General features: G+C 42.0%; 1 protein-coding gene across 3 annotated transcripts; it reads left to right on the plus strand.

Moving 5' to 3' along the window:
* Positions 1-7,061: 7,061 nt before the first annotated feature.
* On the plus strand, positions 7,062-37,402 carry sema3d (sema domain, immunoglobulin domain (Ig), short basic domain, secreted, (semaphorin) 3D). Of its 3 annotated transcripts, XM_056388137.1 has the most exons (19): positions 7,062-7,320; positions 14,364-14,460; positions 14,583-14,840; positions 18,713-18,873; positions 20,812-20,874; positions 20,984-21,103; positions 21,214-21,307; positions 21,864-21,992; positions 23,874-24,010; positions 25,857-25,971; positions 26,222-26,291; positions 26,392-26,536; positions 27,045-27,267; positions 27,720-27,808; positions 28,089-28,130; positions 28,860-29,017; positions 30,694-30,758; positions 30,911-31,050; positions 36,159-37,402. In XM_056388137.1, exons 3-19 carry the CDS (start codon positions 14,633-14,635, stop codon positions 36,612-36,614), a joined length of 2,415 nt encoding a protein of 804 aa, XP_056244112.1. In that variant the 5' UTR covers positions 7,062-7,320; positions 14,364-14,460; positions 14,583-14,632; the 3' UTR covers positions 36,615-37,402. The 3 variants fall into 3 exon arrangements, with proteins under 3 accessions (XP_056244112.1, XP_056244111.1, XP_056244113.1); XM_056388136.1 differs by lacking the exon at positions 14,364-14,460; XM_056388138.1 differs by lacking the exons at positions 7,062-7,320; positions 14,364-14,460 and adding an exon at positions 8,558-8,578.
* The last annotated feature ends 24,855 nt before the right edge of the window (positions 37,403-62,257 follow it).

Raw genomic sequence — 62,257 nt, forward strand, 5'->3', positions numbered from 1 at the left:
AGACCTACACTAATACTCATACTAATACTTATACTAATAATATCAGGAAAACGTATTGAGGGATTCCATACATATGCTTCCCAATGAACTAGCTTTAAAATGCTGCCCTTTTAGCTCTGATTAACAATGTGTGTGTGTGTGTTTTCTGTTTTTTTTTACCACACACAAGCATGCAGTATTCCCTCACCAGAATCCAACCTACAGTATCACTGTTTACTCTGGCATGTCATATCCAAACTGTCTGTGTTTGTGAAGGCAGGACCACCCCCCACCCCCCTCTTCTCACTACCCCTGAGTGAGTGAACTGTGATGTTTGATAAGCTGTGAGAATTCAGCCAGGCTGGGCCACAGGCATCGCTATGTCTCTATCTGCAGCCCTCTCTCTCCCCCTGGGCTTTCTCTATCTATACTAACCCCCACCCCCATCTGATAGCCTCAAAGTGTAGATATGAATCACATGTAAACAATGTAGCAGTAAAAAAAAAAAGTTAGTGATAGGTGAATAAGAGAGAAAAGTCCACCAACCCCACTGGCTCAAAACAATTAAGCCCTCTGACAGGAAGTTGAGTGCACATGCCTCCTGTCTCCACTTCCTCTGTCAGTCAGTGGCTGCTGCCAACATCTGACCCTGTATAACAACAGCACAAGTGGAAATCCCTACGTGACTGGCGAATACAATAATGGCATGAGGAGCATTGTGTGGGTTTTGATTTGTGCTGTCTCTTTGTATCTGGTTCTGTTCTGGTTTATTCTGAGATAACACAAAACACATACTTGTTTATTATTCTTTTCGATTCCTACATTCATAGAAGGAGTCAAAAGTTAGGAGACACAGATAAAGTTTAAATTTATTGGCTATCTTAAACACTTAGCAGGGAAAGATAACGGGATCAGCGAGTTAAAACCTTCTACATTTGAAGCACGACTGTAGAATTTGGATTTATTTTATACAGTGAGAACAGCTGATCGAGGGAGGAGAGGTCTCCCTGATAAAATGACACAGTACACAGCTGTGCTGTATCAGACAGACACACACATATACACTTACAAACGACACAGGGGAGGATGTTGTTAAATGTGTTTTGTTCAAAGAATTGCAGACCATCTGAGGCAGCATGTCAGCCTCCTCCCTGAGGGTTTAATTTACACTCTAGCCTTCTATCAGTCTCTCTCTTTCTCTGTCCTAAGAAGTACTACTGGCTAATCAGATGAGATCCACAGATGTTTATTTCACTAGAGAGGAATGTAAAGGTCTATCAAGTTCTCAGACAGACGTCAGTTCAACTATGTAGTCTGGATGCCATGCCAAACAATTCTTACAGAGTTTGTCAGGATTTTACTTTAAGGAAAGAACTTTTTTTTTTGACAGGATGGAGTGATATAATGGTAGAGGTAGGGTTACAAAAATCCCCAAAATATGAAACCCAAGTTAACACCCGTGATCTGTGAGTTAGAATTTTTGCACCAGAATCTGCTGATGATTTTCCTTAGAATAACACTCAGTAACATTCACAAATCACAGCGAGATAACAACCATCCATTTCCTAGGACAGCCACTCCCTCCTTCATGATCAGTACTTTCCTCCTCTCTCCTGCAGAGAGGAGATAAATGCGTGACAGAAAGTGATGCTGATATTGGCAGTTCTTCACTTGGAAACATCTGGCACTACCTAAGTGAGACATTTGTGGTTTCCTTTGGTTATTTCCTGCATATTATAATTTCAGATCCAGAATAATTTCAACAAGCTTCTTTGACTGGTCACAGTGGAATACCCTGTTCACAGACCTGAGACAGCAAATAATCAGAAAGAAGAGAAACAACAAGAGAATATTTCAGGACTGCATTCAATAGGAAGTTATCTTCTTACAACACTTTTCATCTTTATCTTCTGGCATGTCTAACAAGGAATGATTTTCCTGTTTTAGTCGTGGATATTTTAATCTTTCTCTTGTCCTTCTTTTAATGCATACTTTTTCTTTACTGACTGCAACATACCTCTTTGTGTCTCGCACTTCCTCTATCATCCTCCTCTCCCAGCTGTTATAGCTGTACAGTGCATCCCACCTGTTTGTGCTTTCAGGTCAATTCACTCAGACTGCAGAGGTTTGTCACTCAGTGAGCCACAAAGCTGCATGTTCCTGCGGAAAATAAATAAATAATCCCACGCTCAGACACTTGCCAATCACTAACACACTCAACAACATAAATAAACAACATTCAGCCAGCGGGGGGGGGGGGGGGGAAGGAAAGTGAGTGTCTACCTCACTGGTTGTATGTTTTTGCTGCAGTTGCAGTCTAATGAGCCTACGTGTTTACTGTTTACCTTTGACAGTATAGCTTTGTGAATTTCGAAATGTGTGTATTTGGAAAATTCATTTAATTAGGCTGTGGGTTTATTGTTTAGACTGAGTGACTGTGATGTTGTTTACCTCCAATTTAGTGAAGGAAATACAGTCTGGTTTGGGTCACTGTGTCTGTGTGCGTGTGTGTGTGTGTGTGTGTGTGTGTGTGTGTGTGTGTGTGTGTGTGTGTGTGTGTGTGTGTGTGTGTGTTAAAGGAAGAGCGAACACTCAACGGGTTGGCTACACAGAAAATGATTTTTCACGCCTGAGATGAACCAATGTTTGTTTAAAAGTTACAAAACTACTGAGATGTAACAAAGGTTTTACGGGAAGTTAGAGGAGGAAAATAAGCAAAGATGAAGTGATGTGTAACTGGGCACCGCAGCACATTCACAGCAGTGGTTGAGAAGGTTCTTAAATCTTTTTACCGTGACTGATGAAAACTAGCGATGGCCTTTATAAAAAATTGTATCTCTCCAGTGAACTTTCACACAAGGCAAAGGACATGAGTGGTGGTCAGCAGAGCACCTGTAAATTCATGTTGTACAGTCCTCTATCTTACCAGCTGCATGCTGCAGAGAGGCAGTTAAGAGTCGGATCTATAAGTTACAAAGTGACGCCCACGATGTGAAAAACAGCCATGTGATATATGCAGTACTGCTGATGTCATCCCAACACAGCCATAATCTGGAAGTATGTTGACAACTGTTTGAATGTTGGCCATATAGTTTTATTGTGTTTGCTGTCATCCATCATTTCACGGTACATTAGCGTTTTACTGTTACCTCTCTGGGAATCATGGAAAAAGAACCTAAGTTAGACTCTATGTGAGTGTGTGTGTGTATGTGTTAAGTGTCTTTAGACAATGAAGCAGACAGCATGGATATTTTTAGGTGTATGATTACAACTAATGATCCATGTTACCACTGGAAAGCAATCAGCTACTAAGGAAATAAACAACCAAGTAGAGAAGATGCACCTCAACATACTGTATATTAGAATTTTTTGGGGATACTCAGAAGTCCCTCCATGCTTGTTGACATGTCTCGTTGAGATCTAATTAATAGTCCTTATCCCTAATCATCGATAAGTAACAATAATTGATAATTAGCTGGGCCCCAGCTGTTTTAGAGCACTACTAGCCTGGTGGCAGCTCAAGTAATCAAGATTAGTTAATCAGTTCAAGTCTGTTGGCAGTAAAGCTTGGAGGCCTGTGTGTGTGTGTGTGTGTGTGTGCGCGCATGTGTGTGTGTGTGTGTGTGTGTGTGCATGTGCGTGCGTGTGTGTGTGTGCGTACACGCGTGTGTGTGTGTGTGTGTGTGTGTGTGTGTGTGTGTGCGCACGTGCGCATGTGTGTGTGTGTGTGTGTGTGTGTGTGTGTGTGTGTGTGTGTGTGTGTGTGTGTGTGTGTGCGCGTACTTGTCTCAAGCAGAGTAGGAGCTCCTTGGGTGACCAGGCCTGGCTGACTGCCCTCTCGCTGGAGATCTACACGATTACTGTTAGAAATTACTCACAGATTGCACTGCATTCACTACGCATGTGTGACTGCGCACAAGCCCCTCTCCCACACGAACACCATAAGCATGTAAGAAAAGCTGTTTCCTTCTCTAAACAACCGGGGACCGCAAACCTACTAATGGAACATTAATGCCCGAGTTTATAAGAATCTCTGCATTTCATCTGACTGGAGACCATAACTTAACCTTCGGTGTTTTACCAACTGCCAACTGCTGTCTCAAAACATTAAGAAGAGACAGTGAATGTGGAGCATACACTATGAAGTGATATATTAACCACTTACACATCCCAAGCACATAATGTACCAGTGAAAGTGTTTTCAATTTGTTAAAAGTTAATCCCTTTGAATGAGTGAATATTTTGAATCCTTGAAGAGAAATTTCTGCTCCTCTCTGACTTCAGGTAACATATTCTTGCCCCTCCAATGTCTATGATCTTCTCCTGTTTACATTGTGGCAATAACACTACAACTTTGGAGAGGGATTGTCAGCACTATCCAAGATGGAAAAAAAAACACTACCTGCTGATCTCCCATTTCTACAGCTTCCCACCTCATCCAGAGTGAACGGTTGATCCTCCTAAATGGAGGATCAACTGGATAACAACATTGTAGAAATGACTGGGGATTAGGGGCCTATTCTTTGGTTTGCTTTATCATGTCTTCCATTGGCAAATCCTCTCAGTTCACTAACACCCCATATATCAGGGGATAGGGATAGGAAAAGAAAACATAAAACAAGCTACCATTGTGTAAGGCGTTTACATGGGGAAAAACACAATTAGCATATGTGTGTGTGCGTGTGCATGTGTTTGTGTGTGTTTCTATATGTTGTTCACACCAACACGTATGCATTCATACAATTTTCTATCTATGCACAGGCTGAAAATTCACTTGAAAATGAAATCACATTTTGCAACACTGAACACTAAAGTGAAACCAAACCATGATCAGAGTTGTTACTATTGCTCAACCACAGTTTTCACTTTGTTATATGACTCGTTCCCTTAATGCTTAGCAGGCATTTGCTTGGGACAAATGTCATTACAAGGAAGCTGAACAACCGAGGATTGACAATTTCACCCCTCACTCAGGCGTCGGTGAACTGCTTTTGCCCCTAATTGGACGAATGGACCACTTGCTGGGCTGTCGTTGGTCTTTCCTCCTGATTTTTAAATAACTTGGCAGCTGTTCTGGGAACATTGCCAAAATTCTCTTGAACTATCCACAAAAAACTGTTTCTCAATTAAGCAGCAACAAAAAGTAGACAATGTTCTGGTGGTAGCGACGTACATAGCTGTCAGTATCACTCTTTTTTTTTCGATACTATGACGACGAGTTGGCAAGGTCAGAAATGTTCGAATCCTACAAAGAGGGGCCACACATAGTTGCTTAACAACATTTGAGGATTGTCGGGTGCCGCCGTGGCTGAGGGCTTAAGATGCAGCCTGTGAACTGCAATGTCCCAAGATTAAATAGAACAGCAGACCTTTTTGGCCTATCTCTCTCCCTTATTTCCTGTCATCTCTAAACTAAAATGGCAAAAAAAAAACAAACAAACAAACAACATTTTGGCTTTTAGAGAAACAGCAAATACTCATAATGTATTTTAGTAATTGTTTAACAGTTTCTGGAACATATTCACATGCCCCTCGGGCCATACCAGATGAAAATGATCAACGTTGTGCTTTTGTTTGTTTGGAGATTTGGTTTTTCTACAAATAATAAAAGTACAAGAGCACGCACAATGTTTAACACAACTCTCAAGAGAATGGGCAGGGATGGAATGGACATTGGACAGTGTTCAGTCTTTTACAGAATTTATGTCATCAGTACTGCTCATCACTCTTGCTCTGTTGTGTGTGTGTGTGTGTGTGTGTGTGTGTGTGTGTGTGTGTGTGAGGGAGTGGTTCTGAGGAAGTGCACACCCTGACAATCTCCCAGCAGGGAGGGAGGACACGGTTTTAACCTGTTAACCTATAACCTAATCCTCTTAGGTAACTGGGACCCAGTCAAGTCTGCTAGGATACACACCCACAGCTGGAGAAGGAATAGGTTAATTGCCACCACCGTGCAATAACAAGGCCATCCAATCTTGTATTATGAGTAAGACACACTGCAACTGTCTTTTCTGGGTCCAACATCGCATCTCTCATCTTGAATGAATGTGACCTCTGTGTGTACTTGGCTCCGACCCTTCCACAACTTTTTCTAAAAGAAAAAAAAAAAGAATTTGAACTGACTCGTGTCTGTGTGTAAATGTAGGAGAGAGCCAAGGAGATCCATGTTTACTTCAGAATCATCCAGGGGGATTGAACCCGCACACTCCTGTCTAGTAGACACGCGGCAAAGGCATCCCATCCTGCAGGGTCTGCTGCATGAACCCAAATACAGCTGTTGGTTCTTTCATCTCACCAGCACTTAAGGGAAACCCAGAGGAGCAAACACCCGGTTCAGAAAGATGATGAGTATGGACCTCCACCGGACATCCATGCCCACATATCCAAAAAAATAAACAATTACAGGATTATCCCAAAGGCATGACACACATTTTCATGATCACATCCATATGAGTAACTCCCATTTAATAGAACTGGTTGGTTCTCCACCCAGTATTAAAATTTTCTTATTCTTTGTCTGTGGTCAATCTGAGCTCGTTGTATCTCATGATCCGCCATATTTTGGTGCCACATTCTGATTAGGCATGCTTAAAGCTTTATAAGCTGTAATTAATGGCTTTAATGATGTTCAATCAGTCATTTACTGATGCTTTTTAAGTTATCAGACATTAATTAGAACAACTTTTCGGTTGCCACTTCTTTTATTATAGCTCCCAGAATCCACTTTTAAAGAACTTTGACATTTTTCTTTTTTTTTTTTTACAGCGCCAGACTCGAAGGATTATTTCAAAAATACTTTATTTATGCTTTCTGTACTCCATGATACTATAATATTATACAATAGATCCATCTGCGTCTGCTCTTTTAAGAGCATCAAAGACATGAGGACGTGAAGTTACCATGAAAGGCTCAACTCAGTCCTGGCTGGCAGCGATACAGATGCTGAGGGCCACACCCCTCCAGGAGCGGCAAAGTAACTGGGAGTTTACCGTCTGTCTTTCCCGGGGCGAACGGCCACAGTTACCAGCCATTCAACACACACACACACACACACACACACACACACACAACACACACACACACACACACACACACACACACACACACACACAAGCAGTGCAGTGCACCGAGAGTTCAAGAGCGCTGGTGTGCGTTTAACAACATTTAAGGGGAGTGGAAATATCTGGGGGAAGTATTGAGTTTATCCATCCACTTTTCTTTTGGTCGGGACGTCGCTGTGCACGTGTCATACTTTTAACTGCGTTTCTTTGTGCGTCGGGCAACTTTCAGTGAGACGTGGGCATGTGTTGCATGTGAGAGCAGACGAAGTTGAGTGCGCAGGTAAGATGGAAACAATCGATAATGATGATATGAACGCGTAATTTATTCAAACCTGAGAACTCTGTCGCTTAAATGCTCGTTTAAATGAAACTGTTCCATGATTTTCATGTCGTCCTCGTGATATGAGTTACTATTAAAGTATAAGCAATTTGATTGTTTAAAGGACCAGTACAGGTTTTCGTTTCATGTTGTTTAACTTTATGATACAATGTTTCTGACACAACAGAGTTTGTAGATCTTATATTTTAGATTTCTTTCAAAATTTACACACTTTCCTTTTCTGTTAACGTGTTTGTATATTTTAACATATATTTTCGACAACTTCTCCATCTTCATCCTTCATCCCTTCAAAATCAGGGTTATCCAAAATGTCAACTTATAAGAAATTCAGAAAACAGCTTTGTTTTAAGCAAAAACCTTTTCAGGATAATACAATGGCTTTCGAAAAGACTGTTAGATGTAGGACAGTTTTAACAACCTGTAAGGTGCATGTAATCCTTTAATCACCATTCTTGGTAATAACTGCTGTTCACTGGAGAGCAGTGATGTGTTTCTTAATGGTGCGAGCAGTCCTGTGTAGAAAGGATTGCAGTAGTGTAGAGGCTCATTAATGTGAAAATTTATGTATTTTAATTTATTTAGCCTGTTCATTTGAAGCAGTTGGCTTCTCTGCCTCAAATGAATGAATCAGTATTTTATTTTTCACCACTGAGAGATCTGTGGAGGTCCAGATATATGTTAGGAGTTGGTGGAGTGACAGGAGTTTGGTGCAGTGTTTGATGAGTGTTGGGACAGTGTCTGAGGAGGGAGTGAGTGTGGAGGCTCCAAATACCCTCAAATTGAATGTGACTAGTTGCACTTAAGCAGAATATTCGCGTTGCGGATCTACAGTACATTAAACATGTTGTAGTGAATATACTTGCTTTACTTATGAAGCTCATTGACTGTGTGTATGCCCTACGGTGTTTCTGTGGTTTACTGTGCAGCAGGAGAGGAATTAAAAACAAGAGGGACAGTCATGTAGTTATTTAGTCGTCTTTCTCCTACCTGTGTATCTTACAGTCTCCAGGAGCCGCTCTCCACTCACTGCGCTTCTTAAGGTTTATCTAACTCCCTACAAGGAGCTTTGGGTCGAGCGGGTTGTTGTGAGAGAGGCAAAGAAAGTGTGGAGGGAAGGAAGAGAGCGGGAGACATCGCAGTTGTGTGGGTATTGATTTCTCTGGCAGTGTTTCAGGTTTTTTCGATCAGCGTGACTCAGGTAAATAAATGATTTCTGCTTCGGGCCACAGAGAGACAACTCAGAAAATCCGCTCTGATTTTCTCCTTTAGACACTGTCCGTTTGTTACGTCAGTGGGATGGTGTCTGCCAGGCATACTAAATACAGACCGCTGTATACAGGCAGCTACAGGTTTACTCAGCTGGGGATGAGCCAGGCTGCTGAAATCACTGCCTGGAGATGTGCGCCTGTGAGCTCTGGGGACTTTGAGGGGACTTTTGTTAGGTGACACACACTTTGTGGCTGAAACTGCATCCTAATCTTGTCTTTGTGAGAGCTGGTGTGATTGGGGAAGTAGATTTGATAATAAGTTATTACCTGAGACTGATTGAAGAGTTTTTGTCAGGGTGTGCTATATCAATCAATTCAAACCCATGCTGTGTTAACCCTGAGCCTCCTGTGTGCTCGTGTTCTGCCTAGTGTGCAGGGAGTGATCCATCATTACCCTAAAAAATCACAGCATCAATATTCAGCTGTGTTTTGAATGGCCTACAGCACCATTCCTGCGCTCCGTGACAGCATCATGCAGTTCACGCCTAGGCTTTTTCCTGGACGGTGATGAAAACTCAAAAGTGAAAGAGTGCTTTCTCAAAACTCAACAGGTTTTGGGTGGAAAGTGTTATTAAAACATACTTGTAGCCATGCTGCACACTGGTGTAGCCTTATATGGTCATGTTTCCAGAATTCTTCAGTGGAGACAGACAAAAGCAACTAGGGCACCTTCGCTGCAGTGGTGATCTTAGTATGTTTAGAGAGTCTACAGCGGCTAGGTGTCAATGACTTGCGGACAGACAGCCTGGCTGGGTTGGCGTGCCCTGCAGCTCTGTGGCCTCTGTGTTTCCCGTGTCTGTAATGAACTGTATTGAGGCTGGTCTGGAGATAACCGCATAACAAAAGCCTCTCCAGGGTTGAGAAAAAAAAAAAACTAACAAAAAAAAAACCCAATAGATTTATGCCCCACATTTGCAGGGGACAGTAATGCTCTTGAGAGGAGTTGTTGCATAGCATACAAGGGTGTACCCTCGTATCCTCAGGCCATTGGGAGACAAGTGAGAGCACTTAGAGCTGTCAGTCACTGTTTTCATGCCCTATTGCTTCCATCTGCCTACTTCAGTATGGTATTAGCTTACACACACCGATATGTTCGTACATGCAGACACTCATACACATTTGAGTTGCATGCCTGGGTCAGGCCCTGTTCAGCACGTGTAGAGTTACTTGGTTTGTTGTCCCTTATCAACAAACCAATCAGCATTGTTTATGTATGTGGCGTCGTCTTGGTTACGTGGTTTGCTCTCTGTTGTGAATAGGCGCTCGACTTTGTTTCCACCTCATCTTTTTTCCATTTCCATCTTCTCTATACAGATGAGTTAAAGCACAGATCCAGTATCACTTCCCACCCACCCCCCTCACCCCCCCACCCCCCCCACCCCCACCCCACTCTCCCACCCTTCCATTCACCTTTGGTGTGACGGCAGACCTGAGCTGGCACCGTTTCAGTTGCATGTGGTTTAGCTGAGGAGCTGTGGGCCCTGTCTTCTATTCTACATAGATCAGAGGATTAAACTGCAACATTAAGCATAAAGCGGGTCTGTAACAAAGGCAGCGTGAGCACTATTATCTGGCTGTGGTGTATTTGGTTACCATACCAGCAGTTGCACAGAGTATTCTCTTACTAGGTTTTTCAGATAACAGCTTGGGGAGGGACAAATTGTGGACAGATAGGACCTCAGGGTTGGAATTTTATCCATCTCCTTTGGTTTTTCCCTGAAGACACACTCTTCACTTCCAAAACGGAAGGAATTCCTCTGGAATGTCCTCTTGTCCGGGCATTACCATACCATCCATTTCATGCCTAGAGGTTTCAAGCAAAGTGGGATTTTCATGTCTAATGCAGTGTTGTGAATGTGTTTATATAATTCAAAACAGGGCTCTGAAAAATCCTCACATAAACTCTTTTGCTAGGTCAGTGGAGTTAACTGTCAGGACTCCGCAGTGTGAGAGGGACATTATAAAATCCGGCAGCTTGTGGAGATCTGATTTATTGGATTTATTAGAAGGTAAACGACTGCAGGAAATACAGACTTTCCTAATGGCAAGGGATCAAATGATCCCTCTTCTAGTCCATGGAGAGGTATCAGGTATCCTTACCTAACATGTGCTGTGCTATTCATTCATTCATTATTTAGGACTAATTTACTGCAGCATTTTCAACTTCAAAGCCCATCTCTGTCTCAATCACCATGTTTGGATGATTGAATTTTGTGTGTGTAAGGGGATATTTTGGCAATTTATTTTGCATTCATTTTTTGGAGTGATATGTAATTTCCCAGGAGATGAGCATGCTGTGCTGATAGATACGGTGTTTCACTCAGATAAGGTGCGGTAATGTTTGTGGTTGAAATCTAAAATGAAACACAGCTTCCTGCCTTGGTGTTTACTTTATGACTTGAGTAAACAAATTACAGAAAAATGAGCAAGGGATACTGTAAAAGTTGCCAAAAAGCTTCAGTATAATAGTATGTAGGTTGAGGGTTTTGATCTCGGTCCAGAATAATCTTTCATTGTCGCAAGGATGATTTGTTTCATATTTACAGCATACAGTAAAACACAGTGAGATCTGCACCAAGTGTGTGTATTGACACTGTTAACGCAAAATAGTTTAGACAATCGTGAGAAGATGTTGGACCATTCAGATCAACATTATTACTTTTTATTAGCAGCATCTGCGCCTAGAGCTGACAGTGCTATTTTACTGTGTCTAAAATCATTTATCTTGTTATAGAAAGTGAAACAACGTATCCTTCTCCTAAAATATATAGTATATTACAGTGCCAAGACATAAAGAGTAAGAGTGGTGCTTGTCTGTATTTGGACAGTGTTGTGTTTCCGTCTTTACTGCCATCTATGACTGGAGTTATAGCTAGCAGAACAACATTAAAATTTAATGCTCCTTGTGTGTGCTTTATAGTTTGTGATTAGTGAAAACACAAACAGTGTGGCCTGGTGGCAGTACGGTATTTTCCCTACGAGACATGAACTCACACAGACTCACAGGGGAGTTACATGCTTGCTTAAATGCAATGCCATGCAAAAAAATAAATAAAAAAGATGATTGACCGGTGCCAAGAAAAACAAGTAATGTCTTGAGAGCTAGAAACAATTACCTATGTTGTTATGCCAGGTCAGTGACTGTGGTCAGGGAATAAAGACAAATAGCTGCGCTAATGCACTCTGTCCTGTGGAGATGGAGGGGTTTGATAATACTGTACTCTACAGAGCACCTGGGTGTTGCTAAATGCCTCATTGAGGGTGGTCTCAGTGTGAGAATACCCCTGGCTGGAGCACTTCTCCACCATCTGCTCCCTCCTCATGACCGCTGACAGCTTCTACCGGGAATATTTAATAATTTAATTTCAGCTACTTTAAATTTAAACATCTAACATCCAAATGTCTTGATCTTGGGCCATTGCTGATTGATTGTTTAATGGCACATACAGGCCTACTCTGTATTTCTTTGATGCTGAGCCCAAACCGGACAAGCCACTTTATTTGAAGAGGTGACATTTGTAAGATGCTATATGTTGGGCACCAGCAGCACTGTACTGGCTGCAGGCTTTAAATCTGTCACCATCGCCATCAGGATTGTTTCCCATCACCCCCTGCACCGTGTGCCGGCCATGATGCCAAAGACAACAGGGACTTTAGCTGCCAGGAAACAGGGGTGTTAGCTTAACCCACATGGCACAAGCTGTGTGTTTCTCCTCCTCACCTCTCTCTCTCTCGCTCTGCCTCATTCTTTTTCTCTATCTCTCTTTCCATCTCCATTATTCACTCGCTTTCTGCAGTATTGAATGACTGGCAGATCCTGTTGTCATCCTTTTTCTCAACAGATGGGGAGTTTTTAATGCTTCTCCTCCAGCACTTGAGCTCTCTCTTTTGTTTGGGGGTCATTCTTGTAGAGGGGTGCCGCACACAGGCCCGTACTGCTGATAGATGGTGGTACTCAAGCGGTGAAGAGAGATACATTACTTGAACGCTATTCACTTGGGTGAAATCGTGTCACTGCTCCCCTGAAGATACTGTTGGGAGGACGGGCCCCAAAACCAGCACTTTTACCGTCGCTCACAGAGTGTGCAAAGACAGCACAGAGTGAAACCTCCTCACTGTCTCCCTCTCTCCGCTGATTGCCCATCCATCACACACAGCTCTCTATCTGTATTTCTAACCCTGAAGGTGTGAAGGTACCTCAATTTGTCATCTTAAATAAACAGCAGTCTGTTTATCAGGGTGTAATCCTCCCCAGTTTAAAGCCACGGGGGGCTTGGATGGGTGCCACACTGCCTTGACTCTCCCTAAAAGTTCAAAACAGCGGATGACAAAACTGGACAGGAAAAATAAATGAAGTGAAATGATAAATGAAATGAAATACTTTTACAGCTTGTATCTGTCTGCCAACATGGCATTGTACGTTTTATCACACAATGCAGATCTGTGTGCGTAGGCGTGAATGAATAGGAATGTCACCTTATATAATTTCCTAGGTGCTGCATAGACAGTATTTTTGCAGTGACTGTGTCTTCTCTTGTCTATGTGTCCAAATCTTCCAGCTGGAAGCATCATGCTTGGCTTCAGCCTTTAAGACATAAGCGTGTTTGCCACAGCAGATCTATTCATTTAGGCTGACATTGTTTATGTTGTCACGAGTGGATGCTTGTTATCTGAGATGGGTGTGGAAGCAAATGAGTGAGGGAGATGTAGCAATAAGGTCTGAGGGGAGGAGGCATTCTTTTGATGCATTCTTTGATTTTGTCATCGATGGTCTGGTTAATTAGTAGCTAGATGGCTGTGGAGTGTGGACGGTGCAGGAATGCAGGCCAAGTACCGGTAACATCAAACATAGAACAAGACTAATGTCTATGTAATTGTGCTGATTTACACATGATCCCGAATAAATCAGGAACATTTCATTCAGGAAGTTATCCGAGTTCAGATTCATAGATACATATAAATGATTAGGTCCAGGTTCTTTGGCATAATATCTTGTTTTGAAAGGTTTCAAGTATCTTGAAAACATTGAATATAATCCTTGATTCAAAGTTATACAGATACTAACACTCTCTTAATAGAAAGTGACACTAAAGAAAAGAAAACCCTCCCTGCCAACTTATATTGTTAGTTTAATGCCCTACAACTCACACTGTAAGTTATAGGGTATTGAAAATCAATGAAAAGATTAACATCTACACATTAACTGTTCAATCCCAGTTGGATGTTTGTCAGGTCAAAATAACTGATTGAAACGTTGTCACGTCTCCAGTGATGAAAAGTTCCTAGTTCCTGACTGAACATAACCAAAAACAAAAAAAAAAAGATAAATTTTCTGCAATGTTCCTGCTTTGCTCTACGTTCAATTACTGCAGATCACTCTAGCTCTCCTTGCTTATTAGCGACAGAAAGGCCAGTGAATGTTCCCATGACTGCTTGCTCATACAGCGCACTTTTCACAGTGTCTGACCTAATGTCTATGCTACAGGCCTCTTTAATTCACTGTGAAGTCCCTGATAGGACATGGCCCATTTTTTTACAGGACATAAAGGAGGAGCTGACAGGGTCATCAGCCAATGCTAAAACCATTGGCAAGTATCATTTAGGTGAAGAATTAAATGAGTTATCCGTCTGAAAAGGAGATGGAGGAGAGAGGGAAACTGAAAGATAGCAGAATGTGACTGTTTTGTTCCCCTGACCTTTGTTTTGGGCAAACAGATTTAAGGGTGGCACAAAAGGAAATCCAGTGACAGGCAACAGCTGATGTAGGACGGGTAAAGAGAGGGGACATGCCTGGAGGGCTCCATGGTGAAACGTGTGTACATATCCTGTGTGAAGTTTTAGATGAGACTGCACACACACACACGCACACACACACACACACACACTTATGATTGCTCCTCCCTAGCTTGACTCTCTACACTGGTCTCCCTCCAGGGTTGCTGAAAAGGACAGAGTGAAAACGGAACAAGACCACTCCACACACCATGAAGAAAGAGCGCTCTGATGATCAGAGTATAAATGAAGTTGGGGCTCTGTTCAGCATGTCTGGCAGTAATTATGACGGCAAAGGGAAGAGGATTAAGGTACTATCCCATCCTGGGCTCCCATTAGTGGGATTGATGTTTTTGGCCACCCTCCCTTTTGGAGCAAGCATCAAACAGAGTGTCCCCAGGGTCAAACTCAGCCACAGAGGTAAGAACTGAAATATTGTTGATTTGTCTTTTAATGTTATTGTAATTACCTATTTACATTTACTTTGAAACTTGGATACTATTTTCCTTTTTATCTTTATGAGAGCAAAATAAAGTTTTGGTAATTTGAGGTAATTTTGCATATTTTTTTATCTCAGTGTGCACGCACCTAGCTGGAGTTATAGCAGTAAACAAGGCAATTGACTCTGCTGATTCACACATGGCTCCCTTGTGTTTTTGCCTTTTTCATCCATTTTTTTTTCTATTAGCATTTCACCCATTCAGTGTGCATCTTCTAAGACCTTCTTTAGCTTTGTCTATTTCTCTAGGTAGCAATTTGTCCTCACTTCTCTTGTGACACAGCCAAGAAGAAAAGTGAAAAGAGATATTAGCACTGTTAAAGTAGAATGAGGGATTTAAGATCTACTTACTGATCCATTAGCCCACTTCATAATTCCCTGTTTGTCACTTTTTATGAGCACGAGAATGTTTTCTGGCCACTTTTTGTGAAACACGAACACGATCTCTTAATCCCCTCGTCGACATAAATCCTTATTACATTAACCTGAAGTCAGGTTTATATTTTAAAAAATTCAAGACGGCGATGACAAAATGGCAAATGCCTGTTATAAATAAAATACACTCTTGTATTCGAAGTCTAAGTCACATACAGAACATACATTTCATTTCGATGCCCCTGGTCCATGGGAGACGGTCACTGGACCTGCTGTGTGTATATTAGCCAGTCTCGGCAATGCGCGCCGTGTCCATGTGTTTAGATTTGCGTCTGTTTGCTTTGTGCCACCAAGGGAAAGCTAAATTATTGCTCCCCTTAAAACCCATTCTAAACTCCAGAGCAAATGTTACTTCAAAGTCTCCATCCCTCATGCTATGTATCCGCTGCACACAACCACACAAATGAACTTCAGTCTTGCTCCATAAAATTGAATCCCCACTGTGACCTAAAAGTAAACTCAATCTGACTTCAACCTTCAAAATCTCTCTTCTGGTCAAAGGCTTCCAAAACCAGTATGGCTGGAAATAGACACACATGTATGGCCTGAGTGTCCAACATAAATATGTATAAGTATCTGCAGGAATAATGATTGCTAGGGACAGTGTTTACTCAGCAGTTAGGGTAGTATTTAGCTCCACAGTTTGTTTTATTTCATGTTTGTTCCAAACCAACCAGATATAAGATATTGATAAAATAGAACAGGTCATTATTTCAGATATGATTGCGTTTTATTGGGTCTAGATGTTTGAGGCAAGTATTTTTTTCATATTCTGTCAGAATGTGTTTCTTGGCTTTGCTTCACCGCGTGGACTGTGAGCACGGCTGACTAAACTGTTCATTCAAGAGAAAGGCCGTCTGACTACAGTATGCAGTGGTTTCCTTTGGACCTCAGAGTATCAACAGTAGAACAATGTCCATGTTTGGCTCTTTCTGTCAGGGAAGACTTAAGCGAAGAAGAATCCATCAAAAGCTAAATCACCTCCAACCCAGTGCACACATCATGCACACAACTTGTCATCATCTCATCAGTGCACACTGCTCAAAAGCAACACCAGCCAGCAGTAATCACTCTTCAAACATCGCATCACCCTCCTGTGAAAGCGCAGCTTCAATGAGCGAAGGGTGAAACGATCAAAGTGAAATCATCTCTGAGTGGGTGAACACCTCCAAACAACTGCCTTCTAGTCTAAACCTGTGACCCTAACTCTGAAATCATCCCGAGTTTAAGTTTCATCCAGAGCCACAACATAGACAGTGGGGCCTTCTGCCAAATGAAAACATTAACTCATCTGCCCATGATTTAGATATCTGTAATATGATGTGTATTCAGATTGTTGCTTTTGTTCCTAATGTGTGAGCAACAGGATGCTAACTGTAGCATGATACTATGCTACAGTTTATTAGTCATATACAGCGTTTTTTTTAGGACATTTTGTTACATTTATCTAAAAAGTTGTTAATAAAAGTTGTTTTAATTTCTGTGAATTAAATCTGGCTGTTCTTGTGCTCATGTTTAATAGCTTACTTCTTACTTCTTGACCTAACATTTGAGCCTGGCTGTGTCGTTGCTCCGTGTATCCTGAAACCATGGACATCCTGCACTGCATATTAATGGCACTATGAGGCAGTGATCATGCAGCATGAACACAGCGGCCTCATTTCAGCTTTAGCTTTAATGCAGCGATAATGATCAGTAGGTTTCTTCTAATGATTATTGTGCCTAAATGATGTGACTCTTTTTCCCAGCACATATGGCAGATTCATATGCAGAATCATTACAGCAACATATCTTTCCCAGTTCGTGCTCTCATTTCAGTGAGTCAGACAAAAGGCAACAATGAGGTTGATAAAGCAAGGCCTTACTTATCCTGAGGTGAGTTAGGTGGTCTACACTTGTACAATATCAGGCGTTATAGTATTATAGAGCTTAAGTCTAGTTTATCAGAAGAGCTTAAACCTGTTGGCAGCGAGCCAGCTTGGTGATGTCTTACTTAAACCACAGGCAGAGGAGGAATTGATCATGAGCTTTTGAGGCCTCTCTTCTTTGGGGAAAGGTGTGGAGCACTACGCTAAGCAGGGACAGCTAAGCAGGCTGTTTCAATGGGCTCATAGTGCTGTGTGTTTACAGAACAGATTAGCGTTAGCCAAGGGCTAGCAGGCCTAATCTCTCTGTGAGGTTTAGTCTGCTGCTGTGGACATGATGTATGTGTGTGTGTGTGTAGGGGTGAAAGATATGAGCATGTGGGGGATGCTGTGTGTGTGAGCTAGTGTATAGGAGGAGGTATTAAGCAGGATTGTGTGGTGTGGAGGGGTCCTAGAAGTTCAAATATTGGAGGTTGGTAACCTCTTCAGTCCTTCACACCAAGAGGGTAATCACAATGTCAATCCTTTCAGAGTGACTCCCACAGGACTCCCCCACGTTCAGCCAGTGTTTATTCAAGGCATGTTGCTATACTGGTGCAATGAAAAGAACCTGGTGATAGAAGAGATTTCCTCAGATCAAGGAGATCAAGGACACAGTACTGCACTGAGAATGTAGTCAGTTTTCAGCTCCCAGAAAACTCTTTATAATGAACTGTGGAAGATGGGAGTCCAAAGACCAGCCGATACTAATTGAAACACAGCCTATATCTAGTATCCACCTCTTTATATACAGTATTACCATTATGAATCATATCGACCTCTACAGCGAACCATACCATGATGTAATGTGTGAGCAACAGGTATTACACCTGCTCTCATCGTGATCTTATCTCATGTAGCCTTATGCCACAGCCACAGCTCATGTTTATGAAGATGTTCAGTCATCTGTAAATCAGGCTTAGTCAGGAAAGCATGGTAGAGGGACAGGTCTTTTTTAGAAAAAATAAACCCCCATCTTCTTGTCACCAGCTGGTTTTAAACTGAGACGTATCTTCGTGATTAATGAACTAGCTATGAAAATACCCTGATAGAGGAATGCACAACTGAAATAATGTGTTACTGAAGTCTTTGCTACTGTATCTCCTCTCTGTCAGTGTGTGTAGCTAAGGTGTTGATCCACAGAGGATTAGGCAGCTTCAAATCAAGCCAAGACACGTTATTTTTTTTTTTTTTTTACCCAGAAGACGGAACCCAGTGCTTGTCTTTGGGATTTGGGGGGCAGAGAATAAGTTAAGCTTGACAGCGTAATCCTGCTGAAATATTTTTTCAGTGCACTGTAATTCAATGTTAGATGGTGCATTTTTCACATTTCAGCAATGTGCATACACTGTAATGCGGGGATTTATTAATCTCTTTGTCTCTATGTGTGTCTGTCTCTCTCTCTCTCTCTCTCTCTCTCTCTCTCTCTCTCTCTCTCTCTCTCTCTGGGCCAGAACTGCTGCAAGCTGGCAGTGTATCTCTGTTTTTGGGCCCCTCTGAGGGCCTCCACTCCCACTCGCTGCTGTTGGATGAGGAGAGAGGCCGTCTTCTGTTGGGAGCGAGGGATCACGTCTACCTGCTTGACCCCGACAATCTGGTCACAGCCGCCAGAAAGGTACAAGAGCACAGAACAGGAATGTGCAAATTACATAGAGAAGGATATAGAACCATCCAAAACGAGTGCAACAAATAAACAGCAGCGTTTGGTTTTGCTTCTCAGGCCATTTGCTACACTTGAGAGGTTGTTTAGGTACACCTTGAAGTGTTTACAGCAGTCTTAGGAGTCCCCACATCCTTTGACGGAGGGATAGTGCTGGAAGAAATTCAAGTTAGAACAGGAGATTGAGTATCTACTCCAGACACAGTAACTGACTCAATCCCCAGACATGCAAAATCCTGCTTGCAGTCGCTTGAGACACAACCTTTTTTATTTGCAGTGAACAGCTTATTATTATGGAGACAGTCGTTTAGCTTCAGCTCATGATACTTATTCCTGTCCTGCCATTAAGTGGGGATGATGTAAAGTATTATTTTTCCATTAACGTGTTGCTAATCTGGAATGCTCTCAGCCGTGTTTAAGAGAAGAGCTCACCTTTCAGTCAGCAGCAGTCTGAAACTGTCTGTCTGGTGAGGTCAGGGTCATGATGTTGGAGGGGACACACACACACACACACACACACACACACAGACACAGGCACACACGCACGCACAGACACCACAGACACATCTGCACACACAAAGTATATACACGTTTACGGAGGACACACACACTCACTCTCACGCTGACGCTCACGCTTACACATTTACACAAACACACAAATGCATTTGGACGGATGCCATATGTTAAAGTCTGTGGATGTGAGTGCGTGTTTATGCAGCTGAGGTTGATGACAAGTGGGACGACAGTGTGTTTATTTGATCCTTATCTAGTTGTTTTAACTCTTAGTCGTGCTCTCAGAGTGTTGCCTTTTTGTTGCCTCTCTGGTCATTGATACTGATGGGAGATAGGAGACCAGAAGTCTCTGAGCCTTTTGGGACCAGCCCTTGACAGTGAATATGATCTAAAGTTACAAACTTGGCGGTTATCAGTAAATAAATTGGCGTACCTGGGAAAGGACCCCGGGGCACTAAAACACGGCAAAAATATTTTGCCTTCCAGTTGTTTCTACCTTGATTTTCAGGCGATAGCTGCAATGTTGTAAACTTCATCACGGTCTTTAAATATCCCCATATGCTGTGGTAAAACTAGGCCACTGATCATGTCATATGCTGGGTTTAAAAAAAAACAGTGTCAGCCCTTACACAGGCCATACACACTCAAAACATCACACTGGTTTTCTGTGTGAATTCCTCAGCGGCGTGCAATGATTTGGAATCATGAGGTGTTTTAATATTTGTGCTGGTGTGTTTGCATGCGTATCAAGGCTCTGTCGAACCATGAGTAAGGTTGGCGATAGCGCTCCTTGGTAGGCTTTAGACGAGGTAACACGCTAAGCACATAAGCCTGTTATAACACATGTGTGAACATGGTGGGGTGCATTGAAGGGACCCTGGATGTTACATGTCTCTCGTACCAGCACCCGGAGGTGTTAATGATTGTGTGAAATCTGTTGTTCATTAACTCCAAAATGCGGAGAGGCGAGGGCCATGAGCTTACGTTTACTTACTTATAGGTACCCCTTAAAGTGATCCATAAAACCTTTTATTCTGCTCTAAAATGTACAAATGGCCAATGTAGAAATGCTAACACAGGAGTATTACTCTCCACTTAGATCTTATGAGGAGTCTAGCTACTGCACTCTGAACATGATATATTGTTAATTTTATACAGAGCAATGTGATAGTCTGGTAGAGACATAAAGAAAGAATAAATTATATTTTCCAAATTCTGTGTAGATTTAAAAAGCTCCAACATTAAAATCTTGAACTATAGTAGCACATAAATGGAAAATAAATGTATGAGGACTGGTTTGAGATCCAAGGTTAAAGGCTCACTTGTTGGCTGCATTATGAGATGTGAAATATTTTTTGGTTTTTATTTTCCTGTTATCAGATTTACTGGCCTGCTCCCCGGGACAGAGTTGAAATGTGCAAACTGGCGGGCAAAAACGCAAACGTAAGTGCACAAAAATCTGTTCACTGCTGTGTGTTGTAATGTAAAGCATACCTGTCGAATAAGGCGTTGCAGTTCATCCCTGCTCCTTTTCTCTCCCTGCTTGTTGCAGTTGGAGTGTGCTAACTTTGTCAGGGTGCTCCACAACTACAACCGAACACACGTCTACGCCTGCGGCACAGGAGCCTTCCACCCCAACTGCGCATTCATTGAAATTACCGGCCGCAGAGAGGTAAACTACATATACGTGTGTAAATCTCAGCAAGAGATTAATTTTGGCGAGTTCAATGTTCGGATTTAAATTTTTGAAAATGGAATGCTATCTTCCCTTTGGTCTCTCAGGATGGCGTGTTCCAGCTGCTGTCTGGTACGGTGGAGTCTGGCAGGTTGAAATGTCCTTTTGATCCGTTGCAGCCGTTCACCTCAGTGCTCACAGGTAAGCTGAACCATCACACAACACTTTAGCAGTCCTCTCTCTGCCTTATCTCTCGTGCGCCAGAGTTTCACTGCTACACAGCACTATATCCCCGGGAATAAACGATGCTTGTCGACATGTCTCTGCTCGGTCGTTTGAGGAAATTTGTGTTCATGTATCTCATGTATCTGTTTTCCCAGCACTTTTCTCCAAATTATGTTGGTGAAGAAAGAGGCAAGCAGACATTTCTCAGGCAGCAAAAAAGTTACTTGGCAAGAAGTTGTAAACACCGTGTGTTTGTGAGCTTTATCTCTTTCATATGTTTGTTTCTCGAAATCTTTCTCAGTCTGTGTTTTACGATGGGTTCACTGAGGTAAGCTAGAGAAATGGTACAAGTGAAAATAATAATGTAAACTGTTATATCTGTCTTCTGATGATGTCCTTTACGGTGCACATATTGGATGGATTGTTCAAAATATAAAACTGAGAAGCGATTGTGATTTAATCTTTAATATGCAATAATGTAGTGAATATTTAGATGTCATAACTGATCGACCCGTCTCTGTAATTGGTCCAGATCAGTACCTGTACGCCGGCACATCTTCAGACTTCCTGGGCAAAGACACAACGTTCACACGCTCCCTTGGCCCTCCACCTGACCAGCACTACATCCGCACAGACATCTCTGAAGACTACTGGATCAATGGTACACACATGCTTGCACATATCCACATTAACACGCCGATTGCACTCAAAACTTGTTATTGCTTTTTCTCCAAACTTCCAGCCTCTCTACTGACACAAAGAGCCTCTCTGTGCCCTCAGGATGGTTATTGGCATTCCAGCGTAGAGGAAACAGCACACTTATTCATTTAGCTGGAATTTTTATATGACCACACCTACAGGGGAATTTACAGTGTGCCACAAAGTTCACGGTCTTAGTCATTCAACTGCACAGCCACGCATGCACACACACACACACACACGGGCATGCACAGTCATCACTGAGGAGGGAGTCTTCTCTCTCTGTATACGTTTCCAGTCCCAAGTGTTTTACAGCAACTGATGGGTTGTCGTGTATCAAGAGTTGTCACCGGGATTTAAATCCTTACACATGGTCTCCACATTTCACAACCACACAGTGAAGAGATGTTTGGAGTAATTACGTCTCTCTCTCTCTCTCTCTCTCTCTCTCTCTCTCCCTCTCTCTCTCTCAGTGTGTGCACTGTATACAGCCTGTGTTGGCGCCGGGCATGCAAGAGAGACAGAGAGACAGAGAGAGAGAGAGACAGACACAGAGAGAGAGAGAGAGAGAGCATAATTTTTTGCAGTGTTTCTGTTCGTGTGAGCCTGTGGAACATCTTTCCACTGCTGCAGGACTAACAATGACCTTCTGTCGAGTGTGTTAGCAGTCATACATTAAACCGTTCCAGAGAGGGAATCACCCTCTGGTGGTTGGCTCGACTTCTAGGGGCTGAGCTAATTGTTGATGTAATGTCACTGCAACACTTAGGCCATTGGATTAGTTTCCCCTGAATCAGGACACTGATGTCAACATGCTGCTTTCTCCTTCCCCTCCACTACTATTTCCTAAATCATGTGCAGTTTTCCACGTCCTGTGCAAAATCACAAACTATTAATTGCTAATAATTCTTGGCATTGATTTTTCTGTTTAGTTGCACACACTCAGTCCAGAAAACTTTGATGATAACAGTGAAACTTACTTCTGCATCCCTGCATTTCAGAGGCAAATATTCTTCTATTTACTACATTTACTTGGCAGCTATGGATATGAATGCTTTTCCTTTTAAGATTTTAAATACAAATATATGATTATCTTATAAAATATGATACTTTGTCATATATAAGATTTCAGCGTGTTACATGAAAGCTGTCTCTCAAAGCAACCCACAGAGAATTATCACCGGACTCTGCAGCCCCCCTTTTTGCTCTGCGGAGAATTTTAGCAAATATTAGTCTCATATTCAATGCTAATGTTGCTGTGTGTCTGCACGATGAGTAAATGTGCAGCTGTTCAACTTATGAAGGTGATAATATTTCAGTGTTTTACAGCTTGCTCAGCTTTCCCTACATGTGGCCAAAGAATCAGTTCTGCTTTAAATAATGTTTTGAATGCTGGACTTTTACTTGTATATTATGGTAGTGCTATGTTTAATTTAAGGATCTGGATAGTCTTTAAATCACTAAGGACTTGTGATGAGGGTCGATGTTTGAGCCTGGGTGTTCCAGCTAGCGGATGATCTCTATGCCACACTGCTGCTGAAAATCATAGAAAAGTAAACAAAACTGCTTTTAAAGTAACCTAAATATTCTGGCTATTACTTTATTATTCCATGTAGCAAACTGTACAACAAGTTGAAGATATATGTGCAGCCCAGGCTTTAGTTTAGTAAATAGAAATGGTAATAAATCCGCTGTCTCAGTAGAAATAGAGCAAGATTGTAAATAAACACATGCTAAGTGTAGTGTTAATGTCACTTAGAGGCTGCAGAGCATGGCAAAGCCATTACCTGACACATTTTAACACTCTACCTGTCTCTCACTGTTTTCTTGTCTGTGTCTCCAGAGGCCAGGTTTATATCTGCTCATCCCATCGCAGACACCTACAACCCAGATGATGATAAGATATACTTTTTCTTCCGGGAGGTATCGTGGGAAGGCAACGACAAGAGCATCCTGTCCCGAGTGGCTCGTGTGTGCAAGGTGAGATATTACACACAACTGAGGTGAGGAAAGTGGGAGGTATTCAGGGGCGAGGAGGGGAGGGGGTGAAGATATGACCGGCGGGTGGAAAGGTAGGGCAGAGAGAGGCGGATGGAAGACCAGGATGCTGGATATGGATGTTAAGACTCAGTTGGTAATGAGAGAAACAATGCTTTGAAGATTTGGGTTTTGGTAGCACAAGTATAGAAACTAAGAGTGCAAGGCCTCTTACAGTGTGTGGAGCCATAACTCCTACAGTGCTCTGATTGGATAAGGATCTTCGTGTCAGCCATTACAGGAGTGTTTTATGTCCCCCAGGAGGAGGCCTTACTGATAAATCCTTCTTTTGTAGTCATCTGAAAGAGTCACAGGGTGCTGCTGTCAGGGGCAGTAAATCATGTTTTTAACCCCTTTGTGCTCTGCTGTACAGATTGCCCCGGAGATCGATGCTGTTGAAATATCTTTGCTCCATCTCATTGTCGTCATTCTCTTGCCAAAAGATTTGCATGTACTGTATTCTTATTAAAAGGGTGATAAAGATTTATTTTGTAGCAGTCTCATAAATAGAGTTTGGCTTTGGGGAGATTTAATTTGCATGATAGTGCTTGCACATGTAGCACTGTTACATTACAGATTGCTTTGTCCAATGCACCTTACACTGGGAACATTCAGCCTCTACTGGAACAGCAGCTCGAACTCATATAGCCAAACTTGAACTGGCAATACAATCTTCCTCTCTGTTCAGCTGTTGGATGCTGCAGGCCATTTGACAAGCATATCATGTTTCAGTGCCCATTAAATTCTATTTGACAGCATGTCAAAACAACTGTAAGCTTGGACGGGCACTGCACAGCTGATTGAGGACAGAAGCAGGATAGATATCATGATTGGGACCCTTTAGCGTACTACAGGGTGTACCATTAGTCACTAAAAATGGGACTAGTCCACACAGCAGTTTGCTATGTGTATTCGAAGGTCTATTGCTACATTCTTAGAGAAAAGCTTTCAGCGTGTTTATGACTTGGGAGTAAGCTGTAAGGCAGACTGGAAGGAGATTCCTCTGGATTACAGCCCTCTCTTTTTCCCTCTCTCTTGGGTATCCCTCTCTTTCGGTCTTTGTATTTGTCCTTCTCTTTCATTATCTGTAAGTGTGTGTTTTTTTCCCCCCTGCATGTAAAAGCAACGAGGGCACTTCACTTCAGTCCTCTTTGAAGATTATCACCATTGTGAAACATCCTCATTAAGTGCTTACATTTTTTTCTGGTCTCTTAAACACAAGTGTGTTTTTGTGTGTGTTGAACCACAGCGGTCTTTTCTATACCACTTAGTGCGCAGAGCAAATTTAATGGAGAGGTTCTCTTAAGTTTTCTATGAATTACAAAGAGGTGCACTTCAACGCTCTTATCATAGCTCAATCAAAGGTGGCTTACTTAAAACAGCAGTTCATATGCTAAGATAAAACCTGCATTATTAATCAGCAGCCTCACTTCTCTCCCAACGTGCTGCACTTACATTTGTTTCTCTTCTTCCTTTTATGTTTTCCTCTCTCTTTTCAATTACTCCTGACATTACACTAACAAGAAGGTCTCCTTTGTGCCGGTAAAATAAGCAGATCCATACAAGCTGCATGTGGCTCACCTGTTTATTTTCCTAATTAGAGCAGGAAATCGGAGTCAGGCTGCGATTCACTGTGTTGTCTCTGCGTGCAAGTCTGTTGGATAGATTACAGTCAGATTGTGGTTAATTACAAAGTGTATATTTTTAATCGTGGTCGTGTTTTGGCCATGTTGGACAGCTGCACTATGCTGACTGTGGTTTTGTGACTGTGTATGTGGTTGTGTTTCAGAATGATGTGGGTGGGCTGAGGAGTTTGACCAATAAATGGACCACCTTCCTCAAAGCCAGACTTGTGTGTTCTGTCCCTGGACCGGACGGAGTGGACACACACTTTGATGAGCTCCGTAAGTGACTGAGGAAATAAAAATTAGAAGTGTAGGCCAACAAACTGGGTTTTATCCTGTAGATACTATGTTCAGAGTGCATATTAGAAAAAGTACCAGCAGTGGAGTTTTTCAGTGGCCATGATGATGGACTGAAGTGGCTGCTCCCTGTAAATGAAAATACAGATCGAGATGCACCGAAATCTTTTCTGTGCAGATAAAGACAATAAAAACGAATATTGTGTGTGTGTGTGTCCCCTCTATCTTCCAGAGGACATCTTTCTGCTCCCGACCAGAGATGATAAAAACCCTGTAGTGTATGCCGTCTTCACCACCTCCAGGTAGGCTCAGTGTACATCACGTCATTATCGTCACTACCTGTGGTCTCTCCATCTCTTTTGCATCGCTAATTACAGTCTCTTGTTTCCACTGTCTTCTCAGCTCCATTTTCCGTGGCTCAGCAGTGTGTGTGTACAGCATGGCGGACATCAGGGCCGTGTTTAACGGACCTTACGCTCACAAGGAGGGGCCCGACCACCGATGGGTAGAATATGAAGGGAGGATACCGTATCCACGTCCCGGGACGGTGCGTTGCTGACTGTGGAGCAAAGAGACAAATAGAAATCTCATAGTTGATCACTCCTAGCTACAGAACTAAAATCCTCAACTGTCTTGCTAATTACGAAATAATAAACATGGGCTAATTAGATTCAAGGGTGAAATGTTCAACATGCTGTAGGGTATGCATCCACACATCTTCGCTTGACATGTTAATCAGATTCTCCTTTCACTTAGTTAAAAAAGGTTAATCGTGGTGTTGTGTGTGTGTGTGTGTGTGTGTGTGTGTGTGTGGTGGGGAGTGGGGGGGTGGGGTGGGAGGTGCTGTATACACAGAAAGGTAGCAGGAGTGTCACAGATGTTCCAGGAGTGTCACAGATGTTCCAGATGTGCTTTGCCTCTTGCGGTTTTTTCATTCATCCACCAGAGGGAGACATGTACCTGGAAATTAGTGTAGAGTGCGTGACAGTTCTTGCTGAAAAGCACAATTTTGTGTCAGATTAACCTATTTTTATTTATTTTTTTCTGCCCTTCAGTGTCCCAGCAAGACATATGATCCAAGGATCAAGACCACCAAAGACTTTCCAGACGAGGTCGTCAGTTTCATCCGATTCCACCCTCTGATGTATCGCTCTGTCTACCCTCTGACCGGCCGGCCTGTGTTCACACGTGTCCGTGTGGACTACACCTTGACTCAGATTGTGGTAGACAGGGTTTTAGCAGAGGATGGACAATATGAGGTCATGTTCCTGGGAACAGGTGAGACACACTCACACACAGATGCACACATACACACACAGACACACACACACACACACACACACACACACACACAGATGCACTCACTTCTATCTCTTGCAGTTCTATACCTGACCAGCAGAGGACAGTAGATCACTATGAGCTGTCCTCAGCCTTAAACAGATTTTACTGATGCTCTCATGGTCTTGACTTTGGAGAAATGAACAAATGTAAGGTTCCTCTTGGATCCAATAACCTGTCTCCGGTCTCAGCACTGACTCTCTTGTACATTCTAAAATGTCTTATATTACAAACTAAAGTCAAAAAATCTTTTAGTGTCAAACTTTTGTTAGTGTCTTAGAGAGGGATGTGAGTGTACGGACTACAAGTATTCATCTTCAGTGGATATGTAAACACTATTCATATCTGACCGCTTCACATTATTCACCTTCCTGCCCGACTCTCTGTCACAGACGCTGGCTCAGTTCTGAAGGTGGTGAGCATCACTCAAGAGAACTGGTCAACAGAGGAAGTGGTGCTTGAAGAACTTCAAGTTTTCCAGGTTTTGTGAACAACACAGCCACACGCACAAATCCACAATTCATTTCCTGTGATGGCTGCTTTTTGATACGCGGCGCTAGCTGCTCGTCACTTGTCCTCAGTGGGACAGTTGACTCATCAAACAGTGAAATATTCATCATGCCTTTGATGTACAAACTTTGCAACACTGATGGATTTTTCTGAGCTATTAATCAACAACAACTCATCTGTCATTTTTGATCACACACTGACGTATGTTTACTGAGGTGTTAAAGCTAAAGCTTGTTTAACTTTTTTTGCAGGTTCCCACTGCCATCCTCAGTATGGAGCTGTCTTCTAAACAGGTTCGGCCTCATTCTCATCCTCTTTCTTTCAGTGCTCTGTACTATTTCCGCAGAGATCTTCTCTGCTCTCTGCCTTTATTCGTGTCACATGCATTCATTGGTGTGCACATGCTTGATATAAGACATACTGTTTTTAATCTCCAAATCATTCATGTATCCCATCTTCCACTCTCTCCTTAGCCTTCCCTATTTATTTCTAGGTCTCTCTCCCCCTTCTGCCTCATTATCTAAGGGTCAGGGGTGTCAATACACACTTCAACCCCAATCACAGCTTCCATTAATCTCCAGTGGTGTTTGAGCTGTGAGTGTGTGTGTGTGTGTGTGTGTGTGTGTGTGTGTCTGTATGTGCATGCTAGCAAGTGTTTTCATTAGTGGTTTGGAAGTTCTCTTTAACTTCAGACGAGTCAGAGCAGATTCTTTTTCATATTTGTAAAAATTTGCTTGTTGAGAAATCCTCAGATGTCTGTGCGTTGTTCAAAGTTTCTGTTGATGTTTTAAATGAGTCTTACTGTTGGAAGGCTTTGACCCCCAGTTCTCTGGGAATACCAAGGACATTTTCCTGAATGAAGAATACATGTACGAGGGGGAAAACAAACTAAATGTCACTAGAAAAATCTTAATTTTGCATCAGCACAAACCTGTTGTCACAAGCCAAAAATGTTGTATCCTTTTCGCCTGTAACATACTTTACCTCCGCTAACGAAGAGTGTGGTGTGTTTTTCACTGCAGCAACAGCTCTACGTGGGTTCAAGCGAGGGGCTAGCACAGGTTTCCCTGAGCAGATGTCACCTGTATGGCCAAGCCTGTGCTGAATGCTGTCTGGCACGAGACCCCTACTGCGCCTGGGATGGACACACATGCTCACGATACGTCCCTGCATCTAAGAGGTGCTGTGTTTATGTAACACTACTTTTATTAAAGGAGTATAAAATCCATAATACTATGCCATTTTTACGCCCCTAGAACAAGTTTCATTTTGGTTGCCATGCTAACCTCTTCAACATACTCAAAATAATGATAGATCAGGCTATATGAGTGCAAATGTTTTATATACTGGAATGAAATAATGAAGTTAAACAGACACACACATTTAAAATCATGAATCATTAAATTAGTAAATCTTATTTCTTATAATGTAAAACCATGCCCTTCCACTGTGCAGTTATTTAGCCGTACACTGCTTCACATCACCCACTATACCACCTCGTAAAGGATCAGGCAGTAATCCCATCACATGTCAGGACCATTATGGGAAATTACAAAATCAATTGTGTAACCATCTGTAACCTGGAAACACTCATGCACACACTTGTGAGCACTTCTGTAAGCACAAAAGACAGTACAAATTTGACATTTAAAATTTACTTTTAAAATGTACTAACTCTTAGCCAATATCAAAAGAAGTTTGGTATTGGCTGGTAAGATATATAGCGATAAAGCTGAAAATATTTGTGATCCAAAAAAAGAAAAGAGGAAAGTGCATCTATAAACTGCTTTAAACTGACCCTTTGTTGCCCTACTTCTCCATGGTGTGTGTGTGTGTGTGTGTGTGTGTGTGTGTGTGTGTGTGTGTGTGTGTGTTTGTGTGAGTGTTCCCAAGGCTGGTTCTTTATTCTGGGCCTGTCAGAAGGAGTTCATAGTTGTTGCTAAATATGTTTTCTATTTTGGTTCTCCTCACCTCTTCAGCACTTTTTTCCATGCCAGATGGTTTTATTCCATTTGAGTTATTGATCAGAGATGTTGTTCCTCAGCTGATTAATGCTACTGTCATTCCACACCTCTAGAGTCTAGTCCTTTAGGTGGAAAAAATGTGTTTTTGTTTGTGTGCTTTGCAAGAATCTAGGCTCTACAGAGTCTATACCCTACAGTCAGGGATCACACTGCTATATTACTGGCCAATGGGGATGCTCTTATGGTTTGTGGAATAGTGGAGGCCCTGCGTTTGGTCTCCCGGGCTCTTTGAAAGTTGATCTTCACAGTGCGTGAGTGTAGGCTACAGATGTCCCATCACATGGGACTGGCAGGAGGTGGAGGAGGTGAAATCAATACAAACTGAAGGAGCCCAACACCAGCTAGAGGCCAAAGATGCTGTTTCTACTTTAACATTTATGTATATGAAAACAAATATCCATCTGCCTATGAGGTAGGGTAATTTCGCTTTTACTCCCACTGCAGTTTATTAGAAAATAAGTGTCAACATCTTGAATCTTGAAAGATTCATGGTCTCTTAAAATCTCATTTTAAGTGGTTGTGAAAAATTGTTGCTGGAGGTAATAGTCAGACAACTTCTCACATTTTCACCACAACATTCCTGTTTTTTCCTGTGCATGCAAATTTGACATTGGAAAAAACATACCCCAGTCTCAGATGTATAAGAGATACATCTTTTACTGGCTTCTTTGCTCGACTAAACGTGTTGATTTATTAATTTATTGAAGTTGTCATACTGTACAGATCAGCATCAGTATTGTACGGCTTGTAGGTTCTCAGTTTTTGTTTTTGGCTAATTACAGATTGTAGGTTAAAAAACCTATTAAATTTTATGTGTGTGTTCTCACTCCAGGCGAGCCAGGAGACAGGACATCAAGCATGGAGACCCTGCCAGTCAGTGCTGGGACACAGAGGACAGTATGTAAACTTTGCTCTCTTTTTTTTGTCTTTGTCAAGTCAACAGATAAATGAATCACTGAAACAGCCACTAGTGGAAACCTGCATCACATACCTCTTTTTAAGAACCGCATAAAAGACCCCTAGATCAATAATAGTCTTGTTTTCTTTAGGTCTTGGTGGGGGACGGGTGGAGGAGAGGGTGCTCTTTGGGGTGCAAAGCAACTCCACCTTCCTGGAGTGTACCCCCAAATCTCAACAGGCCCAGATCAGGTGGTTCAAACAGAGACCTGGATCTGAACGCAGGGAGGAGGTTAGAAAAGTGCACTCACCTCCACGTGTACACACACACAGACACACACGCACACACATACACACACACACACACACACACCACCCAAACACTGAAACAAATCATTTTTACATTCCTACCTTGTCTTTTACTCCATACTTGCTCTTGGCTGAGTCCAAAGGTGGGCCTTGATATTGCTTTTGTTGACTTTACTGTACTTGAGGGGTTACATTGTTTTCATGCCAGGTCACAAAACAGGGACGTTTCTTACATAAGGACTTCAAAGCCTCCAAAAACATCACAATTTACTTCCCTCTAACTGTTTATGGGGTCTGAGCCTTGAACTCGTTAACCGCTTGTTGTGCCACAAATCACATCGCTGTCGGTCCTGCTTGTCTCGGGGAAGATGAAAACATAAAAACAGTGCTTGGATCATAAGGATAGCATTCACAACTCATACAGGCTTGAATCCCCAAAAGTCACATCCGTTGTAGAATTATAGCTAATAAGGGAGCGATCCAGGATCTCACTTGTTCCTTGAATAAGATCATTATTGATGTTTATGAGTGTCCAGGGCTTTTTGAAATTTTCTGCAGCTCCTCTGCTTTTGAGGAAGGTGAGGGATGACTTAAACCAGAGCCACCCTAGGGGATACGGATGGGACATCATCTATCTCATATGAAAAATTTAAGAAAAAGGGAGATGAGAATTTCAGTTTACCCTGCATTTAACCTTTGTTTTTCATTTTTACATTGAGTAGCCAACAATTCATTTTGGAATGTTTCCCCGGTGGCCACTGTAGGTTATTCAAGAGAGACTAGAGATTCTTTCCGTTGTGGGCTGGACAGAAAAGTGAGGTGCTGCATTAGAAAACAACTAATTACACACATGGAACCTGTAGGCTATAATATGCTCACTTCACGAAAATCTTAAGTGCAAACTAGCGGTGCAGTTTAAAACTCAAGTGGCAGGATGTTGGTGTTGGACTGCAGAAAATGGCTGTTTTGAATGTATACTAACAGATGCGTTTTCAACTGATTAGTTAAGACAAATCTCAACTTGGTGCAAATTTACTGTTTCTATGCAAAACTGAAAAGTTTTCGTTTTTTTTTTTTTTTTTTGATTTTTCACTAATTGTCACTGCAAAGGATCAAAATAGCTCGACAGGATGGTGAGCAGAGAAAGATGCACAGGGACCGAGTTTGTACTTGAGGTGTGGAAAGGAGCTCATTGATGATGACACTCGTCTCCTGAATGAGACAACAGAGACCTGCTTACTCAGCGCCTCAGTGCCCTTCCCTCCCCTATCCAAACATACAAACCTTCCTCCACCCATTGCGAGTGCGCTGTTTACCACTCAGCCTCCTTCATTCCTCGCCTCTCTGCGCTTCCCGCTACACTTATTTAGTCCCACAACTGGTCCCCCGTCCTCGCTCTCAGAGGTGAATGTAAACACAATGACAGGTGCAGAGGCCACTAAAGACCCATGTGTTCCTTTATGGGCCTGCACAGCAGAAGGCTCTGTGTTTTTCGCTTTGTGTGCGGATATGTGTGTGTCTGTGTGTCATCTGCGTGCTTCGTTATGATCCCCTACAGCGGAAATCATAACAGAGCGCTCCCTAGGGACAACCATGTGTTTTGGGGTAATGAACACGATGGGGTGTTTTCTGTGTTTGTGTGTCTAGACATGCAATGATATGTGACCTATTGTACTCTAGACAAAGTGATGAAGGAGTGAGTGCAGGAGTCCTTCCTCCCTCAGGAGAGTCATGTGATAGACACAGAAGCTAAAGAAATACAACAGGATGTGCAGATTTAATGAATTAATGGAAGGGTCAGTGGTGTTAAGTGTGCGGGAGTTTTGACTGTGGTGGAATATACATGTAAATTCATTTCTAGTTAACGGGAATGTTATCTCAAAGTCTTCTCAGCCAGTGAAAAGGTAGAGAGAGTTTAAATAATAATTCAGACTAGGGTGAGGCTTTACAGCCGAAATCTTTACAAGCGTTTGTCATACTGACCAGTGTTGAGATTTATTGGAAAATATACAACTTAAAAATGCTGCTTTGGTGTTTGAAGAGTGTCCTGACAATGACTGAAGCCTAAAAGGAAGCAGATGGTTCATTATGATTCAAGGGGAAAAAATATTTAAATGGGCAAACACAGCTTTACGGTACAGCAGGCTTTGCATGAATGGATGAATGAATAAATAAATAATTGAATAAATAAATGCAATTATTTGGCCAAGCAGCCAGTGAACATCTCAAATGTTTGTAGACATAGAATACCCGAGACAAGGGGAAACTGCAACACAAATGCCTAAACATTTTTAAGTAATTATACATGGATGAGATATAATTGTTTTTAGTAATGGTCTAATAAATTAACATTTCATTAACACGTGAGGCTACAAATATGGCTTTCAAACTGAATAGGAAAAATTAGTTTGAGAGAAATACTTTTGTGATTGTGGAAGTACAGGAAGTCTTATGTTTGAATAAGTTGTCTTCCTCCATTATGGTCACAGGCATCATGTCTTGATTGAATAAGTAGATTCATGTTTTTGATCTATCTGTTTGCTTCTTACTCATGTGCGGGAAATAATATCTGCTATTAGCCACATGACTGATCGTCAGTAATGCTGCAGACAACACAAAGTGAAGGAGTTCAAATGAACAACACCAAGCTGGAAGTCAAAGAGATACACCATTTGTACTTTTCGTCTTAGTCAGATAGTCAGAGAGCTGCCTTGTTGTTGATGCTCTTCGATCTCTTTGGTCGAACATGACTTCACTGTCACTGTTATCGTTTCTACTTTTCAGTTCTAGTTCTTTCTCTCCGTACCATCCTAACTAATGCTGTGTTTACTGGCAGCTGTGTCAAAGTACAAAAACTTCAGGCTGATTAGCTGCATTGTATGAACTAAATAAAGACACCTAACATTTGTCATTGTTAACAAAGAACATTGCTGTTTCAAGAGTAATTTATCACACAACCCAGCAGTCACTTAGTGGCCCGAACAACACACGCACATACACAGGAGTGTGTGTTTTTTTCTTCAGCAGAGCTCCCTCTTTCACTGGGATGTAAGGTTTCTTTCCTGTGGTAACAGGCGGTCTTACCTGCTCTCACAGCTGTGGGCATGTGGTGTTGGAGCAGGGCATGTCTGTTAAGTGTCTGGCTCATTTCAACCTCTCACTCCCTGTGCTTTCGGTCCCACTCTGTTTCCCCCTGTCTGTCATCCCTTCTCCTGTCCTGTCCCTCAACCTCCCTCATCAGCCCCACCTTAATCTCTCCTCACTTCCTGCCTTCATGCTCCTTACTCCGTCTACTTTGTTTTCTCATACTTTTCGTGTCGCCTCCATGATTTCCCACAGTCTCTTCCCTTCTGTGTTTCTCTCCACACTTGCTGCCTCCTGATGGGTTTTGAAACAAAAAAAAAAGAAAAAAGCCAGCTGCTCATAGCACCTGCAGCCCACTCCAGTACTTACTCTCCTCATTCACTCATTCACACACTCCCTTCTCTTATCCCCTCGTAAAAATCAGCTATTAAAGAAGTGAGCTGGAGGAGATTTCTCTGTCTCTCTCACAGCATGTTTGTGCGTGTGTGTGTATATATATGCGTCTTCTTGTTCCTGTGTGTGAATTCGCCTCCTGGAGTCTGGAATGCTGGCCCATTAGAAAATTAGTAATAAGAAAAGCATGGATGATGCTGAATTTCATGCATGATGTTCATTAGAACAAAGCACATCACAGCACGGAGCAAAGCGGCATTGCTATTCTTTGCAGGAGTTTGTTGGCTTAATCGGATGCCCAGAATCACACAGACACAAATAAAGACGGACCATCTGGGTGAGTTTAAATGTCTGGCGATGCCGTTTAGTCACAGATGCCTTGTTTTTGGATGGCAGAGGGGAGACAGCTTCACAGGCACACAAATAATAATAATAATAACACACATCTCCGCAGACACTTTGCATAAGAGAGATTTTAGGTTTTCAATATACATCCCACGTGTTTTGGCAAATCAGTCAGGTGTGTCAGCAAACAAGAATGTGATAAGAGACGAACTAGAAAGTCTTAATGCGAGTAAGGACCACGTCCAAAGAGACTCTGAGGCCTGGGAGTCTGTTTCTGCCTGGAAAAAAAAAAATCATCAGGGTCAGACCGAGAAACCACCACAGAGCTGTGCACACATGCGCGCACACACACACACACACACACTAGCACACATGCATACACAGATGCTCATGTGTAGAAGAAAATGGGAAAACATCAAGTTTACACCTGTGCCTCCTTCTGTAGCTGTCTTATCAGTTACACCTCGGGGGGGCGGGGGTTAAAGCAGGGCTGTGGGAAGTATGCACCACCCATGCACGGACACACACACACACACACACACACACACACACACACACACACACACACACACACACACACACACACACACACACACACACACATTCTTGTGCTCTTTGACTGTCCTCTGAACACAGCTGTGTTATTTTAGGTCCTGACAGCAGCCATGCCACCTGATGAATCACGGTGGACACTAAATGAAAAGAAGGGACCGTACACATTAGCACGCTACTTACCCTTACACCTTAACAACAAGCACATGCGCCTCACCCCACACACACACACTCACACACACATACCTTTTTCCAAGTACCTTTCTTTGTCTTTTTTTTTTTTTTTTACTGCTTACACTCATCATGCATCTAAAAATCTCTCCACACCACATAATGACCTCTGGACCCCCAAGCTGTGGGTGACACTCAGCACACCCTATTCAATATGCTTCCTGTTTCAGGGGTCATTACCATGTTTAACGCACCTTGGATACAAGTCAGGCATGAAAATAAATGTGTGTATACAGGGTGGGAGGTATCAAAGGAGGGTTTTGTAATGTGCAGCAGCCTGATGGATTGTTTCAGGGCACAGAGACGCAAAATTTCTTGTTTTATAGTAAAGCTCTGAATCGGGATTTTAATTTAAGAAGAGAATAGTTTAGCTAATTTTGTGTTGCGTTGCGTACTAGCTGCTCAGCCTAACCTTAGGCAGCTGTAGTCACATGACCTTGTTGTTCATGATGAAGCTCTAATACTCTTCATTTGCATTTTCTCCAGGTCAGGTTGGATGATCGTGTTGTTCACACTGACCGAGGTCTCCTGATTCGCTCCCTCCACGCCTCTGATGCTGGCGTGTATGTCTGCATAGCTCAAGAGCACACACACTTCACCCACACCCTCCTCCGTCTCACACTGCAACTTGTTACACACGGCCAACTGGACGGGAAGCCCAAGCCCAGCGAAGACCCCGCAGTGGAGCTACGACACAGCGGAGAGTCTCGTCAGCGGTATAAAGACTACCTGAGAGTGATGAGCTCTCCTTTCGGCTCTCTGGAGGAGTACTGCGATTCACTTTGGCTGGAGAAGAGGCCGTCGAGGGCTCGAGGACGAGGCTTAGGCGGCGGGAAATGGAAACACATTCAGGAAATGAAGAAGAGCAGGAACAGGAGACACCACAGAGAAAGGGAGGAAGAGAGGGGGGGAGGGAGGGTGGTGAGGACAGCACAACCGTGAGGGGTGAGGTTAAAAAAACCCCCCCAAAAAAAGTCAAGATGAGCTGAGTATATTCACCTACTGGGTGACGAAGCAGATATGACACAGAACTGTACAATTGCAATGACAGATCAGTTCATGAGTAAGCAGTCTAACTCAGAGCTAATGGGGAATAAAACACTGAGTTCAGAATGAATATATTAATTTCAACAAGCAATTCAAAGCAGCGTGGGTTTGACAGTATGTAATTTCTTCATGTGCCAACTGTGCAAGAAAATTTTAATCTTCATTTTTTCTCGAATTCTAAAAGGAAATCACTTCAAACGTTTAGGATACAACTAAAATTATTAGTTTGTCCTGTTTGCAGATAACCGGTTTCAGAGAAAATACCAGAGACTACATTACTGATGTGCAGGTGAAGTGACCACGGTGAAGGATTACAACATGACTCTCCAAAGCACAGATAAAACTGACAGTTAATAGAGGTGATCAAGGAAAATATATACAGTAGTAATAATAAAAAAAAAACAAAAAAAACCAAATAGAAATAGAAAGTTTGCTTATGGCGATGACAATGCATTCATGTTGAATGACTGTAAATATTTATATAACGTGTACAGGAGATACGGCATGCTAAACGTAGTCTAATTACTGACCTGTATAACTCTAATGATAATCGTGTATTGTGTTTTTTCCTGCAAAAAAAAAAACATATTTTTGTACAAACATTTAACATTTCTTCTGTAGGTTCAATAGGTGTTTTCATTATTGTTGTGTTTTGCAATTATTTAAATAAATGTGTCTCTGAAGCTCCGTTCTCTGAATTCTGTCTTACTTACATTCTGTGAAGAGATAAAATCAACGCACAGGAAATCTATTAGAGGTGCCGGTACAGGCAGTCTCAAGCACACAGCGGCAGGTTGAAAATGGGTGAGGGTTAGTTCGACCGAGCCTCTCCGGGTATAGCAACACAAGTCCCTGTACGCTGTATGCAGATGTCAGAATGATTCAGGACCAGCTGGTCTCTTGTTTAATGTAAGTCTAGTGTGTGAAGGACAGAGAGAGGGAGAGAGAGAGGGAGGGTCTTTAGGAGAAGCAATCGTAAATATGAAAGCTTGTGAGCAATCTAAACAAGTTACAGGCTTCCTAGAATAAACTAATAAAGCAGTAAATGCATCAACATCAGTGGCATGAGCGTGAAAAGCGAGCATTATGTGAGCCACTGGCCTGACCTGAATTGTAAATTATACTTATATAATAATGTAGATAATATCATGCGCAGTGCTTGGATCTAATGCTGATAATAATATGACAAGGATCTTTCTGTGAAAGACATTATCAAAGTCATGGGATCCCTCAGTTTTAACTGATTTAGTTGTAACCTCTTAAATTGAATTTTGGGCCAGCTGCTCAAATCCTCCTCGTTATACAGAGAAGAAAATGTGTTCCAAACAGATGCATATGTAGAAAGAAAACATACCCATCAATATTTCTTTTAATGAGTTATTGCCTATTAGGTCTCCATCAACACACACAACTACTACAGACCCATATGGTGAAATGATTGGCATTTCAGTTTCTTAAGTTTCACCGAAGCTTTCATTTCATGTTTACTTGCCCTCTACATACTTATGTACATATCAACAGTATTCAAGTCTCCCATTTTGTGTTTCTCCACAGTGTTTTCTCCATGTTTCTTGTAACAAAGACAATAAATATTTCAAGCACTTCCTCCTTGTCTATAGTTTATTTATCAGCTGGCTGCAAACAACAAACTACATCTTTCCCCAAAAAAAGAATCAGCAAAGGGCCCCCAAGAAAAGACAAGAACAGGCTCTAAGACCCTTTTTTTTAAACTAAATAAAAACATAAAACACTTTTGTACATTCTAATCACAATATAATAAACACAGCAGCAAAAACAAACTTTACTTTACTTTTTAATCATCTTTTTTAAAAATCCGTGGTGCTTTCTGAATGTTTGTTTATACTACTCATTCTTCTCTAATAATTTTGAGAGGAAAATGATGAAAACGGAGGGAGAGGGAGAAACACAACATTCATATACTGTATTAGAATTTTGCGAGACTGAGAGATTTACACTAATATGCTGTGTGTCCTGCAGAGATCCCGCATACCACACATGGCCTACAGTTGTCACACTGTTCAGTGCAATTTAGCAATATAAAGATGATATGAGACTACATATTGAGCTGAGGGTAGTCAAAAGAAAGGGCTGGTTAACCTTTGAGTGTGGCTATTCGTGATGTTCGAACAGTGTTACCAGCAAGTCATTGACATAACATTATTATTTTTTTAATTACAAATCATTCTTCTTGCAGGTTAATTTACCAGCAGTACCATAATACGTATCTATCCTCTCCTGCATAAAAAAATCTGTTGTGCCTCCTCATAAGGAGCTCCGCACGGTGTAGACATAGTTGTGCGTTAGGCAGTTGCTCAGCACGCTAACTGTGTACACAGTTAACTTGACCTTCACATTTGGCTGGAGAAGAATCTATGAGTCAAGATGACTTGCCGCGATAGACAGGCAGACAGACGCAGCGGGGGTCGAATGAGGAAACAGAATTCAAGGAAAGAAACCAGATTTTACGGAAGGAAGTGCTTAATTTGATGTGATTGGTGTAATGAGTGAGCAAGTCTGCTCAGGACCCCCGCAGGGTTCCTACACACAGACAAAGGCACATGCACGCAGATATTTGTAGAAAGTGCCTCCCTGTGTCCAGTGACCCACATGGGCAACCCAGACCAAGATCAGGTACAGTGCATGGGACCAGGGTCCTCCCAGTATCTGGCGCAGGATGGATTTGAAAAAAGTAAAAAAATTAGACTGTGGTACTCAAAGTTCTAATTTAGGTCTAGACTTAAAAAGAAAGTAGTTAATTTAGCTAATTTTATTTCCTTGTACATCAGCAATCCATAATAACATTACATTAACTACATAATACAGCCCACGATTTGCATTATAATTTCATTCTATGAATCAGGCGCCAATAAAAAAAACTCACCAGTTTCAACTCAAATGTAGATACAATGAAAGAAAACTAAATTATGGGGAACAAGGGAGTATAAAAACTAGGCAGTTTAGAGGAAATGAGAAATGAATTAAACTCATTAAACTCGAAATATTTTATGTAAGTAGTAATGGACACCTACAGAGTACAGCGCTGGGAATAAGAACAGCCACAGGTTATTTTACAGCCTCCGTCCCTCTTCTTCCCTTATTCTTAGTGTGTTATTGATAAAATGATAATTACCAGGTTCCTCATTAAACATTAAAGATTAGCCATGTTTGATCCACCTACATGTATATGTTATGTTATTGCCTGTGTTTATTATGTTGTAGTTTTTAGAGGTACCTTTGGCTTCAGTGTACCGGACATGCCTGCTAGGAGCACACTTTCAAAAGTATAGTCCCATCTCTCACCTTGTCCTCATTCAAAAGCATGTAATAAGGTTGAAGACGTGATAATGATGGGCTGTAATGTAATGGGTGGCTGTGGATGGTTTTTCATTCTTTAGCCATACAGTAAGAACAACAAATTTACATTTTTTTTTTTTTTTACCATACTCAGTTTTGATTCACTGTAGGTGTACAATAGTTAGTTTAATTTTACTCCCTTTATCCTTCTTAGTCTTATTTTCTTCAGTTTGATCTGGTCAGTATTTTATTAGTGCCTTAGTCACAAAAAGAAATTGGCCTGTAAATTGTGAGTTGTTTTCTAAAGTGTCACTTACATTTCTTATAGACTCATACCTTGGTTACCTTGGTGGGTGAGAGCTGTGTTCTGTAATATACTTGGACAGTCAGCAGGCCTCAAACAGAAATAGAACATACTTATTATTCTGGGCCAGTTCAGTTGTTACTGAGTAACACATTTTTGTGTTGTGTGCGTCCTTCTATTTAAAGGGGTTAAAGAGCGACCCAAACTTCCAAATATGCCTCAGAAAACAATTATCAAGAGTGCAAGTGTCACCACCAAGTGCTAGTTAGCGCATACAAATGTCCTTACAGAGTGCAATATCTGTTGACCCGAATCTGTCATTCTGTCTGCTTCCATTACCTTGACACAAGTGAGCAGATAACGCAAGTGTGTCCAGGTGCAAGAATTCAAAGCCAAGGTGTTTTCCAATAAATACTGTCCCACAGCAAACTTCCACAGCGCCACGCCACAATCAAGATATCAAACACACATGACAGGAAGAGAAGAGATAGAGAGAGAGAGAAAGGTGAAGAGAGCGGAATTGAGATGTCAGACCGCAAAAGTGTGTCTTCTTTATTACAGAGTATTTACAGCTGTGCAGATGTGTGTTTTTCAGGCGTTGACAGTGAACTCCTGGGTCCGGGTGGAGGCACAGCCAAGTGTTGTATGGGAGCTGTCGGGCTGGGTGGTATTGATGGCCGCCTGGGGGTACTGGAGGGCTGGAGGTATGTGTGTATGAGCTTGAAACAGTTGTTCCCCTCAGAGTAATGACTACCTGTGCTCCCTCTGCCTGTTTTATGGATGTACGTGCTCTCTCCTCACTTCAGGATTTGTGGCAGGACAGACAGGATACAGTGAATATTCTAAACACAGCCTATGATAGATGTTTTCATTCGTTGTGCTTTGAAGGTCCATGTAAAGATGAGGTCTCCTCCCCGTCCTGTCGTACTCCCTCACTGTGGCAGATGCTTAGTAGATGTGACATGGGCCTGAATCAGATGCAAATTCCACTGCATCGGCTTTGGGGTTATCATTGTTGATTGGATATTAGGTGTCATTCTGCGTTGTGCGCCCGTGCATATCTGCTTTCACCGAGGTTTTTGATCAGGGCCATGTTCTTCTTGTTAGAGGTCAGGGGTCATGAGAGAGGCTGAAAGACTTAGAGGTCTCTGGTATCAAAGTGCAAGAGTTTAGGGAATACTACTATAGATTTTATCAAAAGTACTGGCAAGTTCAGAAATGTATGCAAGAAGCATATTGATGAGGTGTCTTGAGTATAATGAGATGTAAAAGACATGCAAATAAATGTCTCTGTGACAGTTTAATATAGTTTGTCTGGTCTGTGGTTGTAGAATTCAGTTAAGTGTTTCCTTGGTGGGACATAGGAAATGTTCGTCTCTCATGTGGCGTGGGAATGCCAGTCGCACAAACCTCAGGAGACACTTCCAACACAAGAAAACTTCCAGATTATATAAACACTGAACGTTTTGTCTGTGGTCTGCTGCTGATGTCACTGTGTCGGTCACAGCTTGGATGTCAGTCTCTGTGAGATCATTCCTATTTCCCTCAATGATCAAGGATCACACACTGAACTGTTTTATTATCTGCAATGGAATCAGTCTGATAATTGTTTTCACTCCAAAAATCTTTAGCTTGGGTTGGGTAGTGACACAGCAACAGAAATGTGTGACTCAGGAGTGTTTTTGAGATTCTATGTATGGACTTTAGATATTGTGATTAAATCAGAAATATTACGGAATGTTAATTTTTGAAAGAAAACTATTCATAATTTCACCTCAGTTTTTTTTTTAATAAAGTAAAGCATGTGAGAAGGATTAAACAGGAGCAGACATCCACATGCAGTAATCAGGTTTCCAGTAGAGTTAATTAATCATAACAGTGTTATGATTATAGTTTGAAAGTCCAGAGTTTGAGGTACTGTATGTGTCAGAGAATAAATAAATACAAAGCTTGTTTCACTCTTTTCAAAGAAGAGATTGACCTGAGTCCAGTCTCATGTTAGTGAATCTGGGAGCACGGCTGCCTTCCTTGTTTCTGTTCATGCTCAGCTTTATTCAACACTGTTGCAACAGGATGCTGAACAAACAGCAGTCTCCAGTAGTGCCTCTCCATGTCTAAATGCTCAAAGAAAGTATCACCTTTCAGCACATGGTTTATGCTGAAAGGAGTTCCAGCCCCTCAGTAATAATCTACTGGGATGGTGAGCAATGATTCACGACAAAGACTTGACTGATGGGTGTGCAGTGCTACTGTCATGCAAGGCGGAGCAAGTACTGTGTTTCCTCTTACACCCTGTTACCTTGTATGTTCCAGGTGGCCTGGTTTATGTAAGGTCTGCCGGTGGCCAATATTCCCACAGATGACCATTAAACTTTTAGGCCTTCCTCTCTCCTCCTCTCTGCTCTCCTCTCTTGGTTTTCCTGATTCCAGAGTAACTTTGGTGTTTTCTGTAAAGGTTAATCTCTAAGGCATGGGAGTGTCTTACATGCTTTAGGATTCCTAGGGAAGGACAAAAGCCTGATGAGAGGAAAGAGAAAGTGAAATAGAGTGCAGTGCATGATTAGCAACTACGTACGTGGCTGTCTCGTGGAGACCCAAACCCACAAGAGAGTAACTTCAGCTACGAAGGTTAATGAGGTCAGTAAACATGGAAATCTTCCATAACATTGTGGGATAGGGACGATTTTCAGCTATTTTCCATGCCTGGGTGTGAAGAAAGCACTCATATTTCAAGCTTGATTTTGTAGATTAGCATACAAATGGCTCCTGTTATTTTCTCAAATATCCCATTCAAACAGCTTCAGGTTAACTCCGCTTCCAGGCAAGTTGTCAGTGCAATGAATTCAGCTCTGTTAAAAATATAGACAGCATGTGTTTATCCTGCCTCAGATTCTTGGCAAACTCTCTGTGTATATACATTAACACATTCCTGCATTATGTTGTAGTGTACTTTAATGCTGTGTTGGCCCAACTTTGACCCACAAGGTTCAGACTAAGGTGCGAAAACATAGGAGAATTAAATAAGACTGAACAGTCATTTCATGTACCACCCTCAAAATAATCTAAAGGATTGTGTTTGGTTGATGTTGGACTTTATTGGATCTTGGAGTGGATGAGAATCACGCCCTGGATATGGAGGAATCGTAGTGGCTGCTTTGTCTGTTTGTTTAAGTATCAATTTTCAGTTGTTTTTCCGTTCTGTCAGGCAGAGGACATACTCGATCGTAACTCAATCGTAACTCGATCAAGTATGTCAAAGTATGTCAATATTTTACATAGAAACCATTAAATATGTAAATCTTGTTACTGTCACACACTTATAATTTATACAACTTATGAATATAGACAAAGAATTCAGTTATCAACCCTTAGATAAGGAAGTGAAAAAAATAATACGCTCATGCTAATTGCAGTCGCTTTATTTCACAGGTAAGACATCATAGTATCTTGACTCATTAGACAATTCAAACATTATTTTCACAGTTGCTAGGACACATTCAGGGTTATATTTATTACGTATCAAATTACAGCATATTTTATTGCTTATATCTCTTCACATGCAGCAGACACTCATACAGTCACATGCTTTAATTACAGTAATAAAGGAACACTAACAATAATAATAGCTTTCATAGACTGCTGTGACTTACAAGAAGAGTTGACATCTCCAGCTTATATTAGTCATTACTCCTCCTCTTTACAGCTATGCAATTTCAATACAATACATCTAAACAGTGTGCACACATTATAAGGTATCAGAGCATCCAGTTTGGAGACCTCTGAGAAACACTGACAGGGGCTGACTGTGTCTGCTGATGGGCAGATTTTTACTGTTGTTGCGCATCATAGATACAAGATACGACCTATAAATGGAGCAGAACTGTAGGTAGAGCGACAGGCTGATTCATACTGTAGATCTGCAGACAACACTTTAAAATCACACTGTAATCCCTAATGCAATAATATTCATGCTGACTGACACATTCAACTTGATATGCCAATTCATTAAGTTCATTAAATTAATTGTGTGTGTGTGTGTGTGTGTGTGTGTGTGCGTGCAGCATCAGGACAGACCACATTCCTAACTGAATGTGTTTCTGTATGTGTGTGTGTGTATGTGTGTGTGTGTATGAGTTTGCGCGTCTGTGTGTCTCATATTGCTGCTGGCATCCGCAGATCCCCGGGGCGAACACAGTGTGCATATCCATGAAATGGATAGGGCTTTCAGTACAGTTTGATGCCACACCTCATTGACCTTTAGCCTTTCAATCGGTTTTTCCAATTGGTCACATATCTTTACTTTATCCCATGTGGCTGTTTTGCTCTGCAGCCACATGGACTACACTAATCTCATTTGGAAAATATTTCCCTGATTTATGTGATGGATACCAACTGTAAGGAAAGGAGGAACAGCCTGACTCTCATGCCATCTCAGTCTATTTATATATCTTCGAAATGAGTGCCATCATGTTATCACTGCTGTATCTTATTTTTTTTACTTCAATTCTCAAGTACTTTGACACTATTGGACACTGTTAGGCGACACTCTGACACTGTTAGGAGTCCTGACAGTTCAGGAGAGAGTTTAAACTATCTGAGCATCCATCTGTCCTCCCATTTCTCAGCAGTCCCCCAAACCAACTTAATAGTGATTTATAGTCATTTTTCAGGCCCCTGTCTGACGGATGCAGGGACCAATAACAGAGCAGTATAGGACATCGAGATGGTGGTGGTGGTGGTGGTGGTGGTGGTGGGGGGGTGGCTTGGCAGAAGAGGATAGAGAGATAAAGAGTGAAAGGTTTTTATCATATTGATCTAAGAGACTGAGTAAGATACTTGTGGTCAGGGCTATCAGATGTTAGGCTGAGGAGAGGGAGAGGAAGTAGGCAGAAGTGCAGGAGAGAGAGGTTACTAAATACTTGAATGGGATTAGTATCCATCTACAGCTTGATGGCAGGCCACGGCATCCCCTCCTTCTTCTGTTGTACCACATCACATCAGATTTGGCAGCTGAAACCAAACACCCTGCAATGCTGCCCTTATAGTCTTGACTCCCCCTGCTTGACTCCAAGGTGAGAAAAATTCTCTTGTCCTTCTGAAAATCCGTTGGTAGGTAGGTTTAAAGTAGGTTTAAAAACAATAGGTTTAAAAGTAGCATTCTTCCTGCCATGGTCCCACCATCACCTGTTGAGTTCACTAATTTATTTGGTGAATTAGGGACAGGTGTGCAGATCAGCCTGGATCATGCAGGCTACTTCACTTATCTCTGTCAGTTCTGTGTTTTTGCTTACTGTTCTTTTTGTTTTTTAAAAAAAAAGAAAAAAGATGTAATTCCTGCACTTCTTACATGTTTTTAAGCTACTCCTGTGTTAAATGTCAGTATCTACAGTATGTGATACCATAGCATTAAGCAGCAGTACGACACTGTGCTGTTCATTTTAGAATCAGGTGAGATGCAAGGAACAATATTAGAAATGCATCTTTTTGACAAATTTAACTGTGGTTCATTCAGTACAATACAGTGCCATAAAGCCATTTAGCCAGAACTTGATTTCATATGCTAACTTCTCATGCATGACATTAGTTTTAAATCTTATACCCTGGAAAGATAACTTACAAAAATACTTATCTATACTGACAAAAGACATGGTATTGGTTGTGTTATACATGTTCACTTTCGGTGGGCCTGGTTGGGCTTTGTGGCTGACGCAAATATTCCCCTTTTAGCAGCGTCAGTTAAACCTGTTTTGTTGAACCTCCACTACTGTCAACTGCAGTAATGGCAGTGGTAACGAGATAAACAGATCTTCACATTTCTGAAAATATGACAAATCATATCAGAAGATGTGATAGAGCTCAAAGGTTAGCGGCTGGGTCAGAGAAGAGGGACTTTAGCTCCTTAGCTGTGTAACCCAGGAAAGGTATCAGAGTCCTGTTTAACACATTAACAAACATGGCGGTGTAGAGACTAATTACTGCTTTTGAGACTGAACGTGTAGAGCTGTGCGTGCGTGCGCGTGCGTGCGTGCGTGCGCGTGCAGGCGCTCACTACGTTCTAAGTATTTTCCAGGGGTGTGAATGCTGATGAGTTGCCAGCGTCGGGTGATCAAAAGCTTAGATGAAATGTTTGCCACTATAACAGCTGCAGTGCTGTGGTGGATTTTCACTTGATACTGTTGAGCACAGTCAAGACTGCAGTCATCTCTGTTCTTATGTGTCTGATGGACAAACAAGCTCCTGCAGAGTTTGTTTCCTTTAACTCAAAACATTTGCAGGGGAACTTGTTGACATTTCTACATGTTTACTTTGGTTCCTCACTTCCATTTTACAAGGTCCACACTGGCAGTTTTGCAAACAATCTGTTGTTCTTTTGCAATAACACACACAATGTTCCTCACTGTTTTACTGTGGACCATTTCCAAACAGAGCTGTTTTATTGAGACCAAGGGGTATTTGATTTAAGTCCCCAGGTGCCTAGCCAAATTCAAAACAACATTACATAAGACAAAATCTGGACAAAGTTTACTTCCAGAAGAAGCAATAAAAGGGGGAAGCTAGAGTAACGGGATGACTAATAACAGAGGTGAGACTAATAAACTCAGCAGGCAGATTTGTAGTGACTTTAAGTGCTACCAACCCCACTGAATGAAAAGTATCATCCCCAGACTAAGATATATATAGACATCCATTTGACGTGTCACATTTCCATTTACGATTGCTAACAAGATTTCGTGTTGGCACGATTTCTGTGACCCCACAGTATAGCAGTGAATATTGGCATTCTCAGTATTAATCAGTTTCAGTTATACAGAAAAATGTGATGGCCATGCTCCTGTAGAGTGAAGTTAGTTTCCAGATTCCACTTAGACTCTGCCCCAGTCATGAATTCCAGCCATCAGAAACAGTCCAGTTTGCGAGGCCTGTTGTGTACAGCTGGAAATGAAAAATGACATCCATGGCTCTACATCGCGTACGTTGCTTCATCTTTCATTGGACTGATGTCAAGGCCTGGGGATCAAGCCAGGTCTTCACATAGCTCCCTTGTATTTTAGACAGATTTGTATGATGGATGATTCAGTGGTTTTAATAAAGAAGAAGCTGCCTGTGCCTCTGTGACTGTGATAAGCCCCAGTCTCCTAGCATTTGTCTTAATGAGCTCATTCTACATTCATTGGTAGCTAATTACTTTCTTTAATCGTCACCAGACACATGGTGGTCTATTATGATTATTATTTAGAGTAGACTGTAAAATGGACTGTTTTTTTAATATGTATATAGTAGTTCTTTCTTTCTTTCTTTCTTTTTCTTTCTTCCCTCCTTTTTTCCTGCCTGTGGTTCTGGTAACCTCACCCATATGGCCTGGTCTTTGATGTCTTTCCCAAATCCACGTGAATATTGGTTGGCATGTTGCTTCATGGCAGGTACATTCCTGTCTTCCAGCGTGAGGATGCAAAAAATATGACTTATATGTATATTAATATTACAAGTATTTCAGACCAGCCCCAGTTACTGCATTTTCTGTCTTCTTCTACGCCTAATGCCTACCTTACATGCTTATCGTCATGCTAACCTCATTCTCACAACTCTATTTTATGAAAAAGAGTGCAGTATATAGAGGTGCTTGCGTAGCTTGGGGTAAGGAGGCATCGGTTTTGGCAAGCATGAAGGGCACAGCTACCGTCGGGGCAGAGGATGTTCGGTAGCCTTCTGCAAGTGACAGATGACCGCACTGACTGCCATTTTATGGCTCCTTCAGTCATGCTTAAAGCTGAAATATGTGAAAGAATAAGCAGAGAATATATTTCACACTAGACATGGAGGTCACGTCCAACCTGCTATGAATTTTATGTGGCTCACATTCCTACTCACTAGATATACCAAGTGTGTGTGTGTGTGTGTGTGTGCGCACATGTGTATGTGTTTTAGGGAGAGAGAGAGAGAGAGAGATGAAATAAAAGTCACAATCAATTTGATAAATGGTATACCATGCTCAGTGGAAAGTGTCATTGCATAAGATTCATGAGTCTCAGTCCTTCCAGCTGTTCAGGTCTGCTCACTGGATTCAAGGCTCAACTACTGCTGTCAGTACTGTCTCATATCTATCCAGGGAGTGCTACATAGTTTAAAAGACTATGAACTTGAACCTCATTCAACTGCCTCATTAAAAGAGAAGCATTTACTACTGTTAGTCCACCACTGTGGATATGTGTGAATGGTTTTACATTTGTGTCACCAGTAGTGTACAGGCAAGTGTGGTAGGATAAATGCCCATGATATTAATGCATTTACATAAACAAACTATTTAATGGTGGAGGAAGGATTTTTAACAACTGGTAATTTGGCTTGATCATATTTTACAAACACAAATGTCCTCAGTACCCTTTTTCGCTGGCTTCATTTATGCAAAGTGTATGCTAATGGTCATTTGTTCTCGTGTGCGACTGTGTGTGTGTTTGTGTGTGTGTGTGTGTGTGTGTGTATGAAAGAGTGCAAGAGAGAGATAAAGAGAGGGAGATTGATCACAGAGAAGTATTACTCCCCTGTGGGTGTTGTAAGAGTAGCACTATTATGCAGATGAGCAGGTTAAATGTAGTTGGACACCACCCAGCATGTCATTAAGTCTATAATGGCAGTGGGACCTTAATGTTAGGCTGCTATTGTAATGCGCTCCGTCTCCTGTTGTACACTGAGCAACCCTGAACCACCATTAACCACCTGGTAGAGCCTCTCGGTAGCTCTCTGTTATTGTTTATATGTGTGTATATATAGATATATATATATATAATTTTTTTGTTTGTTTGTTTTTTTATTCTGCTCAGCTTGTTTAGCTCATTCGTTTTCTTTTTTGCTCTGTTTATCAATATCCTGGTTTTGTCTTTGTCTGCCTCTCTCTCTCTCTCTCTCTCTGTCGCCGTCTTGTATTCACACCCAAAAATAAAAATACGGCCAGCAGCCAATTACGTCTGGCTCATCCTATTATGCTATTGGACAGTTAGTGTAGATGGAATAAATATAGCAGTCCATACCTGTTTGTAATGATGAGCTCAGAGGACCACAGTGAAACCCATTACCCCAATTACCCAATTATCTCAAATGATGGGTGATTATCACACATCACAAATACTGCTGTAGCACCTCCTCTAGTAGTAGTTGTTTTGCTGGCCTGAATATAGCTATTCATGTCTCCATTTTCTTAGTGTCAACAGTGACACACACACACACACACACACACACACACACACACACACACACACACACGCGCATTTAATCCTTGGCATGCTGTTACTTGCCTATTTTGACAGGTCATTCAGTGCAGTGTTTCCTTTTCTGAACCATTCAGGGATCCTGGATGAAGCTATTCGATGGCAAAGGAAACAGAGCTGTTAGTGCAGGGTCACAACCTCTCACCTGTCATGTGAGAAGAGTGTTTGTGTGTCTGTGTGACATGTGAGTAGCACGCGTCACGCTGTTCGACATCCACTGATATGTTGTTTTTGTAGCTCCTCTGTGTCTCTCTTCATCTATCCATCTGTCCTCAAATCCAGGCTCTACTAAGCTCAGTGAATAAAGCCCTGTTAGGCTGTCAGAGAAATAAAAAAAAAAATCTGTTTGAAATGACAGCGGTTGTACTAATACAGGTTGCATGTGTGGCCTTTAATCAGTGATAATAGCCCTGGGTCTTCATCAATCTAACATCAAGAATGTGCCTAAGCGTTCTGGCAATCCCACTTCCTGATGATTATCCATCTCCTCCTCCTCTTCCCTCCTCCTACCGCCCGCTCTTCCCCCTCACCCACTCCTCCTCCTCTTCATCTTCTCCACCCACCTCCGACAATTCATGGCATCACAGCCAGTGATGATGGACATCTCAAGCACAGGCCACTGTTGACTCAGTCTAAAAATAAGAGGTTAGGTTGCAAACGCCATAACCCGTGCATGCCTGACATGTAAGATGCAACAGCAGTGTGTGTGTGTGTGTGTCTGTGTGTGTGTGTGTGCGTGTGTGCGTGTGCTTTGAGAGGTCGGAGAGGGTCATTGGTTAGGTCATGTGTATACATCTATGCCAGGTAAAAGAGATGTCCAATGAAGGACGGAGGCTCCTGTGTCTACTTGTCATCTCTCATGCGGTATAGTGTCACCTGCCCCCCCCCCCCTTTTTTTTGCCTCTTCTCCCCACTCACCCCCTCTCTCCCCGCAACTGGTGGTAACACAGGCAGAGCTATTCTTAGCTTCTGTGTCAAGCCTGTCTCTGGGGAGCAGTCGAGGGGTCTCTGTTACATTACACACACACACACACACACACACACACACACACACTGATGCACACAGGTGTCTTGAGACATCTCTATTTGATCTTTATTAAGCACTGTAACTCTGAAACCAATTTGAAGCGCAGCCCTCTAAGTACTAAGATCATGTTCCACCACAACTGAAAACTCAATTAATTGAGTGGAATGCAGATTGGGTTGCTTCAGCAGGCTGCAGCAGTTGACACGTTGCTAGTGACGGCCTCATCCCTGATACAATCCAAAGAGAAGCAGTATCTGTTTTAAATCTAGGTGTGATTGACTATGCAGGAAGCTGACAATCATGTTTAACTAAGGCCACATTTTATTGGTATTATCAATGGCATTTGCTTTAATTAGATGTAGCGCTATATTTTCCTAGGTAGTAAAAATGCTGCAGAGTGCAGGTTTATTCGCTTATAAAGGTTTCATGTGTTTTTCATTTGAGGCGGGGATGCAGACACTGGACAAAGCAAAAGATCAAATTTGATTGATTTGAAAAAAAAAAATCACTGGCTTCTCCTCATATCCTTACAGAGCCACATTGTAAGTTCTGGCTGGTAGTGCTGATGGAAAGGTTTGGGGTTAAGGTTGAGGGAATGAAATGTAGATTGTGGCATAAGGTGAAACTGCCTGCTCTGTGCTGTTGAAGAGAGGAGGTACAACTGCCCCTGGGTCACTCTGCATGTGACACATTAACATAAAAACTGATGCGATTGCCCTTGTTGTCAACCCTGGTAATTCTAACCTCTCCTTGATAGCTGGCTGCTGGTAACTCAATCTTGCTTTTAGACAGGATGTGTGTGGCTCTAATCTACTTTCTATGACAAATTTATTGCTCCCATGACAAACTACGTGAGAATAATCCTGCCTGTGTTGGTTAGTGCGACAGTACCACCTGGCTTTTTGGTGGCAGTTGTGAGAGTGCGGGTGTGGGTACACATATCTGGATCAGGAGAGGAGTCTCAACTTCTCCCCTGCTCCTCTCATGTAAATCCTGAGGTAAGCGTCTTGAGCACGTAGCACTTCATAACAAGGGCATGGCCTTACAGACCACACGCAAGATCGGCACCCAGCTAAAGCCGTGCAGAGGGTAGAAAATGCTGTCAATGTGTCTCTGTGTGTGGCAGAGGAAGGGACATGAGGAGGGAGTTCTGGTTTTGTTCTCAGTGCAGCTGTCCTGGCCGGGGTGAGGGCTGAGCAGTTCTGCACTCATCCAGGCAACTTCACACACATGAACACCCTGACACAAATAGTGGACTGAAATACTGGTACATTTTCAGTATGAAAAGTATGGTTACAAAAATGTTAAATTTATTTTGAAATTATTTCCTCCATGAACATATCATCCTTAAAGTTGTCATTTCCCATAATACATAGGTTTGCTAATAATCTTCAACACAAATGCAGATCCAGAGCAATTGGGATTGCCAAATTGTCTTATTGCCAAATTTGATTTACTAAATCATCTCTAATCATTTTATCGCTTACAATGCCTTGTGATTATTCAATTGAATGTCTCTGGCCATGAGGAATTTATTAATTGCCTAAGATTTTGGCAATAAATCTGTGCAACAGACTCAGATTTGCAGTAATGCAGTGGTATCCATTAAAGCTCTTAATTCAAAGTTAAAGTCACTGCACCAAAAAAGGCAATGCTCCATCAGTTCCCTTGGTGTTTGGTAATGTAAGACGCCCCGGATCACACATTAGGGGCTGTGTGTTTAGACATTCATTTAAGTACAGTAGTTACATTTTCAATATTATGTGATCTGTCTACTAATATATAAGTGCAAATGTTAACTAGCAAACTGAGAAACCTAATGTTATTCTGTGTTGTGCGGATTCTGGATCAACAAAGAAGCAGGAGCTGAGACACTTTCAAATAAAATAATAATTGTGTACATCTCTACTGTAATCAGCACTATCGTATACAAAACTATGTACTTGATCTATTGCACATCATTGTTCACAGTGTATAGCTTCATGGCCAGAAATCCCATTTGTTGCACAGGGATGATGTACCATACTTGGTTCAACGGTTTTGTAACAGAGTCTGCAGTCGTTTGCTCTGCAGCAGAGCTCTAATGCCGCGTTTCTGGTGGTTAATGGCCTCCCATGAGCCCGCTCCTGTTTTACTGCCCAGCCTGTGGGAGGGAGGGAGGGAAAGAGTGATGGCGCCTGGGGGGAAAAAGAGGTACAGGAGCCCAGAGAGAGGGAGAGATAAAACAGAAGTAAGGCCAGGGAGAGAGATAGTAGGATGAAAGGAGGGAGAAATGATGCATTGATACAAGATGGGGAAGAACGAAGTTGACAAGGGTAAAAAGGTAAAGAGGGACAGGGATTGTGGTGTGGGACACAGTGTAAGGTGACCCAGAGCCCTGCAGCCACTCTGACTCCTGCTGATGGATGGGCTGCTCAACAGGAGATGTCTGACTATTGGACATTTAACCACACAACATCTCTGTGCAGTAGTGTGCATTTCTGCTGCACAGACCTTACAGGAAATCACCCTAAATACCAAACCTGAACTGAATAGGTGACAAATAATTTTCTGGAAATATAGTCTGAAGTTCCTCCAACACAGGCTGTAAACACTGTATGTTTACATATATGTGTGTGGTGTGTGTGCTTTACTGGTTTCTGTACGAGGCCTCCAGTGTACAGAGGTCCACCATCAAGTTCAGGGTCACATTCACACCTATTAATCACAGACCAGGCTCCGGACTGAAGTACTGCCTCAGCTTCTCTGCCATTTTGCCCCCATTCAGGCAAGCTGAGGTTGTGAGTTCAACCTTCAAGGTTCAAAATCTACTTCTAACCACCTATGCTTCCACTTAATATAAAGGTGCAGCTATAAAAAAAAATCATGTCTTGCACTTGAATATTTCACTTAATATGATGCACTTTTATTGAAGTGCTGGAACAAGTACAACAGAATATATAGGCCATGCCATACATTTGTACAGAGTGGGAAAAAAGTGTTTTATATGACCATATATTTGCTTATAGAGACAAAGTTTCCCATATTAGGGATTAAATGATTTTTGAATTAGTCTGAAAAGAGAGTGAAGCAGTCCATCTCTGTTTAAGTTAGGTTTTAATGAAAGCTAACAGGAAGCTGTGGTCGGACTTTAGTGCCTCTGCCGTATAGAGTCAGAGTCAGTTATAGGGCAAGGAGATGAGCAGCCACACCAAAGCACCCTCACTGCAGTTATATATAGAGTCTGTTCACCCTAGCACTGCTCTGGAGGTGAATGGGCTGTATACGCAAACACATTCTACAGCTTACATGACCTGTTTTCACACCCACCTCCTCACTTTTGATCTATTATTTTAGCAGAAACATCCAAATGCACATCCAGGCTACATCTGAAATTGTTCCCTCACGTATGCGCTACAAGGACTTTCTATGGTAGATACTGTAAGTAGAAACTGTGATGCTGACAGTTGTCTTTAAAAAATAAGAGTCTACTGATGCCGTAAACCTCTCTACATATGCACAGCTGCAGGTCAGCTGGGGCTCAGGGTAGTTTTATTGATTCTATCATAAAGAGACTTCAGTGTATAGCTCTGTATCCATGAAGCAACATCTGCTTTTGTGCACAAAGATCTTCTGCATTAATTTTTCCTGGAAGATTTTTCATTGTGCTGACTTGTTCGCAATGGTGGGTTACATGATTGTAAGCTCAAGGAGAGAGAGAGAGTAAGAGAAAGACAGTGAGAGAAACAATAGAAAGACTGTGGGTGAGAGGAGATGGAGGGACACAGAGAAAGACTGAGAGAGAGTGAGAGTGAGAGAGGGAGAGCTGACAGCAACAGGATGCATGGACTGTGTCATGGAGGCCACCGCACTGGTCGAGGCCTCCCATGATGTTGTGAGTGTTTTCTGCGTTCTGGCTGTGAGTGTGTGAGAGGTCAGAGCTGGATGGACACTGTGGCCATTGTCCTGAGATGCCTGACCACTTATTTCCTCTCCCTGACCAGGTGCTGAGGCCGGACAAATGACCCACGAGCAGTCAGCATGACCTGCAATGAGTGTGTGTATGTGTATGTGTGTGTGTGTGTGTGTGTGTGTGTGTGTGTGTGTGTGTGTGTGTGTGTGTGTGTGTGTGTGTGTGTATGTGTGTGTGTTTGTAAGCGCTTTAACACATGCTCCTTTTACCTTTAATGGACATTTTACATTCAATAGGTCAGGTTTTCATTACAGCAGAGAGGATTTAGATCAACAGAGTATAATGTTGCACTGAAATAACACCTTTACTTGGGCAATGTCATTAATATTACACAGTGTATGAAAGGGCGATATAGGTGAGTGTGTGTGTTTGTGTACCTTAAGATTCCCACTGAGTGCTAATCACCCCCCCGCCAAGTCCTGAGAAAATGTTGATGCCATTTAACTTTCAATCTTTATTGAGTTCTCACTTTCTCTACAGAGTTAACTCACGAGGTGTTGTTTTTATTGCTCTGTCTTGGTTGGTCCAGGTTACCATGTGGAGCTCCTGCTGTGTGTGTAAATCAACAATCTTGTCACACACACACCATGGCCACCTGTGACAAAACACCTAGAGGAGAGCTGGTGTAGTGAAATGAAAACTCTAAAGAAAGAAAAGAAAGGGGGAGAGAGAGAGGGAGAGAGAGAGAGACTGCAGAGGTGTGTGAATGTCTCTTGTTCTTCCTTTTTGTCGTTCGCTCGTCACGTGACTCATCGGTGACTGAATAACAATAACAGCACCAGGAGACACTTTCCACTCACACACTTTCCATATCCCAGAGATGTACTGACAAACACACACTTGTAGACACTACTAGTCTGCAGTGTCACAAACAGCTGATCCCCACCACCCTTGAAATAAAAAAAAGAAAAGGTGAAGAGGGTTGAAAAAACTTACGGGTGGGAATGATGGAAGACCGGTTTTCTCAGATTATCCACTCGGGAGGGTTTAAGAGAAGCTGAGGTTTGAGGTTTAATGTGGCTGGAAGAGCGAAGCAAGGAGAGAAATTTGTTGTTTGTGGTCAGATTTGCCAGGCTTGGTGTGGACATGGCCTCAGAAGCACTGTGACAAATCAAAGACACACTCTCTCTCACACTCTTTCTGCGGCCCAGCTGCTTTTTCGATTATGTAGCAGCCACACACACTCACCCGATCAATCACATTTAGTGTTTCGGGAAGATAAACGAGACACATCAGCTGCGATCGCTACACAATATCTTAATGACATCATCCTAAACACTAAACAGGGGAAACCCATATTGATTCTGTGGATTCAGACTGATTTTAGCAGCGTGTGAAAAAAACCCAGCCACCCTTTCGACACAGTGGGGGTTCCTACGTAGACTGCTCTGATAAAATAAATGAACGTTGGTCCAAATTCTTTGTATATTACTACTATAATTCTACTTTTATCTCAAAATTGTTGTGACAAAAGATAAAAAAATTCCCACTGTTCTAACTTTCCAGGTTTGTAAAGTCCTGTCTCAGAGTATTGTACAACACTGTGCAGAGTTTTGAAACTTGATAAGCCTTCAGACTCATGGATCTATTTCTCAAAACTGGACTTCCCGGATCGCATTTCATGTCTCACCAGTAACTGGAGCAACATGCCCTCACCATCTGAATGCCTGCTCAGGGCCCAAAATGCACAGTTTTCAAGCGATCCATAATTGTTAGCAGAGTTCCTGGCCACACCTATATAAAGCTCCTCATCTTCTACAACAACTACACAGTCCACACAGTCGTCAGTCCAGTGCAGGTCCAGTTACCAAACATTTCCGCCACAGGTCGAAATAATAAATAGTCAGACCTGAGCAGGTCAGATTAGAGAGACTGGTGTGTATTTTCATACAGCTGAAGACAAGGGCTGCATGCTAAAGCTCTAATGCCCTACAGATGGTTCCACTCACTTTAGTCAACTACAGGACGTACCCTCGCTCCATCCTGGCTATTTGATATGCTAAAGCTTGACCAGACCTCTGATATGTCTGTGTGGACTTGGTGGGAGGACAGACTGTACAGGAATTCGTCAGGGATTTACCACGTCAGATAATAATCTGCCTGTCATAGTCTACAACGTGCAATCTACATTTCTCACTGATTGTTGAGGAAAATACAGAAAACATTAACCATTGACCCTTGTTGGGTTAAATCAAATGAAAAGTTCAGAGTAAAGTAAACACTGTTTAAAAAAAAGGTCTCACAGGAGAAAACTATCTTTATTCCAAGTGAATGCCACAAGAAAATGATTTTCTTTCCAGACTGACTGTTGACGCTCAACAGTCACTGAGACAGAAATCCATCCAGAGTAAACATCCTCTCGTTACACGAGTATGACCAGCGCTGTCTTGCTTCTGTAAAACCAACAGCTGCAACCAGTCCGGGCAGGTTCCTTGTGGGATTTGTTCAAAAACCTTTACGAAAATGTTGCAAATCATTAGGTGATACAAAGCAGAAGTGAATGAGGGAGGTTGAGACATATTGTTCAGCTCCATATATAAAATACAGAAGATACATCAAATAGATAACACTCGCAAAATAACTACAGTGATTAAGATCTCAGACTGTAGTGGAGTATTGTTTGAAGACAAGCCTTTTTGGAGCTGGTTTTCTTTTTAAACAGAATAAGCACCCCATTCACAAGTCTCTGTCTACCTTGGTTATTTGATACACTAAAGCCAGACCAGACCTCTGCTGTTGTTCGAGTAGACATTCTTGGAGGAGATACTTTATACAGAAATTCGTCAGGGATTTACTGTGTCAGATAATAATCTGCCTGTCATACAAGAGATGTCACTGGCTCAAGCTGTTGGGGGAAAAAAAATCATTACCAAGTTTGATTAAGTTGCCACCCACCTTGCTACTGTAGGTCAACTTACACTAGAATATCTAAATACTGTTTATCTGGGTATGTAGTGGTGTCTTGTATTTCTAACACCTATACCTAACATACAGCCATGTGAGAGACCACATCATGTGACAAGAAAACATAAACAGATAAAACACCAGTCGCAAGTGCTGTTGCTGGTTAAAAACATTTGAACATCAGGAAATGAAGAGAGGATGTCCAAGACCTATCCAAACATTCCTGCTACAGCTGTCAGTCATCTCTCCAAAATAGTATTCAGAAAGAGACAGTATAAGGAACAGGGTGTCACTATAAGAAAGTCTACACTGTTTTTTTTCCAGATAATATCACTGACAAGCTTGGTAATAAAGGTATCGAGTGTAGCTTTGAGGTTATGAGTTCTCTATGTCTGATACTGGAGATAAGGCAATAAAGCTCCTGCTCTGACAGCAACAACACTGTGTTTTAAGTCAATTATTTACGATTTTTGATTCAACTTTGCTTGATCCCTTTCTGTTCGGGAACAGATGTTATTTCTGCGGCCAAAGGGCAAAACTGAAATATTTGAAAAACAGCTCAATTTACTTGGAATATATGCAAAACGTCTGCATCAGCGATTACTGCATCTGAACCCATTCAGGTTGTGACCCCTAAAAAAATGAAGCAGTGCCTACTTCCAGCCGTTCATCACCGGCTGCATTCTTCTGTGAGTTGTGAGCAGTTCTGAGTCCTCTGATTGTTTCGTTTATATCGATTTTGTTGTCCACAAAATGTTAAACTATCTCATAAGAATTGTTTGCCTTCCATTGGCATCTTGTATTTTAATCCCATGATCCTGTTCTAAATGTTGACCTTCATTTAAGCATGACCTTGATCTTTCTCTAAAATTAACCGCAACATTTTAAACCAGAAGCTAGTTTTAATGTGTGGATATTGTGAGACTAATGCACTGAAAAGCATAGAGTCTAAAAGTATCCGATGGTGGGATTTCTCTTTCTTTTTCTCTCCTCCACTGTGTTTGAATCTGGGACGAGGTTGGAGGTTTTTGTCATCAGACTTTTATTCCCTCTATTTAAATACCTGTCTGGTAACATTCATTTCGATTCACTCTTCACTTCTGCATTACCATGGTGCAGGTAGGTAAAGGGCATCTGCAGCGTCTCCGTTGCTCAGTGCTCTTCAGTGGAGGTCAGAGAAATGTCACGTATCTGAAACTGCTGAACGCTAATATGCTTGATTACTGGTGAAAGGTCTGTTATGCTTCATGAATGTGGATATGTCAGAGTACAGAAAAGTTTGCATTTACATCCTCACTTCTGGAAAACTCTACTCATTCAGTCAAATCTTACAAAGGTTTTAGTTCTATAGTTGGGCTTCACTGAGTTTTAATGAAAAACTGTACTTATAACATTGATTGCACAACAGTGTCCAATTTAGGCCATTAAGTTTAATTTCAAGCTTGTAAACAGTATAACTTGGTCTACTGCTCTTCTGTTGTTAAGCCACTAATCACACTGGAGCCTTGAATAACTGTTGTTTACCAAGTTCACCAACAGTATGCTAATCTGTGCAGACACATAATTATCTCTAAAGACTTCTTACTGCCTCTTGGCTCTTCTGTTCTTTGAATTTCATTAGACTCACAACTTTTTGGTCAGGCTAAATTGTCTTGTCATCTGGACTAATTTGATTTAAATGAGATTTTGCTGATGGAACGGGTCATGCCTCAGTTCAACTATTCATCATGTACTTTATTCTATTATAATAAAAAAAAATCACTTTCATAACAGACAAATTATTCATCCATGTTGTTTTATGTAATGCTATTAGACTGGGCCAGTCTGTCTGGCTCTGTCCCCATAAGAAGACGGGACAGAGAGACATTCGAACACTTAGTACAGTGGGGCTTTGTAAAGGTAACTGGGAACACACACACACACACACACACACACACACACACACACACACACATGCATCCATGTACATACACACAGACACAGACAAACACTTCCTAGCATTACGATAGCAGGCAGTCCCACTCCATTAGGGGTAAAAACACAGAAATTAAACACTGCGTGCTTGTGGTTTTTAATTTAGCGCGCTGACAGCCATCCAATAGTCCTGTGGTGACACTGGATAACTTTACGACCCTGGTGAGCGCTGCCTGGGACAGGGACCAGGACAGACACCCACTTCAGCTTCAGCCCCCTGTACACATACACACACTTCATTGAAAATGTAATATGAAAGAAGAGAATTACGGCTGCAGATGTTGCCATTTAATCAATCATTGCAAACAGTAATTGTGGGGATATAATAGAGCTATTGATCATGTAGAGAAAACATTTCTGTGGTAAAATAATAATGATATTGTCAAAAATAAAAAATTTTAAAACAGTTACTCGCACACAATATGCCGAGGCCGTATGAGTGCTGTGGTCTCTGTAATTGCCTATTATAGAAATATACCAACTTTTCTGTACAATTTGAATACCAGCCACACACAAGGGCATTGTGTGTGTATGTGGTTGCATGTACATAATTTGTTGGGACTTCATCATTGTACTGACTGCCAGGGAAGTAGTGCTGACTGCATAGTATTTGAAATGGGTACTCTGCATTGGTCTAATTGTTAGTTTGTTGTTAACCATTACAGATGCGATGAAAGGGGGATATGTATGTGAAGAATTTATGGTTGAGAAAGCATCTCATGGATCAGATTACCACAGGTCCATTACTAGCTTTTGAGTGATGGAAACAGATCTGACTCTCTGTCTTTGCCCAGTGGAAGCTTGTGGCTTGGTGTCTATTGATTAGATAAACCCTGTCCTGAGTTGACAATATTGACATGCTGTCAAGTGTCTGACTGCCATTTGGCTGTACTCGGTGTGACCTTGGTGGTGTGAGCCAAACAGCATGGCTCCCGACAAAGGTTGGATCAACCAGCTTGCTTGATGCTCAGGTCCACACAACATGTTGTGCAGATTTTGCACTTCAGGTCCTTTGAGACCCATGACTACCCATAATACCCTTCTCTGTGTGGTGGGATTTTCTGTTGAAGGAGCATAATTCTATCTTAAGGCTATAATAAGAGTGACATTGGCAGTGTGTAAAAGAAAGCCGCCCTCCTCATTCATATCAATTCTACCACTGAATTAACATGGCAGGGGTTTCAACACAGAGGGCCCTACCAAAAAATGTAGGGTCGTCCACCAGTTGAATATGACTCTGTACCCTGATAGCAAAAATTATCTGGCCCAGAATAACAAGTTCTGGCCCAGATCTGTGAATCGGACCTGGGCCAGTGTTCATTGTAGTCATTCCCATGAGCCTGGCTCGCATCTATTTAGATTCTGCTGACTAAATGTGAGACCCAAATGTCACTGCCCCCTCCATAGTGTACACAGCCTGTACACAGGCCATGTCTGGAACAGGGGGCAGTAAAATTAACATGGATCTGCCGGTGTGGAGGCAGATCTGGGCCAGAGTCAGCTGCTATCTGGGTTGGGTCAAATTAATGTAACATCAGCACCATAATTCTACTTTGGTTGCAACTCTCAGGACCAAGGAGAAAACAATTGCTGTTGTGATAGCTTTCCAGAATTATGAATTCCTGTCACATAGTAATATAAATAAAGTAATAGATGTTTTATGTAAACTGAACTTTTTACCTTTGACCTTTTCAATTGAATATTTTTTTTTTTTGCATTTCCTGCAATCTGTACGTAGAGCTGCGTAATGATATGAGAACAGACGGACACACAGACGCACAGTCAGACACACAGAGGCACAGAAATTTACACACACGAAAAATTGCATATGGTTGACAGAAGCTCCACACAGTGTGGTCCACGTGTTTTGCCTTATGATTCTGAATATGGATAAGAAAATAAATGAATGGGGGGAACTACTGCTTCAGAGGTGGCCTTGTGGGGATGTGTATGTAATTTTGAAAGTGCTTGCTCTGTAGGTGCTGGGTATGTGGCTGTTCCATTGCCGCATGGTGGTGACAGTGTGAGTTGATGAAAACCACATGCATTGCCATGACTGTATGTGGTTCCGTTTCTGTGTGTGTGCCTGTGTGTGTGAGAGTGTTTCAACCGAGGCCCAAGTTAAAGTCGATTGTGGTCTAGGCTCGGCAGACATCACATTAATAGGCTCTGACAGTGAACTGCATTAATTCGACGTGATGACACATGTCTCCAAATTAATACTCACTGATATGTTTGTATGTGTGTGTGTTTTTTGAATGAGGACATACAGAAAATGGATCAGATGAAGTCATGTGCTGGACTGCTGCAAAGGAAACATTTGCTGCTGTGCTGGAATATTCTGAATGGTTACCAGGCAGGCTGTTCTACTGTGTACAGCACTTTGGAGAGTTGTAAATCTTTGTCATTTGGGAACCATAGGCAGCACATACTTAGCCTTTTTATGTGTCTGTGGCCTCTGGAACACACAGTCAGTCACACAGTCTCCATGAATGAGTCACAGATGAGTCTTTCTTCATTAGCTGGATCTCTGTGGTATATTTGTATCCCAGCACATCCTTTTCTCCACTGGGAGACATTCGCATCTGTGATGCTCCACCTTCACTCTTCATTCACTCCATACACCAGCCAACCTGTCCCTCTCTCTATCTTGTGCTCACTCTTTGCCAAATACCGTACTCTCCCGGGTTCCCCGCAGAGGCAGGCATCAGGCGGGCATGCCCATTGCCAGCCCTTATCCTCCTTCGAGAGCGGCTGACGTCACTGCTCTTCTCCCAGGTGATTCTGTGAGACACATCA

The sequence above is a fragment of the Seriola aureovittata genome, chromosome 10, assembly GCF_021018895.1.
Source record: "Seriola aureovittata isolate HTS-2021-v1 ecotype China chromosome 10, ASM2101889v1, whole genome shotgun sequence".
In the NCBI taxonomy this organism is placed as follows: domain Eukaryota; kingdom Metazoa; phylum Chordata; class Actinopteri; order Carangiformes; family Carangidae; genus Seriola; species Seriola aureovittata.

Coding starts and splice junctions, on each gene's coding strand:
- sema3d (XM_056388137.1), top strand. CDS start 14,633: ATGAAGAAAGAGCGCTCTGATGATCAGAGTATAAATGAAGTTGGGGCT. Junction 14,841..18,712: donor GGTCAAACTCAGCCACAGAG/GTAAGAACTGAA, acceptor TCTCTGGGCCAG/AACTGCTGCAAGCTGGCAGT. Junction 31,051..36,158: donor GATCTGAACGCAGGGAGGAG/GTTAGAAAAGTG, acceptor CATTTTCTCCAG/GTCAGGTTGGATGATCGTGT.